The sequence below is a fragment of the Bidens hawaiensis genome, unplaced genomic scaffold (genome assembly GCF_021521415.1).
Source record: "Bidens hawaiensis isolate Kalapana, Puna unplaced genomic scaffold, B.hawaiensis_p1.1 tig00005195_1, whole genome shotgun sequence".
NCBI lineage: Eukaryota > Viridiplantae > Streptophyta > Magnoliopsida > Asterales > Asteraceae > Bidens > Bidens hawaiensis.
The window spans coordinates 1,445,103-1,502,728 of NW_027491335.1; the positions used below are offsets into that span (position 1 = coordinate 1,445,103).

At 38.9% G+C, this 57,626-nt stretch overlaps 4 protein-coding genes across 4 annotated transcripts; all 4 read left to right on the top strand.

The window, feature by feature from the left end:
- The first annotated feature begins 9,021 nt into the window (after positions 1-9,021).
- LOC143629432 (MADS-box transcription factor ANR1-like) lies at positions 9,022-31,952 on the top strand. Its single transcript, XM_077098707.1, has 4 exons — positions 9,022-9,261; positions 21,569-21,647; positions 29,210-29,271; positions 31,668-31,952. The coding sequence occupies exons 1-4, from the start codon at positions 9,080-9,082 to the stop codon at positions 31,771-31,773; spliced, it is 429 nt and encodes a 142-aa protein (XP_076954822.1). The 5' UTR covers positions 9,022-9,079; the 3' UTR covers positions 31,774-31,952.
- Positions 31,953-33,559: 1,607 nt separating this feature from the next.
- Positions 33,560-35,731, top strand: LOC143629385 (uncharacterized). The gene is made up of 6 exons (XM_077098674.1): positions 33,560-34,110; positions 34,686-34,845; positions 34,940-35,116; positions 35,198-35,332; positions 35,396-35,478; positions 35,578-35,731. The coding sequence occupies exons 1-6, from the start codon at positions 33,734-33,736 to the stop codon at positions 35,729-35,731; spliced, it is 1,086 nt and encodes a 361-aa protein (XP_076954789.1). The 5' UTR covers positions 33,560-33,733.
- Positions 35,732-43,025: 7,294 nt separating this feature from the next.
- LOC143629489 (uncharacterized) lies at positions 43,026-46,118 on the top strand. The gene is made up of 4 exons (XM_077098757.1): positions 43,026-44,004; positions 44,602-44,681; positions 44,772-45,036; positions 45,713-46,118. Exons 1-4 carry the CDS (start codon positions 43,218-43,220, stop codon positions 45,967-45,969), a joined length of 1,389 nt encoding a protein of 462 aa, XP_076954872.1. The 5' UTR covers positions 43,026-43,217; the 3' UTR covers positions 45,970-46,118.
- Positions 46,119-48,433: 2,315 nt separating this feature from the next.
- Positions 48,434-51,810, top strand: LOC143629490 (heat shock 70 kDa protein, mitochondrial-like). Its single transcript, XM_077098758.1, has 6 exons — positions 48,434-48,638; positions 49,042-49,115; positions 49,203-49,281; positions 49,393-49,959; positions 50,300-50,920; positions 51,004-51,810. The coding sequence occupies exons 1-6, from the start codon at positions 48,564-48,566 to the stop codon at positions 51,616-51,618; spliced, it is 2,031 nt and encodes a 676-aa protein (XP_076954873.1). The 5' UTR covers positions 48,434-48,563; the 3' UTR covers positions 51,619-51,810.
- Positions 51,811-57,626: the final 5,816 nt, after the last annotated feature.

Below are 57,626 nucleotides of genomic sequence, written 5' to 3' on the forward strand. Positions count from 1 at the left end.
TGGTTCGACATCACCCACTAACGTTCCCTAACCATTTCGTTCGTATATATATCCCGTATATACTGTAAAGCTTGGATCTTTAAGCTTAAGGACATTCAATAAAACATAAACTTTAAAGGTCAAGAACATACCTTTTGTGCTCGTTTGGATCTCGTTTAACTTGTTTAATCACAACTAATCGTTTACTCTCTCTCGGCCGCCGGCCGTATATGGCGGTGTGTGGTGTGTGTGTTTTGGAGTGTGTTAGAGAATAAGATGGAAATGAATGATGGTTTAGGGTTTAAGGTTGGTTTAGGGGATATTTATATCCCTTAAAGCCCATGGACCTAAGGCCCATTCTTATTTAACCCATCTCAATTAATCTAAATCCATGATCCGTTCTTTACTCGATATTAATTAATTAATAACGCGAAATCACTAAACGTAACTTCCTTTATTCAACATTATAAATTTTAGGATGTTACACCTTTGGTCGATGAGTATGTGGTTATCGTGGTCTCCGGCACAAAAAACCCCGACGGTGAAAACTATCATCGTCAAGTTTATTAATGAATAAAAATGTGATTACAAGTATTTGTGGAGTATATGATCGAGATTACAAAGAAAGCTAGTGTATAGAGAGAGTATTTGCTTCTGCTCTAGTGTGTGTGTGTCAGTACATGTGTTTTCCTACTCGATCAAACCTCGTTTAAATAAGATAATAACAATAACAATATTTCCTATCTATCCGGAAGTCCTCCACTTAGCCGCTCCACGACCTTTGACCACGTGCCAATAGCCACCCAGTAGCGAAATAAGCGGAAGAATGAGTCACATAGCCGTTGTTGATATTTGCACGTTTATCTTCATATGAATTCGTCTATTAATAGCTTCATTGAGGTAGGATCCTGGATCCATATTCCAGCTATAGGATGTTCCGTGAGGATAACCGTACAAGTACATCTTTAAAGTTGTTATACCTGTCTAACACATCACCATACTAAATGCAATCATTAGTAAATAAGTAATACCGAGGATCGTCGATCCTTTATATCCTGATGTACATTTCAAGGATAAACTATCCATAAGACAGTCAAGGATAAAGGATCCTCAGTATAAAAATCAAGACCTGACACATATATATAGTTGTTTGTATTGTATATTTGCAATAGTGTTATATTATATACAAAAATTAAAAAAAATCGATATAGTGCATATGTGCATTAGTGTTGTATTACATATATGCGATAATGTGTTTTGCATACAATTATTAGTGTCGTATTGCATATATTCAATAGTGTGTATTGGATAATGCAATTGTGTTGTATTATATGCAATAAAACACTATTGTATATGCAATTGGCATTAGTGCACATATGCACTACAGTACTACACCGACAAGTTGTTGTTGTTTTTTTTAGTATCAATATCTTCTTATTAGAAGGAGGAAAGAAAAAAAAATTACAAAATATTTTTTTAAAAATAGTTAAAAATAATTCTTTACTAGTTCTCTAGTTCTCTCTTTAAAAGGAGTTCTCTCTAGATCCCACCCATATATATATATATAAATTACTTATTATATATTATATATTATTTTGATTGCCACATAATCTGCCATATAAGCAATATATTGACAACTAGACGTGCCAACTCAGCAACAGACTAACGGAGTTAGTCATCCGTTAGTCGCGGACCGTTAAAAACAAATACCCCTATAGTTGGGACCGCCACCCGTCAAGTGCAAAGTCGGGTATGTTATTTGCCAATATAGCATAGTTGGGAGTATTTAAAACCAATTTTCCTTTTATAAATTTCTTTCTCATTTTCGAAAAACATCTCACATTTCATCCCTCATATCTAATCCAAACAATACATTATTATTCCCTTTCTAATTATTTATTTATCTTTCTTCCACTCACATCACACACATGATGTATATACACAATGAGTCAGTTTACGAATGCACAGAGTCTCAATTCCTCTAGGGTCGTCTTGTTGAATATAACTGAAACCAATTAAATATTCCGTCTCAAATGAAGCTATTTTTTTACATGATGTCCTTTTAATTGTTTTTATTTCGCAATTGTTTATTCTCAGTTAGTAAACTTGGCTATATATTTAGCTTGAGAATGGAAGAAGCACACGGAAATGGTTGTAAAATGGGTATTAAGAATTAATAAAATAAAATTATTGTTAATGGCGAGACGATAAGAAACATCCAGAGTTTGAAAATGAAGTTTGATTTATCCCCTCGTCAGAAAGCGGTGTTTGAGTATCTTCGGGCTCCTCGGGCTCAGGATTTCTTAAGTGTTCTCCCTATTGAAGGATTGGGCCAACATATGTCGGCTTTAGAGTACAGGACCATCCTGAAGTATCGGTTAATGATCCCTTTGTTTCCGGTAGATGAGCCGTGCCTGGTTTGTCACAAGGTTTGTTTGGATTCTTTTGGCGAGCATGCTGTTCATTGCAAAGAGTTGCCTGGGTTTAAGTACAGACATGATTTGGTGAGAGATGTTCTATGCGATGTTCTTAAACGAGCCGGAATTTCGGCTAGAAAGGAAGCCCCGTAAACTTTCTTACGGTTCCTCTTGAAGGAAGATCTACATTACGATCGGCCGATATTCTTGTTTTCGGGTGGGTAGGGGGAAAACACGCCTGTGTCGACCGCACAGGAGTGTCCCCTCTTGTTGGGCTTAGAGACAATGGGTTTGTAGCAGGCCAGGCAGCGTTGAAGGCGGCATCGGGCAAGGTTGCTAAACACGAGAAGGCCTGTTTGAAGAACCAACACGTGTTTATCCCCTTCGCCTTTGACACATTTGGGTTCTTAGCTCCGGATGCCATGGACCTTTTGAATAGAGTTCAGAAGGTCGTGCATAGTAACTTATCGACCCATAAGAACGGAAACTTTGTTTTTAACAGGATTGGTTTTGCTATCCAAAAGGGGGTTGCGGCGCAGCTTGTTGCCCGTTTACCTGTCACTTCATTGTAAATCGTTTGCCTATTTTTATTTAGTAAAAATACATTCATAAAAAAAAGTTTGAGAAAAAAAGGTTACAAAATCAAAATATTTTATTTTCATCTCTAAAATCAAAGGGATTATCTCATAGAATGGTAACCAACTTTTGGAAGTGTCTCAATTAGGTCACTGGTGTAATTGTTTGTTCTATTTAGGTCGCTAAGTTTTGTTTTATGTTTCAATAGTAGGTTTTTTTACCTAGATAGGAGGTAATTCAAGTTTCCTTTTTTCAAATTAATAGAAAAGTAACATAAATAAAAACAAGTGACGATTCATGTTGCAGCTACATCTCCCACCATGAAACCCTACCATCGATCCTTAAACTATCGGCGTTCAACTCCTACCACCAAAACAAGTTGGTTACTAATCAGGGTAGCAAAGGATTATTTAAATTAGACCAGGAGTGTTTGCATGTTTGGTTTTGATTTGCGGCCGGCTAAAAACCTATTATTGCATTGGTTCTGTGTTTTAGTGTAGTGATTAAAGAGTTTTAAAATTGTCACCAAAAGTCAAAGGCTTAAATTGGTTGCAGCAGGTCTCAAAGTAAATAAGAAACAAGTTTTTTTGTTGTGGTGATTAAAGAATTTTAAAGTTTCTTTTCTGCTTTTACGTTTTTCAATTTCATAACATTAAAAAAAACTTAAATAAAATAATACATAGAATGGATGACTTGTTTTTATTTATGTTATTTTTCTATTAATTTGAAAAAAGGAAACTTGAATTACCTCCTATCTAGGTAAAAAAACCACTATTGAAACATAAAACAAAACTTAGTGACCTAAATAGAACAAACAATTACACCAGTGACCTAATTGAGACACTTCCAAAAGTTTGTTACTATTCTATGAGATAATCCCAAAATCAAACTATAAAGTTTTAAAAACACCCTCAAGAGGGTTAACAAGTCACCCACTTATTAAGTGGGTCGTTTTTTAAGAGATCGTGTTCGGGTTAATATGATAAATGAATTGTGTGAAGTCGACCCTAAACATATATTTCTTCCGTGTCATGTTTTCTAGCCGTGGTAACAGCTTGGATTGGTTGCAACTGGCCGGGCAATTAGATGGTAGTTTTTGACTGGTGTACATGTATAATTGCAGCTGTTATAGCTGTCACATATATATTTTATGCGTTTCATGAAAATTTGCAATGTTTTGTTGTGACATTTCAACCCATGTATAAATTGATTAATTTGGTCAGATCATAACACATTGAATTAACGCTTCAAATTTCATAGAAATGAACCTTATGTTTTTCAATACAGACTGTCTATCTTTTCCAACTATTAATACTCTATATATGGAATGATTTAATCTAACAATAATTTGTTCATGATTTAGAAAGCTATTAAGAATAATTGAACACACAAAAAATATAGAAAAATAGTTGGTGGAATGTCTTTAAAGAAAAATAGAAAAACTGAGATGATTTACATAATATCAAAAATTAATTTGATATTTTGATTCGGTATCAAACGATAAAACAATAAATTCAAGACGAATACCGCTTTAGTGCTTTGCAACTTGGGAAGGTGGTTCCAAAGAATGATTAGAAAATGTGAAAAAAAGAACCTCGTACAGGATATATTATTACTTGAACAGAGTTTAATAATCTATTTCTCTGACCCTATTATATTGTATACAATATACACAAAATATAAGGAGGATGGTCACAAGTACAACGTTGAAACCACAATTTTTGAAACTTTTCTGTAACATTTACACCAATATCCAAAAACGACCTACCACGAGGGTTTTAAATATAACAGTAATAACAAATTATTTAATAGTGATATATCATATATACGTAAAAATAACTAGCTAACTTTTATAAATTATATATAATCTACTGGTCTATATTTATATTTATATTTATATTTATATTTATATTCTCTAATAAAAAGGTAAATGTCTTGACCCTTTTACTCTCACATTAATCCTTTTACGAACTTTAAAACTTTAATTTCTTGTTCTTTCTCCTATTGAACTATGACTTGATCTTAGCAAACAGAAGACGTACTTTCTCCTATTGAACTATGACTCGCCTAGGCCTTATCGGTTTCATTGTGCAAGGTGATGTCTAGGCCAGAGTCCATTGAAACGTGGGTTAGACTTTTGATATTACCATGTTTTACATTACAAGTTGTCAAGCCTTCCAGCCGACAGGAGCGTAGGTCGGGAATAGGAAATCCTTACAATGTCATTCTATTCAGCAGGCCCTAGCAACTTGGGGTGATGGAAGCGGATGTGTTGATCTTATCCAATCGCTCTTTAACCAACCGATAGATATGGGCTCAAGAGCCGATGAGGGCTCCTTCGGGGGTGATCATTCGAGGGAGGGCCTCAATGCTAAGCAGTGTATTCGAAAGGTTGCTAACAGGCACTTCACGGCCGCGGTTAAGGTTTTGTGCTCTTCGGGTGTCGCTACAATGAAAGTGTTGCTTGATAAGCATCCCATCTTGCCCCCGCCCGCCTTGTATGGGGCCTTACTCTCGGAGACCCCTTTGGTTGTGTACGTTGAAAGTGTTTTAAGGTGTATTAAATCTTTTTCTAAAAGGACTTCTTGTGGGAGAGATGGGCTTAGGCCCAACATATTTGGATGCCCTATGTGGGAAAGGATCCGCGATTGCCGTGGGGTTGCTTAAAGCTATCACTGAGGTGATTAACTTGTGGTTAGAGGGGAGATACCCTGATTCTTTGGCGGAGTTTGTGGCTTCTGCCCCCCTAACAACACTGCTTAATCCCGACATGGGATAAAGCCTATTGTCGTTGGCGCGATACGGAGAAGGCTTGTATCCAAAGTGGCTATGAAGAGTGTTGGGAAAGAGATGGCAAAATACCTTGGTGATTTTTAATTCGGGATGGGGACCAGAGTGGAGCGGAGGCGATGCTTCATAGCATGAATAGATTTCTTAACATGTTCCACTATGATGGGTCGTTGGCTTTGCTTACAGTATATTTTCTAAATAAGGTCTCTAGATACACTTTTGTTACTTTTGTGTTTTTCGTCTACTTTTTGTGTTTTGTTTTGGACTGTTGTTGGGCCTTTGGTTGTTTGTTTCGGCCCAAACCTATTTTGGGTACTTTATTAATATGCTATGAATGTAATGTGACTGATCATTGATCAATATTGAATAGCAAACTTTATCTTTTCAAATTCTTGACTTTTGGGTAGAATTTGGGGGGTTGGGGAATGATCTTCACGGATATTCCAAGAATCAACGTGATAACCTTCATTCTCTATTAGTATGATGCATCACTAACTCACCACTTATTCCGGACGATGTTGAAACTCGCATACATATTCGTGCACACCATACGTTTCTAAAAGTGCAAGATCGTCTAAAAACATGAGAAAGAATGCAAACCCAGTTCTTCCATATTTTAACTTCCATCCATTTCAATACATCATTCATAAAGAAGCTTGTTCCATATATATGCACATGGTTCCATATCCTTGGTTATAAATCTAGAAGACGTGGAAATTGAGTGATCGTCTTATGTATCATCCTAAATCTGTTTTACCCAAAGAACTTGGCAAGAAAGGGTCATGCTAATGCCTAGATTGAAACATGTCAATCGACCACATGCATGTTCCTGGAAATCTTAATACATATATAGTGACATGAGCATAATTTGCATACTTTACTACAGTGCTTGATTTTAATTTAGAGATCACCAGTTTTAGCAAACTAATTACCAATGTATCAACTATCAAGTCATGTGAGAGCTAATAAATTAAACACCACATTTTTCATATTTAGCTTCCAAGACCATTGATGCCAACCAACATTATGGTTTGGGGGTTGTGTATAAGTATTCAACTATGAATACATGTGAAAACCAGGAAGGAATATGGAGACGAATAATGTATTTGAAAACTAGTGAGATTTAGGGTGTATTTAGAAATAATTAATCAGTGAAAAATGTAATTGAAAAGATTGGAAGCTCGAGTGATAATTATAGTCATTATTTCTGATGGATTACCAACGAAACGTTTGTCAATGAACCTTTTGCTTGACAACAACAAGCAACCTAGCAAGCAATCTGGTTTTAGATCTTGTCTTCAACATTTTTACAGATCGCCAACAGAGTATCTATCACAATTAATAGATCAATTCAGACAAACGAGTGAAAACGCATGACTAGATATTATCCTTAAGTCGGTCATAAAAACGTCAGGTAATTATTGACATGACAAATATAGCAGCTATAAACTTTTTTCTTTAATTTTGTTGGATCCTAGGTTAATTTGTTGATAAATAACTTAGGACATCTTGGATCCATCGGTAATTACCAACAAATTCCCGACTAAACTTTATAATCCTTTTTTTTTTTTGAGTTTTATTCATCGCTAGTTATTGACTTTGATGATTAATGTTATTGTAGTGTGATAGTGACAAAGAATATCATATTTAGTGAGAATTGTAAGAACACACATTTTATCATCTTTTCTTCTTTACTTTTCAAAATCAAACCCTAACTGTGTATATGGTCATGGTATCTTCACAATTCTCCATACTCAAAAGGCATGATCGTGCAAATTCAAATTTTAAACCCATTAATTTCAAATAAACACATTCAATAAAACTTGCATTCGTATTGCTAAACTTCAAACCCCTATAAAAGGCAAGAATCTATCAATTTTCAACCTATTAATCATATTATTTTTATACTTTTCTCTCTTAAATCAAACCCACAATGAATTACCATAAGAGTCGTAATTGTAGTATATAAGAGCATTCCTATCAGCTTCTCTATCTCAATCTCTATAATTACACTAAAAACACTATATTTTTTCTCTCATATACAATTAAATAATCTTTATTTACATCTTTATCATTTTATTTTTTCTCTTCTCCACTCACAACCGTTTTCAAATATATTAAAAAATAAATAGAGAATAAACAGTGTTTCTCTAAATTTACTTATGTTTTTAAAATTTTCTCTATTTTCACTCACAACTTATTACAATCCTCTATACATTTTTCAGAAAATTTCTCTCACAAAAATTTTTGAATAGCTGCTGAATGCTCTAACAAACTTTATAATGCAAGCAAAAGTGGCACAAGTCACCTCCCGTATTTTAATGCTAGTTGGCACTTGGTATACAACTCAGCACCATCTAAAAAAGGAAGTCGAGTGCTCTTATTGGGCCACGTGTTGATGATCTATATGTTAAATAAGGTATCAAAAACCTAGTACAAGATAACATATAATTAAGGTTATTTTCTTATATATGGCCGACCACATCACGTCTGCCCTACTTGTAATTTGTTAATTTTAAGGTAATCAACCTATAGTTGCTACTTTTCTCCAACGTCACATGTCATCGCCTTATCTTAAGTATATAGTTTATTTCATACTCAAGAAAACAATGGATATCAAATTATATGAGTCTTCTTTAATATATGATAGATCGATAATAATTTATTACTGAAGTAATACAACATATTGGTGGGGTAGTCCGAAGGTTTACGGCCCTAGGTTCATCCGAAGGTTTCTTCAGTTTGACATCACGAGTTCGAATCCCACTCGTGTGTCATATTCTCGGGATTAAGTCCGGATGAAAAACTACTGGGTGGATTAGGTTTTATGACATCGAATCCCTTGAGAGTTTTTCGGTGTTTAGCTGGTATTTGTCGGTCAAAAAGACAGGGTAAATTAATTAACATATATGGTAGCATTAAATTTATTATATTAGCTTATCTCTCCACACCTTCCTTTGAATAAATCACATCTTTCCAAATAAGAACTCTCTCTCACCTAAGAATCCTCATCACAGTCAAATTGGTGAGCTTTATTCACACCCTTAATTAATTTTCATCAATATTTCTGTCTTTTTTGCTTTAATGATCTTAAAGAAATCTAAACTTTGTTATATCTTGCCCAGTACACTTTCTAATATTAGTAATCGTCATTTTCTTTTGTTCCTCCTATAGCATCATCAACAGGATACTTGAAATCTTGGATTCGCCACTGACATATAGTAGTCTCACTTTTCTTTACCGAATCTATTTGTTCTTGATGTTGATTTCATTTGATCTGATATTAGGATTAGTAGCAGGCTGCTGAAACCTTAACTATGGGGAGAGGGAAGATTGTAATCAGGCGGATCGATAATGCAACTAGCCGGCAGGTGACCTTCTCAAAACGGAGGAATGGGTTGTTGAAGAAGGCTAGGGAATTGGCTATCTTATGTGATGCAGAAGTTGGATTTGTAATCTTCTCTAGCACTGGGAAACTCCATGAATTCGCTAGCTCAAGGTTAGGTCAACTTTCTTTCATCTCTTGATTGGCATGTATCTGATTTTCATACATGCCCAAATGTTTAGGTCATCTTGCTACAAATGGATATATTAGGGCATACATATCTCTCTCTAGATATATATATAGACCAATCAAATCAATCCATTTTAATCTCCCTCTCTCTCTCTAGAATATATAGTCTATAGACCAATCAATTCAATCCAGTTTACTGCTGTGTTGCTGGATCTTGTGTTTTAAACTAATGTGCTTAATATATAGAAAGTTAGCTTATCAATCTCTTTGAGAAGACACTAAACTCAAGAAATAAGAACATAAGAACATAAATTATATGATACACAAAATGATGATGACTTCTTCCTTAATCAATTCAATCCAGTTTACAGCTTTGTTGCTGGATCTTGTGTTCCAAAGTAATATGCTTTCTAGGAAGTTAGAATATTGATCTCCTTGAGAAGACACTAAACTCAAGAAATAAGAATACAAGGACATAAATTATTGATATACAAAATGATGATGATCTCTTCCTTGGGCCATATGATTTAATGTCTATTGCTGTTACCTTAAGTAATAAGGGCCATATATGGTTGTCAGGAAGATTTTTTTGGTAGCAATGGATGTAGGATTTTCATTTTCATGAAACAATGAGAAACAAAAAGGAGAGTATGTATCCATAGTGTTTCTTATTATTAGGTTGAGTTTGATTTTAGGTCTTAAAGAAACTTTGAGGTGAAACCTAGCTATATTGATAGTTCATAGCTATACCCCAGTAGGTAATTAGTGTGGCCACTAGTTACTATAAATTTTCAATAATATTTAAACCTGGGATCACAACCAACTTCACAACATGAATGCTGAAAGTTGTGTTGCTTTTCTTCATCTGAAAAATGCTAACACCAATAAAAACCCTAAAAGATCTTGCCACTTGCAAGATAATCAAGGTTGAACTTACATTAGTAGATAGTTATAGCTAGTCGCTAACCATCTAATGCATAACTAATTATAATTAACCTCAACAAATACATAATACTTAGCCATCTTTATACAAGAAGAATATTCAGAAACATTTACTTATGTTGGCAACTAGCTCCAAACACCCATCTTAAAACCCACTAGCAGAAACTGCCAATAAACAAGGCTCACCTTCAACGTCATTAGTCAGTCTTCTTTAATTCTTACGCGGTGAGAGAGATATTAGTGATTTATGATATCATGATTGAATTGATGGTATACTTGAGATAAATTAGGATCTGGAGCATACTGTTTATCACAAGGAGATTGATGCACTAATTGAATTGTTGGGCACAAGACGTTAATAAATTTAGGTAAAAAGAATGCAATAGGACTTATGAATTAATCTCGTCCTCGAGAATGACTGAACAAGGTGCATTTGTCAGCTTCTGCTCAAGTGCTTCAAATGCCTCGTTTTGCTTTGATCCCCACTTGTATTTGATCGACTTACAAGTTGATGATGTCAAAGGGATGGCTATACAGGAGAAATCATTGATGAATCTTCTATAGCACCCAGCTAGTCCTAAGAAACTTCTAACAATAGTCGGCGATTTTGGAATTTCTCACTTTGATATAGACTCGATTTTCTACAAGATCTACTTGAATATCACATCGTGGCCAAAAAATTGCACTTCATTAAGCGAAAGCTCATCATTAAAGAATTTAACGTATAACTTCTCATTTCTTAATAGCTTGAGTAGTATCCTAAGATCATTTTATGATATAGAGTAAATAAGTATATCGTCGATGAACATGATAACAAATTTATCTAAATATGGCTTAAATATCTTATTCATTATGTCCATGAATGTTGCTTGACCATTAGTGAGTCCAATGGCATAACTGTAAATTCATAATGTCCATATCTTTTTATGAATGTTGTTTTTAGAATATCTTCCGCTTGGACCTTTAGTTGAGGATAGCCTAAATGTAGATCAATCTTAGAAAGGTAACTTTCCCCTTGAAGTTGATGAAACGGATCATCAGTCCTCGGGCTCGGGTGTCGATTCTTTATAGTTACTTTGTTAGGTTGTCTATGATCGGTGCACATTCTCATCAACCTAACCTTCTATACAAATAGAATTGGAGCTTCTCAAGTGAAGAACTTGATCAAATAAAGTATGTCTCTTATGACTTATCCAATTACTTATTTAACTCCTTCATTTATGTCTGAACAAGTCTATACGGAGAGTTAGCAATTGGAGCAGTTATGGGCATCAAGTCAATTAGAATTCAGCTTCCTTATTCGACGATATTCCTGGTAATTCTTCTAGACAGGAAATTCTACTACAATCAACTTATCTTTTATTTATTTTTTTAGGATTCTCGGTCACGTATGCCATGAATGTAATGCATCCATTTTGCAGGCATTGTTAGCTTTAATCATGAAGATTATACTAACGTGACTGACATTCTTATTCCCTGCTATTTGAATAATCTTTCCCTCAGCTGCACAAATCAATAGTCTTCTAGTCGCATATGATACAAATATTGTTATCGGATAACAAGCCCATAACTAAGACAACATCAAAATCGGCTAGTGTTATATTTAACAAATAAGTATGATATTAACAGGATTTTGCCATTTTACAAGGCTTTAAATATTCTAACGAGATCACGAATGGCGGTTTCGACTATAAGGAATTTATCTAACTTAACTAAGGGTTCATTTAACAAACTACAAAACTTATAGTCTATAAAACTTTGATTTGCACCCGAGTCAATCAAACCCTAGCGTAGACATTATTTACGACGAACGTACCGGTTTAGAACGTACCGGTTTATGTCTGCAACTTCCCAAGTATTCAACACAAACGCTTGAGCATTCTCTTTCATTGTTTTTGCATAGTGCTACTTCCTTCAGCACCACTTTATGTGGCTTTCTTTGGGCAATCAAAACCGATGTATCCACCTTATTGCAATTAAAACAAGGCATCTTCTTTTTCCAACAATCTTGAGTTGCATGACTTGGCTTTTTTAGCTCGAACAAACCAAAGAATTTTCCAATCAGCACTTTCCCAAGTGGTTCCTTCCACAAGTGTTACATATTGGGTGTGTAGTCTGAAAATTTCTCTTCTTTCTCCACCTTTTCGCTTTTTCATCTCTCTTTCTCATTTCTTAAATATTCCATATTTCTTATCGTTTTCTTGATTCCAAATCATACCATTAGTCACATATCCAGCCAATTCCATTGGTGAATTTGTATGAGGCATGTGCAATCTTACCAAGTCGCAGATTTCTCTTGGTAGCCCAGATGCAGCTTACAACATTGCATGATTTGGAAATAACCAAATGAGGAACTAATCGCCAATTTTGCATAAACCTGGTGTTGTACTCCTTAAGGTTAGTTCCTATAATGATAATGGAAGACATAATTTCTATTCAATGATACATCGTGTACATATAGGAGGAGGTGCACGATTACAGGAGCAAATAAAGGGATATACATGGAAGTTACAACAACTTTGACTAAACATTGATTCTAGAATATTTCATTTATTTGAATATATCAATCAACATTATTTGAAGTTGATTCATTTGTGTTAATACGCCCCCGCAAGATGGAGGTTCCGTCGGAGACTCCAATCTTGGACCGTAACCTTAAAATGGAGCTCGAGAGATTGGTTTAGTAAGAGGATCGGCTAGTTGATCCGTTGAACTGATGTGATGAACTCGTAAAGTACCGGCGGCGACCTTCTCACGAACAAAATGATAATCTAAGGCAACATGTTTCATACGTGAGTGATAAACGGGATTGGCACACAAGTACGTTTCTCCGGTGTTGTCACAATACAATTTAGGTGACAAGGGCACAGGGAGACCAAGTTCTTTGAGTAGATTTTCTATCCAAGCGAGCTCGGCGGTAGCATTTGATAGTGCTTTATATTCGGCTTCGGTGGAAGACCGAGAGACCGACTTTTGGCTTGCAGATTTCCAAGAAATGATATTGTTACTGAGATAGATGATGTAAGCCGTGGTGGAGCGACCGGCTGTGGAGACGCCTCCCCAATCTGAGTCGGAAAACGCAGTGAGCTCCAGGGGAGACTTTTTATTCAAAAATAAACCAAGATAAATTGTTCCCTTGAGGTAACGAAGCAAGCGTTTTAGAGATTGCCAATGTGTTTGAGTTGGTTGATGCATGAACTGTGAGAGCTTGTTGACAACAAAAGAAATATCCGGGCGTGTGAAAGCAAGATACTGAAGAGAACCTACAAGCTTACGATACAGTGTTGGGTCCACTTTTGGAGTACCATCTTCAAGTGTTAGAACTTGAGAATAACATAAGGGTGTGTTAACCGATTTGGCTCCATCCATGTGATGCATGGATAAAAGATCACAGATATGTCGGTGTTGAGACAAAAACAAACCATGTGTAGTTGGTATGAGTTCGACCCCCAAAAAATGACTTGGATACCCTAAGTCTTTCACCGAGAACTTAGATGCAAGACTCTTAACAAATTCATGCATGAACCCATTGTTGTTGCTTGTCAAGATAATATCATCAACATAGACCAAAAAATAGCACACGGTACCGTTTCGATTGTAGACAAAAAGCGAGGCATCCGCAAGGGATTTCGTGAACCCGAAATCAATCAAAAAGGAAGTGAGAGCCATATACCATGCACGCGGTGCCTGTTTTAAACCGTATAAAGACCGGCGTAGTTTGCAAATGTGGTTCGGAAGTTGTGGATGAGTGTAACCGGGAGGTTGAACCATGTATACCTCTTCTTGCAAGTGCCCATGCAAAAACGCATTGTTTACGTCTAATTGGCGTAAGGACCATCCCCGAGATAGGGCGATGGCAAGTACCGTTCGTATGGTCACGGGTTTGGTAACCGGACTAAAAGTATCAAAATAGTCCTTACCGTATTCTTGTAAGAAGCCTTTGGCGACAAGGCGTGCCTTATATTTTTCAACGCCACCATCGGGTCAGCGTTTGATTCGAAAAACCCACTTGCATCCAATCGGTTTTCTAGAAGAGGGAGCAACGAGTTCCCACGTTTGATTTCGGAGTAAGGCGTTATACTCATCATCCATAGCCTTACGCCATAACGGGTCTTTAGATGCTTGAAGGTAGGTATTTGGTTCAAAGGATAGAGGAATAGGGTGAACAGTGGTGGCGTTAACAAAATGAGAATTGTAATATTTAGTGTTGGGTTTCCTGGTTCTAGGAGGTAAAGGGGCTGGTACAGATGGCGACTGTGTAGACGAAGTGGAAGAAGTCGTTGGTGAGGTGGGTGGGTTGGAGGTGGTATCCGGAGCTGACGAGGAGGTGGAAGAAACAGAGTTATGCGAGTTGTCACACGAGGTAGAGGCGGAAGAAGTAGAGGTGGTGGGAGACGATGGGATGGAAGGGAAATCAGTAGTAGTTGGGTCCTGAGAGGAGGAGGTGATGGATGGGTTAGAGTTTTCATGATAGGATGCATGAGTGGAGTTGGTAGGGATTTGAGGTGATACATGCAAAGGTGGTGCATGTGTGGAGTTGGGTGAAGTTGGAGTTGGCATATGTAAAGATGATGGAGTTGAGGAGTGGAAAAAAATCATCAGCAGTTGGTAGGGGATATGGTTTGGATGAATTTCCTTTGGATGGAAATATATCCTCAACAAATACTACGTGTCTGGAATGATAGAGGCGGTTGGTTTGTGAATCAAGACATTTATAAGCGGACTTCAAGGTTGAGTAGCCAAAAAAAATGCATGGTTGGGAATGGGGTTGCAGTTTGGATGTAGCATAAGGTTTAAGCCAAGGGTAGCATAAGCATCCAAGGTTTTTAGATTTGTGTAATTTGGTGACGCATTATAAAGCATTTGATATGGCGATTTGGATTGAAGGATTGGTGTAGGAAGGCGGTTAATGAGATAGACCGTCGTTTGAAACGCATGAGACCAAAATGAAAGTGGTAAACCGGCATAGTGTAACAACGCAAGACCGGTTTCCACGATGTGGCGATGACGGCGCTCCGCAATTCCGTTTTGTTCAGGTGTATGCGGAGGAGTGGTATAATGTGAGATCCCCATGGATTGGAGAAACAGTAAAAGACCGACATATTCGCCACCATTGTCGGTAAAGATGGTTATAATATGGGTTTGAAAAAATTTTTCCACAAGTAATTTGAACTGTGGAAAAACAATGGACACATCAGATTTGCGTTTAATAGGATAAAGCCACACATATTTAGAGTAATAATCCACAAACACAACATAATACTTGAACCTGTCAATAGATTGTTGAATAGGTCCCCATACATCCGAATAGAGAAGCTCTAAAGGTTTAGTAGCAACAAACGAGTTTGGTCCAAATGGCAACTTGTGACATTTATTAACAGCACACGATTGACAATGCAAAGTAGAACATGACAAAGACTTAAAACTAAGACTTAGGTCTTTACAAAGAAGTTTAAAAATACGAAAACACGGATGTCCAAGTCGATGATGCCATTGGAGTGGTGATGCGGATGTAGTTGCATTAACTTGTGGAAGCGATGTTAACTGATTAAGATAGTAAACATCATGGATGTTCTCCCCCCGCATGAGAGGCGCCCCCGTTTTGAGATCCTTCACAAAAAAATGAAAAGGAAAGAATTCAACAGAAACTTGATTAGTACGACAAAGTTTAGCAACCGATATTAAATTGGTGCGTATGTTGGGAACACATAAAATATCTGGTAAGGATAATGGTTTGGTTTTGGTAGAAAATTGAGTTGAACCAATATAAGATATAGAGAGACCCGTACCATCACCTAGAACGATTTCATTGGGACCGCCATATTCGGAAACAGAAGAGAGTGTGGCCGGACAAGAAGTGAGATGATGCGAGGCACCACTGTCCATCATCCACCTTTGAGATCCCGAAGTGGAGGTGACGGCATTAGCAACAGGGTTGGACGAGTGGTTGTTGAAGGTAATCTGATTATCTTTTAGAAACCTGGCGAGTTTCCGACAGTCACGAGTGTCGTGACCGGAGATGTTACAAAAGTTGCAAAACTGATTAGTACAGTTACTAGATGGACCCGGTTGAAACCTGTTAGACCGGGATGGTTGTTAGGATGAGGCGGGTGACTGAGTTCGGGCATTCCGGTTTTGAGGATCAGAATAGCGGAACTGGTGTCGAACTTGTTGTCTTTGGGTTGCATTTGCAGTAGCAATAATGGGGTTAACGGGTTCGGCCGGTTTCAATGATCGTTCAAAGTCCACAAGTTTGTCAAAAAGTTCCGGATAGGAGATCGGGTTTCCCGTACCTTAAGTGCGGCAGCAATGGAGGTGTATTCATCACCAAGTTGGGTGAGAACATGAACCATAAGGTCCTCCTCGGTGACTGGACTTTGAACGAGAGCCAATTCGTCGGCAATGGAGCGCATCTCATTGAGGAAATCTGCAACAGATCTGGTGCCCTTAGGGTTCGAAGCAAGTTTAGATTTTAGGGAGATTATTCGGGAGCGTGATTTGCTCGCAAAGAAGGATGTTAACCGGTCCCAAGCATCTTTGGTCGTGGAGGCCGACGCGATGAGGGGTTGGATCTCGTTGGAGCAAGATCCAAGAAGGGCACTAAAGATGACCTGGTCCTGACGAAACCAGGTTGTGTAAGCCGGGTTGGTTTTGACGGATTGATTTTCAGCAATGGTTTGTGATGGAGCCGGAGTAGCACCGGTGATGAAATTGTCGAGGTCAAGGCCGACAAGAGTTGATTGCACATGGCGTCTCCAAACGAAAAAATTTTGGGAGGTGAGAGTGATGTTGAAGTGAGTAGAGGTAGTAATTGTGATAATGGTGTTAGAGGAAGCCATTGATGAAAGATAGAAGAAGAAAAATGGATCGGCTGAGGTTACTCGTGAGAGTGTTTTAGGCTCTGATACCATATAATGATAATGGAAGACATAATTTCTATTCAATGATACATTGTGTATATATAGGAGGAGGTGCACGATTACAGGAGCAAATAAAGGGATATGCATGGAAGTTACAACAACTTTGACTAAGCATTGATTCTAGAATATTTCATTTATTTGAATATATCAATCAACGTTATTTGAAGTTGATGCATTTGTGTTAATAGTTCCCACCACCTTATGACTAAGGAATATCGTTTGCAACCCGTCCTCATCGATTGGATATATTTTTATTGATTATGAGACATTTGAGCGTCTCCAAATCAAGATTGTACAAATTCATCCTACCCTGAGCAAGGTGTTCCATTACTCTAACGCTTCACTTTTAAACATTTGAGAAGTACACATTTTCTCCATCGATCTTAGTGCACTTGCTAATAATAATAATGGCTTATATTTCTTCAAACCATCTTTGCACGACTATAGTGCCCTTATCTCTGTAAAACTCTTTAGGCTTGTAAGTTTAAAAAGTCATAAAACTACAGCCTATATGAACTTTTTCCTTCACCCCGATTTCTTCCTTCGAGAAATTGTCCGTTGTGGAACTGTTATAACCATCTTCTTTGATGGACCGACTTGGTTGACTATGGCTTTTGCTGGAGTTCCTAAAATGACTACTTAATGGTGAAAATGAGCCGAGCCCAAGCTCGACTAGGCTCGATCTCGGCTCGTCTTTAACTTACACATAGCTCGAGCTCGGCTCATGAGTAGTTTTTCAATATCGATCTCGGTTGCTCGTTTACTATTATTAATTAACTTTTATTTATATATAATTATTTATATATATATTTTTTCAATTTTATATATCAATTATTATATATTATTTAGTTCTTTTTTCATGACATTATATATATTAACTCTTGAATATATATATATATATTATAAAAATTATAAATTTCAGACTCGTTTAGGCTCGCGAGCTGGCTCGAGCTTGAGAAGTGAAGCTCGGGCTCAGGCTCGTTTATTAAACGAGCTTACTTTTAGGCTCGAGCTCTAGCTCAGGCCCGTTTAAGCTCAAAATCAATCAAGGTTTTTCACCAACCAATCTCAAGTAATTCGCGAAATGCTTGACTCGTTTACACCCCAACACATATCATTGGAAATCAAAACTATTTTTCAGTGCCTCTAAAACTGGGGACATTGCTTTGCCGATATTGTGTTGCATGTTGATTAAAATACTACTCTATCATCTCCTAAGTGGCATCTCTGCATAAATGGTTCTTTTTCTTGACGTACTAGAGGACATATTGTTTGAGTTTGTGTTTTCTTGTCCCCACATTCTACAATTAAATAAAGACAAGTGTCGATTGTAACACCGCGGCTTTAAGCGGAATATGCCCGGTTCAACGTACTGATTACTCATAAGCTCGTAACACTATTAACAGTGAATATAATTTATTTTATTCCATAATTTCACAAGTACACAAATAGTAGATAATAAGACAAATATCATTACATCGGAATGAAACAAATATTAGTCATTAAATTAATCTTAAGGTATAACTAGTTTTCTTGTCCTGACACTTCATCGTATCAGCCTGCAGCACGTTTAAAATAATATATTTTGTCAACAGCACATGCTGGTGTGTTTTCATAAGTTTTTACGTATATAAATATACTTAAAATGCACGATTCAAAGATCATCATGCAATAATATTAAAACATAATGTAAATGAAAGCACGTAGTGTCGTCCTCCTGTTCCTTTAGCCGAAGTCGTAGTAATAAGGGAAATGAGAACTACTAAGCATAACAACCAAAGTTGAAAGCGTTAAGCGGCGCGGGTACGTCCCGTCAGACCCTCCCACTATGTGTATGCGTTTGCGTTTGGGTAATTTCCACAAAAAAAAAACAGTATACTCGTTGCACATAATTCATGTATAATCATAAACAATATGCGGGAATAATATTAACACGAACGATAAATGTGAATCAGTTTGTAAACAAGCGCATAACTAACGAGATAAAATTTGCGACATGCTACACCCCAAAATATTCAAAAGCGTTAAAAAAGGGGTTATGAAAAGCTCACACGTTAAAGTAAGCAAGTAAAAGCGACTATGCGTATAAGCGAGCTGAACAAGTTCGGTTCGATGAGTGGCCCTAGAAAATATTTCTAGGTTCAAAATAGGATTCAAATGAAACATAAGACTTAGACAAATTCGGTTGTCGGTTAAGTGTTTAAGCCTTTGTAAGAAAAATATATATTACCTTTATAATTGTCCATTTTTAGACTTTTTATCCAAAATATATAAGCGGGTTCATTTCAAATTATTTATAATAATTTGGGTTATAATAATTGTTAGTCGTGTTATTAAGTTGGGCTCGTTTCAAGAAGAATCCTAAACGGGCTCAAAATGAGTTTAAGCGAGTGGTTCGTATTCGTTCGGACCCGTACTCAACTTTTTGGTTAAGTTCATGTCTAACATGATAAAAATATTATTTCCAGATTATGTGAAGAAAAGCATTTTGTTGTAAATGTTTAAGTAAAAGATATAACTAAACCAAGCCACATAAGTGCAAAAACGAGTCGGGTTCGTTTTTATGACCAACCACTAATGACAAGTTGTGTTCAACAAAGTATTTTATTATAACAAACCAAACACGTTGGAACACAACATATGACATACCCGAATTAGATGACAAAAAGAAAGAAAGAATAAGAAAACTAGAGTTCTTCAAGGTTTGACTTTCAAAGTCAAAGTTGAAAATAAAAACAATTCACCATAATGAACTTGAAAGATGGAGAATGACAAGTGAAAGCAAAAGAATGAGTGACTATTTATATGAGAACAAGGTCAAAAAAGTTGTAAAATAACTTAAATTTGGTCAAACTAGTTAAACACTCATAAAGCACCTTGAATTGGATTAATTAACACAATGAATTGAGTTGAAACTTAGTCAAAACATCAATTTGATCATCAAAACGAGTTGAAACGGAAGATTAATGATCATTATCATCATACAATGCTCACATGGAATATATTTTGATTGAATTGGTCATGAATAGGAGTTATTGACTTGAGTTGAATTAAAAAAAACAAAACAAAAAAAACACGTAAATAGACTATGCATCGCGCACCGCAATGGACCGGGAAGACTGACCATCGTAACGTACACACTTTTGCTGAAACTTTGAGACAGAGACACTTTTTACTCATGTACTTGATTTTAATGTAAGAAATGCATATAATACATGAAATAAAACTTGAGAGATTGATTAATAGCATTATAAAAAAGATATAAAAAGCAAATCCAAAAATTTAAATGAGTCAGATTTTTGAATTTGAAAATTAACGAATGTTACATCAATAAGAGGATTAAAAGAAATTTTTATTCATATACTTTTTGTAGGATACATTACAGACAACGAACAAGCAAACATAAACTAAGATCTAATCCAGTGCTTGATATATCCTTTCATCATATCAGACTTATGGAGAATCTTCTTTATGATCTTCTTCGTCTTCCCATTAAAATTTAGCCAACTCGTTCTTGAGATCAATGTCATGTGGAGATCGGTCCAAATACTTGGCCATGGATGCCAACTTGTAATTAATTTCATATTGTAGTGGTGGATCATGGTACCCCAATCCCCATCATTAGATCATGAAGGTAGGATACTCATGAAAATTCTCCTATAATGGTTCCATTAATGGATATACATTCAGCTTTTATTGCTGCCAACTATTCTTCTGGCGGCATTCATAAAGAGAATCTTTTTACGACCCTAGCTCCCTCATTCTTGGCTATCTGGATCTACTCGGTCTAGCTTCAATGGCTACCTGACTCAGTGCTGCTTGAGATAGAGGAGTGTCAGATCGCCACTTGTCTTGATCGGAGATGGCATCCATGATGAAGTCGGATGTAGTATCTGAACCTGGCTCCTGCTTGATTTGACTTTCTACCTCCACTTCATCTACTGAATGACGGTATTGCAGAATATCATCTGAATTATCGCTTGGCAGCTCGATCAATATTTACTGAGAACCAGACATATATCTCTGACTCGCTCTTATGACTAACTGTCAGTTAATGCTGAAATTATAATAGCAACAGTTTCAGGCCCCTGAGACCTTATTTATAAATTATAATACACCAAATGATAATAACAAAATTTTAAATTATCAAATGTTATGCAATATTAATAAAAGTGTATAGTTGAATACCCTTTTCAGAAAGAAAAGTACTGGTATCAAAGTTTAAAACTTGGCGAATATAACTAAGAGGTATTGCGAGGAAAAGCTAGTGCATATATAATGGTCGTCCGTTAAATCAGCAAAACGTAACATATTAGCATACAATTTATTTTCTTTATACATCCTACACAGTACTTGTTTGGTAGTCTTTGACCATAGTTTGGTATTATTTAACCATAGTTATGCTCTGATCTGCTCCCTTAAATTTTCAGCATGAAAAATGTGATTGAGAGATACAACAAAGCGAAGGAAGAAAATCATCAACTGCTGAATCCTGCTTCAGAAGCCAAGGTAATCTTGTGTTTATAAGCTTTACATACAGTTATTTGAAATCAGTATAGGAAGTATACACTTTCTGATTCATCTGCATGTATCAACTTCACCAATAAAATATTGCATTCATCATATGCATGACTCTACATAAAAACAACAAATTAATTATGCTACAAATCCTAGAGTTCAAGTCTTCTATATAAACAGTTTATCTGGAGTTATAAGACGGTTGTTTAGCATTCTATCTCAAAACAGTCTTGGATTGCATGATGCAATTTAGGCTGCAGTATACCTTGGGAATATCAAGGAAAGGAAATCTAGTTGTGATACCTAAATTAGGCTGTATCCCTTGGGTGGTATCAAGGAAAGGGCCTTTGGCCTAGTGGTATCAAGGAGTTAGATAAGCCTTTATCGTTACAAACTATGGTGAGGCCGTGAGGGTCCAAATCCAATGGGTGACAAAAGAATAAAAAAGTCGTTTAAACAAAAAGCTAGCTAGGCTGCATCCTCCTTCTGTTTTTGGCGTGTGAAGATCAATATTGTTGTGGTTTTGCCAGCAAGTAAACTTAAGTTTATACACCACTCCAACTTTTGTTGTTTGAATCTTCCTTGCAGCACCATCAAAAACTCCATCACAACCGTCCAGACTGAGCCACTCACCCGGTTTCTTCTGCAACGAGGTTGCGAGGGAGAACAATAAGTGAAATATGAGAAATTAATCCAATGTGCGTAATGCTCCTTCTGTGAACAAATAAACAGACGGTGTAGGACTGTCTAAGCGCATACCTAAAGCACAATGTGTCATACCATTATTAGATGTGCATGACTAATTCTTTTAAATAGTTTTAGTTGCACTTCTTATTACCAAATTTGCAATAGGGCTTTATACTAACATTTATAGTACCATAATTTTTTAAAGACAATTACATTTAAATCATTGAGCTCAAATGTTACAACTTAATTGAAGAGGATGATTATGAGTTAGAACTCGATCTGATGGATATGTGTGGATGGAGTTGAACATACTTGAATACAGAGTTAGAGCTGATTGTGCGAATGGAAAAAACCTTGATGGGAATATCTATGCCAAAAGCTAACTTACGCGCCGATGTTTTAGAAGATATGTGGTTCCAGTTCGGGCCAACAGTTTGGCCCGGTTTGCACCAGTTTTTGCACACCCATAAGTAAACTAGACAGCAAGGTGGATAAAGTGGAAATACACATCATCGTAGCAGAAAAATCTTACAAGGAACACCAGTTTAAGAGCTGGAGCACTTGCAGAAATTTGTCAAGGTTGATGGATCGCACATGGATCAACATATGAAAGATGGTGGATATACGTTATTAAGTAGAAAAAAACTAAAGAGTATATAGATTGGATATGCATCATTAAGGACTGAACTGGTCTTAGAGCTCAGCTTCCTCATTGTTATTTAGTAGTTATTATGTCCTGTGGTCTCAGCAGAAGTTGATCACAAAGTCATGTCAGCCAGAAACTAATTTTCACCAAGATTTCTTTGGTAATGATGCTAATATCCTAGCATTGTCCGGCAACTAAGATTGGTCAGGTAAATTCATGGAGGTATATGAGGTTGTGAAAAGCAAAAGAGTAGAATCTGAAACACTGTTTTGTAGAATATAGTTTCGGTTTGCAACGGTTAAGGCTCGGCTAATACCTCTATGTTTACATTTGCAGAATTTGAACAGGGACAGATGGTGATCACCATATGTAAGAGGGATGTTCAAGTTTGAAGGCTCAAACAATCCCATTGAAAGATAGTTCGTTTTTATAGGAACAGATGCAGAATCAGGATATCAAAGAGATCGAGCATGGTACCAGTTTACTTACAGGGAACTACTTGTAGAGCCTACACCAAGATGAATGCATAGTAAGATTACAAACAAACAAACATACCCAATAAAATCGCACTCGTAGTAAGATGGGTAGCGTCTGTGGAGGGTAAGATGGGGGCAAACCTTTCTTCTATCCCTGAAGATAGACGTTGCCCCAGCTGAGAACCCTGGCTTCAAAAGACCACATGTAAAGGTACTAAGAATAGAATCTAATAAACTACTTACTTTAGTAGCTTACTACTTACACAAATCGTGAAATCGGTATGGGGATGCTTCTATAGCTGCCAAGATGAGGAAATATGCACACTTGCAAGTCCGGTCAGTATGAGTCAAAATGGTGAGCATGAGCTTATGAAGTACTAGAAAGAAACATGAACAACGAGCCACAAACTTTTAAAACATAATTACCATAGGCAAGTCATTTGTCTAAATTTTACTCCAAGTGAAGAATGTCAGGGTGCCATCTCTAATGTAGCATCTCCATGTTCACAATATTCGATCATTTAAACAAATTTACAAATTGATCATATATATTTCTAAGAATCTTTCATACAGCCTGATAGCAAAATCACCGGTAACGGGTAGAAACGGATAGGCTACGGGTATAGAGATACAGATACACCACTAGATCTAACGGTAGGGCGTCTAACACGCGTTTAGGATACAGAAATCACCACCTAAACTTGTGATTAGATTCCAAAGATCACCATTCAAGTTGCCAAACTTGAACTAGCATTTGAGAATTAATTTCATTTTGTCTAGAGTTCCATACATAAAGAAAAGATAATGAAATTACCCACTAACCTAATCCATGATCCGGATCATGGATCTAACTTGACGTCATAATTAAAAGATATGCAAAAATAAACTAACCTAAATAAACATTTAAATAAAAGAAAACAAAACATAATGTGACTTGAATGGTTAGTTCTCCAAGCATTTCCGGTTGCGGTCCCGTCTTTTGTCCCGATTATTAGTTAATTCTCCAATGCTAGTTCAAGTTTGGTAACTTGAATGGTGATCTTTGGAATCTAATCACAAGTTTAGGCAATAAAGATTTTACTAATGATTACTGGTATGGCATCATGTGCACCTCATCCTCAACATGATCAGATTTCAAATGTAAAATGCATATCTGAAGGGGTATGCACCCGCCTTAACATCGAGCGGGGCGGGTCAACCCACAAGATATAGACAAGAGGCTTGAAATCAGGATGTCATGAAGACACAAAGCCAAAACCTATGCGCAAGCGCATGAAACATCTGCGCGTGGCGCATATCACATATGCACACAACACACACATTTAGTGTGAGAATAAAGAGAAGACATTGCGCATCCCCGGGATAGGCACATAAAGGCCGCGCATAAGCGACACACAACAAATGAGACAATAGTCTAATCCAAATCAGGATAAGGACAACCATGATTGTACTCATCAGACAGCCTTCCAGAATGTATCTTTTAAGGAATAAAGAATGTGCTGATGTTGGCAGCTGCCAATGAAGGGTGGACAACTCAGCAAAGCCCATGTGCCACCGCGTGATGGCACATGGGTCACGTGAAATACCTTGGTCAGAGAATAATCAATGAAAAAGCACCAGGTGTCCTAAGTACACGTGGCGCGAAGCAATAGGAGGAGGGCAAAAAGGCCCTAATTGGGTCTGAGCCCAATCATTGGAAACCCTAATACTATAAATACCACACCACCTCCACAGTTGGAAGCAGGCAAGAAAATATATTCTAAGTCCTTTACTCATTTTCAGATTCTGATTATCCTCTCCTACAATATCTGATTCTCACACCGGAGGGTTACCCCAAAGAGGACCCCTCTGTCCCTTTCTGAGGGGTAAGCTCACGGTACTGTTCGTTTTGTAGGTGGAAGAACTCGTATCTCGGAAAACCATCGGTGATATAGCACACTCGTACCCGAGGAACGTTGATCGTATACAAGTAAGTCGATACACGCTTCTTCATTGGCGCCATCACCTGTTACAATGGCAACAAAACCACTATTTCATCAATTTTCTCTCTGAAAATCTTCACCATGGTTTCCGGTGTTCGAAACAACGATCAAGTTCTGGAGGATAATGAGCTTGAGGATGTTAATGAGGGACATCAGGTTCTGAGGGCGCCGCGTGACACTGCGCGCACCACCAGTAACCATCCCTTCAACACAACACCTCATAGTCAAACTGAAACTCCCCCAGACGATCTCACGTTCCAAAATCTGACTGGTACAAAACGAAAAGGACCAATGGGCCCGGAAGTTGAAACCAATGACCCTAAAGAATGGCTCATAAACGAACAACGGCGTTTAATGGACAAATACAATGAGTTGGTAAAACACAAAAAGTTAGCCGATTTAACACAAAGGCTCGCATTTGATAAACAAACCATTCAGGGAACAACAAAAAAGACGCGCGCGCCGGAAGACAGTCATTCTGTTCACACCGAACAAGCTGATATTAGTGATGAGGAAGAGGTGCACAGCATGAAGAATACGCGAGATACTCATGCAGGAGGTTCACAGCTTCGCGCACACATGCACATAGCACCTGGAGCCAAAGCTGATATGGATTTATACACACCATACAACCCACAAGCGAAAGGGCAAGTGGACGTAACCACACCATATAGGCCAGCCATCTTGGTAAAACATTCAAAATTCGCTGAGCGCATTGCGAAGGCTCCCATTCAACACAAAACCAAGATGCCAAGTGGTTTAGGCAAGTACGATGGTACAACAGATCCAGATGATTTCTTACAAGGTTTTTATAACACTGGAAACTTAGAAAGCTGGACGATGCCAAGATGGTGTCACATGTTTGCTCGCTGCCTCACGGGTGCAGCGCGTGTCTGGTTCGAAAGCTTGCCGACAGGACAAATCGAGGGGTTCGAAGAGTTATTGGAAAAGTTCCAGACTCACTTTGTACAGCAGCGCAGACACACGCGCGACCCCGATGACATCATGCACTGCGTACGCAGGAATGATGAAACCATTGAAGACTACATAACTCGTTTCAATCAGGAATCTCTTGCAATTGGAGGCATCACTGAACAACTCTTGCGCGTGGCCTTTATACAAGGTGCGCGCAGTGATCAACTCCGTAGAGCTCTCGTGAGCAGAGAAGGCATGCCAACCACTTGGGCTAAGCTTATGGAAGCATCGCGAATCTTCGCGCGAAATGAAAAACAAATTGCCCAAGACAGAGCAAGAGATAAATGGCATCAAACAGTAGCACCACGCAACAATGAAAGGAAGGGCAAACAAAACTCCGTATGGTCCAGGTTGCAACAAACCAATTATTCTCCTGCAGAAAAGCAAGCGCAACAAAGTTCACCCCAACCCCAAAAAGACATTCTTAATCGCGGAGAAGGTGACAAGAAGGAAGGCGGCAGAGAGCCTAACAGACCTCTACCAAGAATATGGACTCCCCTCACCAAAACGCCTTCCCAAGTGTTAAGCACAGAGAATGTCCAGTTTAAAAACCCCAGTCCATTACTCCATAAGGGACCACCGAACAGTGGCAAATATTGTGAGTTTCACAAATCCACAGGGCACAACACCGATGCATGCCATCATTTGAAGGATGCGATCGAAAAAGATGTGAAATCAGGCAAGTTGGCTCACCAGGTAAAAAATCCAAGACCAGAGAACGAACAACCAGACGGAGCCTCAGCCAGTAAAAAATTCAAAAGAATCTGTGTAGCTGAAGGAAGAAGGCAAGGGCAAGGATCGAGGAAGAGAAGCGCGCAAATCCAAGGGGATTGGCGCGAGCAATAAGTAATCTTTCCAAGAATCAGAGGAGGCCCGTCTATCAGCAGTCTTCTAGTCATCACTGCACACATCACTCACTATGAGGTGTCAAGAGTCCTGGTAGACACCGGTAGTGAGTCAGACATCATGTATGAGCAATGTTTCAGGAAGTTAGATCCAGCAGACCAAGCAAGGCTCGAAGTTGTGAGTGCACCAATCTCGGGTGTCTCAAACGAAATTATTCACCCCCTAGGTCAGATACAATTCGAACTAACTATGGGGGATGAGAAGCACAAGCGAGCTGAAATTGTCAACTTCCTGGTCTTGCCCACCACTTCATGCCATAGTATGATCTTGGGTAGAGGAACGATTGCCCAATTCAACGCCATACCGTCACCAGCGCATGGCGCGTTGGGGTTCCCAACACCAACAGGAGTAACATTTGTGTACCGAGATCATTTATGCGCAGTAATAAGTATACCTCGAGAGGGGAGAATGAAGCTTCCAGTGGCAAACAACGCGCCAGAGGAATGGATTCTCAACCCAAAATTCCCAGAACAAACAATCACAATCGGAGCTACGATATCAGATGACACAAGAGTGAGAATGAAAAGATTGCTCACAACGTATATGTCAGTCTTCGCGTGGCAACATTCTGATATGACTGGGGTTCCGCGAGACCTGGCGCAGCACTCTCTCAACACATTCAAGTCCGTGGAGCCAATTGCTCAAAAGAAAAGAGTCATGAGAGACGAGAAGACAGAGGCCATGAATAAGCAAGTAGAAGATCTACTGCGTGCAAATATCATTCGCCCAGTACGATATCAAACATGGGTAGCCAATCCTGTGACGGTAAAGAAGAGCAATGGGTCATGGAGAATGTGCATTGATTTCAAGGACCTCAACAAGGCGTGTCCAAAAGATTGTTACCCCCTCCCAAATATTGGCATGAAGGTGGACTCTGTGGTGCCATTTAAGCTCAAATGTTTCCTGGATGCCTATAAGGGCTATCACCAAATTCAAATGGCACCACAGGATGAAGACAAGACTGCTTTCAGAACTGACAAGGGTGTTTTCTGTTACACAAAAATGCCCTTTGGTTTGAAGAATGCAGGAGCCACTTACCAAAGACTCATGGATGCAATTTTCAACGAGCAGATTGGAAAAAACTTAGAAGTCTACGTGGATGATTTGGTGATTAAAAGCAGGGAGGAAAAACAAATGCTCAAAGACATCGAAGAAACCCTTCGGCGCCTAAAGGAAGTAAACATGAAGCTCAACCCGAGCAAATGCACATTCGGCGTGGAATAAGGGAAATTTCTCGGCGTAATGGTCACCAAGGATGGTTTCAAGGTAAACCCAGAGAAGGTGGAGGCTATCCTCGGCATGCCCTCACCATCCACCATGAAGGAAGTTCAAAAGTTAAATGGTAGATTGGTATCAATTAACAGGTTCCTAGCAAACCATGCAAGCAAATCTACCCCATTCATTAACACATTGAGAAATTGCTTAAAGAAAAGCCAATTCAAGTGGACGCCTGAGGCCGAGCAAGCTTTCAGTGAGATAAAAGAATGTATGATAAATTTGCCCGCGCTCACAGCTCCACTACCTGGTGAAACTTTAACGTTGTACCTGTCAGCAGGAGAGCGCGCCATTGGCGCAGTATTATTGGTGGATCGCAAGGGAATCCAAACACCAATTTATTATGTAAGTCGGGTGCTGACAGATCCTGAGACGCGCTACACCATCATAGAAAAGTTAGTTTTATCACTAACGCATGCGTCGCGCAAGCTTCACAGATATTTCAATGGTCATCCTATTGAAGTCCTGACTGATTACAACATCCAGCAAGTCTTACAGACACAATCCTCTTTCACTTATAGCTAATTTAAAAGTCTGTACATAACATGCATTTGTGAATACTCTTCATAAATTTTATATTTGAAGTTTTCTTTTTTCACTCACTAGTTTTGGCAAGGAGAAGCAGTTCAGTTGAGGCAACAACTTCAGTATTTGCAACAAAGCCACAGGTAAGACTCACTACTCTCTCTTTTGCTTTATTAATTTGGAATATAACATGTACACATATATAGTTTCAATTCCATTTTTCTTTTAGGCTATAATTCATTTGTATACTCTGCTAGTTTAACATATATAGAAGGAGCATTCTTGTACCGTAGGCGAGGAGGAAAAAGAAACAAAATAAATGGCTCATGTTAAAAATATTTCCTCAAACATAGTCTCAGAGGATAAAAACTCAAACCTTAATAGCATCTAGTTATAGGATTCGCCAATATGTCACCAACCTTATGTTAGTGGGAATTAATCACTAACCTTTTAAAAATAATAATATTCATCTGACACTGATATCTATAGGAGTTTGATCCCCCGTAATCAGGAACACGTATATAGTTTTATGGGTTGCATAGGTGTGTTTTCAATAGGATGACACACTAAGGATTAAGACGGGCACAATATTTTTTAGGGATACTGCAGCATTGCTGTGAAGACGTCAGCAAGTGGACACTGGGCAAGGTATGTGCACCATGATGAGACGATCTGATGAATACCAAGAGCTTCGAATGCAATTCTATCCAATGAATGCCAAGATGAGAAAAAGGTCGATTTCGCAAACTCAAGCATGATGAGATGATCCAAGAGTATGTGAAAGACTTCACAGCCATATTTCTTTTAGATCTCAGATCTTCTGTACATATAATCTCTTTTCAAAGGTGATAGCAGAAGTAGAGGCACTCATGAACCTTAGTGAGACGAGTTGCGTAACCCCCAACCAAGGGAGGCTCGGAGGGTGTGCGAGACGCACCATCGGCCATGGCACATAAGTTTCGGGGGGCACAAACTTTTTTATACATATTGCATATATTTTTTTTGGTGTTAAAAATAAGGTTATATGCAATGGTTTATGAGATAATTACATGCTCAAAATGGTTTTGCTTATAATAAATCGGTCGATAAAAGTTTTATCCATGTACATTAGCGAATAAAAGTTTTCGTTAAGGCCTACGGGCCTTTTTATTTTGGCTCGGCTGAGGTATTTAAATTCTTGGAGACGGCCCTGCCCCCAACGTTGAAGAGTGGCAATGAGAAAGGTGGGGGAAGAAGCAGGGCGAAGTACGAAATGAGTGAGCACGAAGTCCGTAGAGAAAGAAGGAATGTCCACAAGTAGAGGGTGTTTATCAATGTGATGGACTACATTAGGCGCGTGATTGTCCAAGCAAAACCAACTTTGCGAGCAATGGCTGCAAATTAAGATGGTAGAGGAGACAAGACCTGTGAGGAGGAGGAGCACATGGAGAATCAAACTTATCAAAGGAAGATGCTAAAAAGAGTATCAAGTACATCAACCGGGACAAGCCACATACAAGATAAAATAGTAATGCAAGAAAGGCACAATGAGGACATCACAGGTTTAGGTGGGGGGAAATGTGACGAGCCGCCTAGAATATCGATCAAATAGCTCGGGAGTTCCAAAAGGTTACAAACCAATCTTGAATCAAGGAGCCTTAGAAGAAGGATCTAGAGTTCTTCATGAGCAATGTATAGCGATGCGTGGACAGTGGAAACCTCATGGAAAGTCATGGATGAATCATTGGAAGAACCTGGAATAGTTTGCATAGATCGAGTATATGAAAGATCTAGATTAGGACGTTTCTAGACTATAGGAAGAGGAGTGTATGTTGGAAGTAATTTCGGACTACAAGGCACAAGTCGGCGAACTTGAGGGACCAATGTTGACAAGCTGGTCATAGTTGGTTATATTTCCTAATTACGTTATGTTTCCTAATTGTATTGTAATAATAATAGGTAATGTCTTGGCTAGCAAGTTAGGTTAGTCTATATAAACCAAGTCATGGTTAGACATTAGAATGTGTTGGTGTTTTGATTATCGATCTGGGACTTGAGTGTATATAGGAGGTGCCTCATTTGACACAAAAATCCGTGAAAGTAGCTTGAACCCAAGTGTAGCTATCTTGGAAGAGGTCTCTTAAGCAAATACCAAGTGTTTTTCCTTTTATAATTGTGCCTTCCTTTTAAATTGTGTGAATCGCTGCAAGGTTTGAAGTTAAACTGGCTTGGTTGGATTACTAAGTACCGCACAAAAGGTTAGAAAGATAAGTTCATGGCATTAAGCTCAGCTTTCTTTCCTTTTAGTTTGCCTTTAATCTAGAGAGAAAAATTGTTTATAAATCTTATGTCTTTATGCTGATGTAATATATGTCTAACATGTTAAGAATGACAAGGTGTATACTTTAATACTTTATACATGTGTAAACTATAGAGCAGAGTTCATCCACTTTAGAAAATTTTACTTTCCTTAGCTTAATACCGTCTCAAATTTATAAAAGCTAGAGTAAATAAGAAGTAGAATAAAAAATATTCTTACTCAGGTATACAATTCTTGCAGGCAGCTGTTAGGAGAAGAACTTTCCGGTATGAATGTCAATGATCTGCACAAGCTGGAAGGCAAACTGGAAATGAGTCTAGAAGGTGTCAGAATAAAGAAGGTATGATAGATAATCTTATTTTGTAGCGAAACATGTAATAAATAACTTAAAGTTGGTAAACTAGTATGGACATTGAACCAATGATGCTAAGCACTCTTAAATCTTGCTGCAGGAACAAATCTTAATGGATGAAATAAAAGAATTACACCGCAAGGTACAACAGCAACATAAATTATTTTAAACTTTTAATCGAGCATGAAATACGTTCTGGTTATCATTGTTGCAGGGGAGTCACATTAGTGAAGAGAATAAAGAAATGCACAAGAAAGTGGGCATCATGCTACAAGAAAATGCAGAACTACAAAAGAAGGTTTTTTCTTTTTATCAAGATAATCTTATAAAGTAATATAATCGCATTCTTATGACCAATGAATTACATAAATGAGTATCATTTATCATCTCAGGTTTATAGATCTGCACGCGTGCATCATGATAATCACGAGGTGCAGCCACCCATAAGCCTCCAGCTAAGCCCACCACAACCGCTGAAACACCACTTACCGACAGAAACCATGAAACTGGGGTGAGTTAGCAACAGACTATGGCTTTATTCATATTGTTTTTTGATATGAATAACTATGTTAACTTGAATGTCAGGTTGCAGTTGAACTCAAAAGCAAGCTGAAAACCGGTGTGATGTATTCAGCTGGATAACTCTGAAATTATTGTGAAAGAATCAACCATATGCTCTGGTTATATGGTGACTTTACTTTGTGTTGATTGGTGATGTAAAGTTGTAATAATAATTAAGAAGTATAGGAAGATTTATGTGTGATTTGAGATGTACCAGATTTCATGCATTGTTGAGAGTGATTAGGAAGTAATGTGTTGTGGTGTTTATCAGCAATGTGTGATTTAAGATGTACCAACCTAATGTTATAGAAGGCGTTTGTTATGTGTCACGTTATTGTCACATAGGTATTTACCTATGGAGGATATTCACTAACCGCCGCGTAAGCCGTAATGGTTAGACCGGGTGTTATGGAAGGCATGTTGCGTAGGTATGAGGTCATTCACTAATAGTCGCATAATGGTTAACTAAAAATACAATTATTGTTGATGTATTTTTAATATAGAAAAACAGACGCGTGAATGTGATTGGTTGAAGAACCATGTGGCCTCAGCGCCCACCAATACATTGGTGCCTCCCACCCCTTTGGTGCCCTCTTCCTCCAAGGCATAATGGTGTGTGAAACTCCGTCTAATACCAAAATGAATTATAGGTTTCGTTTATGTTTCCTCTTTAAACCAAACCCAATTGAAAATTAGGTTTTCAATTTCACAAAATATCTCGCTGCAACCCAAATAAACAAAAAACATATTATATGTCAAAACTCCATCTCTAACTCATGACTCGACGAGGCAACTTGCTCTCTCCGTTTTGATATTTTTATTTTTTATTTTTGAATGATTTGTTATTAAATTATGATGACCAAACTAAAATTAAGCTTTTTTTTTACTAAATAAAACTAAACAAGTGTATAGCGTTTATATATTCTTTTACAACTAAATGAATTTTATCCTTTTAGATTGTTATATGCCATCTCTAACTCATGACTCACGAGTCAATTTGCTCTCTCCGTTTTGATATTTTTATTATTTATTCAGTTTTAAGAAGATTAAACCAAAATCAAAATTAAATTCAAATTTAAAAAAGAGAAAAAAAAACTTCAAACCAAATAAGTTGTACTTATGAACATCCCTAGCGGGCATTCAGGCAATACAAGCTCAATCTTTGACTAGGGATGTCAATGTGACGAGTTTGAGACACGTATTGGTAATCTCAGTCTCATATCTAATTATAAAACCGTGTATCATACATTTCTAACTATTTAGTAAATTAGTATAAATACTAGTTTCATAACCGCTACAATCTTAATCTTATACCCGGTCTCATACTCGAGCACCCGTCCCGAATGATTCGAGCCTAGGCATATAGTTCAGCCTATGTACAATCCCGATCAAAATGCGGCACTGGAACCACTCAATCCCACTCAAACCCAACCACCCAACCTTAACCTCTCGCTTCAAAGCACGAACCCCATCATGCCCACAAGGTTTTCGATCAAATGCCGCACTGGAATCACTGACCAAAGCTCACGAACAGAACACACAAAACATTGTTCTGTACAATTACCCTTCGTTTTCCGGAGCCTTCTCGGCTCTATTCGCTCACATCTTTCACCAGCAACTCAATCTACCGTGCTTAATATTACCTTTCTCGTCTGTTGAACCTTTCAAGGTTGATGATTTGTGTGTTGATGGAGTTAAAAATTGTTACTTTCTTGATTTTCTTGGGCCTAAAGGGTTTGCTGCTGAGCTTGCTACAAGAACGTCTTGTCAGTATGTGTTATCAAGTTTCTTGATTTAGGGTTTTGTTTATATGTATTAATCATACAGTACTAGGCATCCCAAAATTGGGTTAGTTAATATGGGTAGTTTTAAAATAGGTTTGGCTTGATATGGGTGGTCTTTTCTTATAGAACGGGCGGGTTGATGTTAATTTACAAACGGGTCAGAATAGGTTAGTGTTATTTTCCAAACGGGTCAAAATGGGTTGATATGGGATGTGCAACCTAGCGCTAGTAACCACATAATGAGGCATTGGGTGCGTGAAAGCGCAATTTGGACCCGGTACATGTGCAACTTGGCACCGGTACACGGTCGCATAACCAGTGTCAATACACACGTCCGTGTAACCGGTGCCGAAAAAAAAAAGCAAAAAAGACATTTTTAAGCCAACATGTTTTGATTTTGACCCGAAACCCGTTCTGACCCGAACCTGTCCTGACATGAACCAAGTTAATCCCTTTTTGAATCAACCCGTTCTGACCCTAACCCGTTTTGAACCATGTCCTGAACCCGCCCGACCTGTTTGCCAGTCTTATCATACACTGATTGGTTTTTTTAACATTTAGGGTGATAGGGTTTGATCACAGGAAGACCACACTATCTAATCTCCATTTGTATGATAATAGTGACACCAATCTCTCACTTCAAGTTAATTTGGAGAAAAACAGTTCTTCTGCTGCATATGACTATTTCAGTGCCAAATTATCAGAAACTAAGGGCAATAATGTAAGTGAATAGTGCAATGATGACAATTTGTTTGTTATTTCATGATTCTTTTATATGTTTTTGTCTGCAAATTTATATATATATTTGTAATCAGGAGCCTGCGCGTCTGTTGAACACCGAAGATCACGAACGAGTGGAAACTGTTCTTAAGTACCTTGCGGATGGAGACCTTCGGTTATGGAGCTTGCCCAATATTAAAGAGTTTAATATCGGGTTATCTAATTGGCGGTCAAAGTTGAATTGCATCACAAATCCACACATGTTTGAACAGGTCTAATTATAAACTAGCATCAAGTATTATCTATTTTTGATGTTTTTGAGCGTTTATTGATTATTATATGAATGTAAACAGTTGACGAAGATTAGTGTGACAGATTTGGTTGCACATGGAAGTCGTTACGTGGCTAACCAACAAAGTTTAGCAACTAAGTTTCTTGAAAAGGTGTTTATGGTTAAGTTGGGCCGAGGATTATACGGCGAGTGTTTGGTATGTTATGCAAGTTAGTTTTTATGTTGGTGTTTAGATGGATGATATTATTTTATTATTCAGGGGGTTAGGATTGACGGGAATCCGAATTTAAGTGATATTATTGGCAAGGAGCTCAGCATGAAGAGTGAAGCAGCTGGTTTGAGGTATTTCAGTTTTCTTTACCATCTTATTTATTTGTCCTGATCATGATTTTTTGCATAAGATGTGGTGGTGACGTGGCACTGTATGATGTGTAACGTTAGGTCAATCGGAGCAGTTGTTTATATGCAAGGGAGAAATCTTAAAATGTGCCTAAGGAGTAGAGATAGTTGTACTGATACATCTGTAATTGCAAAGGTATGCATGTTTAATTGGTTTATATTTATATCCAATATCTCAATGATATTGTTTTTTTAATAATGATATTTGTTTTGACTTTCTCAAATGCATAGGCATATGGTGGAGGTGGTTCTCCTTCTTCAAGCTCATTTATAATTAGAATGGATGAGTATAATCAGTGGATTTCTGGTAACTAAAGCTCCTTTGTGCACACAATTGTTATGTGTTTACTGATATTGTTAGGTTGTTTTTATTGTTTATGTTAGTCTAAAGTAGCTTAATTAAATCAATTGTTACATGTTAGAAACTATTCATATAAACGTAGTATTATTTATAATGGATTTTAGACTAACAATTATTTTTTTTCATTTACAACCATATGTAAACATCATGATATACTAAAAAAATTTGATTACTAATTCGTAGGAGCATTCTCAATGGGTTCTCCATCCCCATCTTTAAAATTTAATCAAAAACCACAATTTCTTAAATTTATACACCATTTTTTAAAAACCTCCCCCAACCCATTCTCCATTTCTATCTTTATATTCTTTTTTTATTATTTATTTCTCTTTCTTCCATTTATATCTTAAAACTATTAAGAAGAGAGTTGGAAATGGAGTGCTTTGACATTGCTCTAAATTTGGAGATCTGTTGTAGCATTTTGTTAAAATTTGGAGATGGAGTTTGGATATGGAGAGTGGATTTGAGCCATTTTTTAGATGTTTTCTTTAAATTTTAGAGATGGAGATAGAAATAGGGAACCTAATCTTTATCTCTATCTACTCCTTAATGATTAAAAACACACATTTATTTGTTGGGCAATAAACAAACGTTTTTCTCCTAAATGAAGTGGATAATATTTAAAATTTATGATGTATTTTTCTCCCATAAATTCACACTATAGTCCATGTGATTAGGTGATTAGGAGCCTCGTGTTCCTTTTGCAAATTGCAAGGGCATAATGCGTAAATGAAGAAGATTTTGACCAATACAAGAAAACCTGACAAAAAAACATAAATAATAAACATTGTTGTGTGTGATCAAGGCCAGTATCTTATCGTTGGATATTATATAGTAACAAACTTAATCACTTCTAGCTGCTATTAAAATGATTCCAAGTGGGTTGGTACAGTTTTTGAATAATAGATTTCAGATCTAAGATCTAACTAACTTCATGCCTTAGTTAAATACTTCTAGAAAATTGTGGATTATTGCAAATAATCCCTTTAAAAGTTTTTGAAATAATTGGAATAATTAGAAAACCCTAACGAAACTAAAATTGAGGAAGAAATAAACCCAAGGAAGTTGTCAACATTGATAAAATTTAGGAAGACGTTTCGCCACGGTGGCTCTAGAGAAATAGAACAAGAATGAGGGATGCAGGGAGAATGCCAACTGATGGTGACAAAAGTGAGTTAATGTGGGGAGGCTGCCTATGACTCTATGAGTAAATGACATTCAACAAAAGAGAAATTTACTTGCCATTAAATTAATGGTTTGGTATTTCCACCAGGACGTGGTTGGATAAGACTCGATATTAACATAGATAACAAGTAATTTATATATATGTTTACACGAGATAAATAGTTGTAAGTAGTAGATATAAGATAATTGTAATGTAACGTGAGAAAGAAAATATACTATTAAAAATGTCTTATATCACGTTTAAAGCAAGAGGTATACGCGTATGCATCATTCTCACAAGTCTCTAATTAAACTTGATATATGTATTAAACATTTCTATATTAACACATGAAAGTTATAAGAGTAAACTAATGGTTGTGTGGTGAGTAAAAGTTTGCATTTGGCCGGAAATTTGCATATATGCCAAATGATTACTAACCTCTCACCTTTTGATTGGAGTTAGGCAGGTTGTTAGCTAGTTTGGTATATTAACGGTTATGTACACTTACAAGTAATCAAAATGAAAATCTACACAAAAAAAAAATGTTTTCCCAAAAGATTTTACATTTTTTTATTACAAAAAAACTCATTATTATATGATTATATTCGTAACACATCAACGTCCCACGTCAGCCATAAAATTACAAAAACGCTCACGTTTTTTTCTTAACGACCAAGAATAAAGTTCCGGCTACCCATATTCAGTTCCGGGGAAAACTCGTATCCCAAAGGCTCATTACGATAAAACCATCTTGAGATCATATTCAAATTTTAAACCTTATGGCATATAGACCAAATCTTCATCTTTCCTCTATTAGTCAATACATTTATGGTCTTATGGGCCAGCCCTAGGCTTATGTCAGCCGGCCCTAGAAATCTATTGTAGATCTATAAATATAGAACCTATTGTATTATGTTAAACACAATCAATATACAATCTTTCACCAAGTTTATCTTGGTATCAGAGCTTAGGGTTCTGACCCTCCTCTTTCTGCCGCCACTCTCCACAATACACTCATATCATCTTTCTTCTTTCTAGATCCATTACATACCATGGCTGATCAACAACTTACAGCCTTCACCACCACAGAGAAAACTTCACACAACTCTCATAAGTTTGGTTTCACTCTATCCTCTACAAACTATGGTCACTGGAAACTTATGATTCAACCCTTTCTCACTACACATAGCCTATTCGGTTATGTTGATGGGAGTATTCCATGTCCTCCTCCCACCATCTCCGCTCCAAGAACCTCTGCAAAGGAGGATACAACACTTTTCACCCAATCAAACCCCAATTACACGATCTGGTTGTGCAATGATGCACATGTTAGGATGCTAATTATCTCAACCATCTCTGAAACATCCTTTCAACACGTGCAAGGTGTTACCTCACGTGACCTTTGGCTTGGTCTTGAACGAGCCTATGCCCCACACACTTCTTCTAGAGAATTTACATTGAAGGCACAATTGTTAAAAATACAAATGGAGAAAGACGAGACATCTGCTGCATATCTTGCAAGGGCACAAGAGTATGCAAATGCCCTTGCAAATATTGGCCAACCCATGCCCGACAAAGATATTGTCATGCTTGTTGTTGCAGGTCTTCGTGAGGAGTACAACGGAGTCAAACAAACCCTCTTTGCTAGACAACATACAGCTGTCTTCAACGAACTCCCTGGTCTTCTTGAAAATCATGAGTTTATGATCCAAAAGTCAGCCCCTGCAATTCCAAATGCTCAAGCTTTTACAGCTGCCACAGCAGCTAGTACACCTTCGATTCCAACTGATACAGTTCAGGCACTTCAACAACTTGTTAGCCGTCTTGGTTTTCAGTTACAACCATCTTCTGTTTCATCACCCGCCACCGCACCTCAAGCTTTTTACACAAACAGGCCCGATCAGTCCAACTATAGTCGCGGCCGTGGTAATCGTGGCGGTCGTGGCAGCCGTGGGAACAACTTCTACAACCGCAGCCAGGGAAGCACCCTCGTAATTCAGGTCAAGGTCAATTTAGTTGGGCTTCAAATCAAAACATGGTATGGGGTTCTTGTAATAGGTGTGGAATTGGACATGTGCCATCTGAATGCCCAAAACGAGATCCCTCCACCTTCCGAACGAGACAATCGTCCGCCAATTATGCAGATTATCGCTCACAAGCGTCTACTTCGTGGCTTCCGGACACAGGTTCTAATCACCATGTAGCACCGGATTTGTCTGGTTTTGACTCCGCAGAATCTTACTACGGTGATGATCATCTCCGTGTTGGTAATGGTAACGCTCTTCCCATTTTACATATTGGTTCATCAAAACTTTTCTCACCTAACAAAACCTTTCACTTAAACAATGTCCTTCATGTACCTGAGATCAAACAACACCTTCTTTCTGTACAAAATTTTTGTGAGGATAATCATGTTTATTTTGAATTTCATGCTACATTTTTTGCTGTGAAGGACAATTCTACCCACACTACCCTCCTCACGGGTCCAAGTGACGATGGACTCTACTTTATCAAACTACCACTCCATCAACATCCAAAAGTTGCTTTTTCGACATCTCGAGCTTCAACAACCACATGGCATCAACGTTTGGGACATCCACATTCCCAGTTAATTCAGACTATGCTTTCTAAATATTGTTTACCTATTTCTGCAAAGACTTTTGATTCTCATTGCATTGCTTGTTCTGTTGGAAAATCTTCCAAACTTAATTTATTGTCTGCTGATTATAAAAGTACTCGTATTTTGGATTTAGTTTTATGTGATGTTCGGGGACCAGCCCCTATGACTTCGTTTGATGGTTATAACTACTTTCTTTTGTGTGTTGACCATTTCTCTAAATTTATGTGGTTGTTTCCTTTAAAACGAAAATCATATGTGTTTGCCACCTTTACACAATTTGTCACTATGGCTGAACGACAATTCTCCACTAAACTAAAAACTGTGCAGACCGATTGGGGTGGGGAATTCAGAAATCTTTCATCCTTTTTTGCCTCTATTGGCGTTATTCACCGTCTCTCTTGTCCTCACACCAGCGAACAAAATGGTGTTGTTGAAAGACGTCATCGTCATGTTGTTAAAACGGGCTTAACATTAATGGCACAATCCCATGTCCCTCAACGTTTCTGGCATTATGCTTTTGAAACTGTCGTCTACCTAATAAATAGAATGCCCTCTCGTACAAACTCCAACACCAGCCCCTTCGAACACTTATACCACCGTAAACCTGATTTCTCCTTTCTTCGCGTGTTCGGTTGCCAGTGCTTTCCTCACCTTCGTTCTTATAATCCCAACAAAATGGATTTTCGATCTACACCTTGTATTTTTCTTGGGTATTGCACCTCTCATCACGAGTATCGATGCTTAGACCCCGTCACAGAACGTATTTATATTGCCCATCACGTTCGGTTCAACGAAAATTCTTTTCCTTTCCTTACTAAACCTACCACCTCCTCCCCGAATTCATCTCCTGATCCATATGTTTCATCTTATCCCACAACTTCCATTCCCCTAAACATGGTGGATTCTTCAAACACCACCACAACCCCACCACCCGACCCTAGTCATACACACTCTACAGATCCACCAACTCGTACTTACACCCGCCGGTCCACAACAAACCCGGTTCCCACTGCCCCAGCCTTTGACCGATACCATCAGTCAACCACTATTCACCCAACAAGCACCACTCAGTCATCTTCTACCACCCTACAATCTGACCAGCCGATTAACGACTTTAATCCACCTGATCCACAGCCTATTTCAGCCCCCCAATCAACTCACACACCTACTCCAAACCCAAACCCAAACCCAAACCCACCTCCTCCATAACGCCAACGTCCAGCTAACCTACGCCCACAGCACAAACAAACTAAACCATACAATCCCTCGTCATTTCAAACCTCCATTCCTACATCTCACACAGAACCCTCCAGCTTTACCGTTGCCAACAAAGATTCAAATTGGCGCCGGGCCATGGCGGACGAATACTCAGCTCTTATCCGTAATGGGACCTGGTCTTTGGTTCCTCGTGTTCCACATACTAATGTGGTTGATTGCAAATGGGTATATAAAGTTAAAAGAGACCAAAATGGGGCAATTAAGCGCTACAATGCGCGTCTAGTCGCTAAAGGTTTTAATCAACAACCTGGTATAGACTATAATGAAACATTTAGTCCAGTAGTGAAATCCACTACAATCAGGGTCGTTTTATCATTAGTTGTCACCAAACAATGGTCTCTACGACAGCTTGATGTTCAAAATGCTTTCTTACATGGTGATCTGAAGGAAACAGTATATTTGAAGCAATCACAAGGCTTTATTGACCCTCGTAAGCCAAATCATGTGTGCCTTCTGCATAAGTATTTGTATGGCCTCAAGCAGGCACCACGGGCTTGGTTTGAACGACTCTTTTCTGCTTTACTTGCTCTCGGATTTAGGGTGGATCTAGAACAGATCCTTCCTTGTTTATTTATTCTGGTAAAGGGACACTTTTGTATATGCTAGTATATGTCGATGACATTATTTTAACAGGTAACAACAATCAGGCTATCAATCATGTGGTGCAAGGTCTTAGTAAATCATTTGCAATACAAGACATGGGGCCCTTATCGTATTTTCTGGGTATTGAGGTGATTCGTAAAGGTTCCGATATCATTCTTTCACAACAGAAGTACATTAATGAATTATTGGACCGGGCGAAATTGTCCCAGTCCAAACCGGTTCCATCACCGTGCGCGACAGGTAACCCTCTTTATCTTGGTGACAGCTCTCAGTTTGAGGATCCGGTAAAATATAAACAAATGGTTGGTGCATTACAATATGTTACTCTCTCCCGGCCTGATATCACATTTGCGGTTAATAAAGTTTGTTAGTTCATGCATTCTCCTACTGACAATCACTGGTCTGCTGTAAAACTCATCTTACGATATTTACATGGAACTGCTAGTCATGGTCTCTTGATTTCCAGCTCCTCATCTCCTGTTTTGCATGCCTATACGGATGTTTCCTTTCATCAGTTGACCGCCTTTTCTGATGCTGATTGGACTGGATGCCTGGATGACCGTCGATCCACGGGAGGATATGCTATTTATCTTGGGTCAAATCTTATTTCATGGTCAGCCAGAAAACAAAAGACTGTATCTCGGTCATCTACCGAATCTGAATATAAGGCTTTGGCGGATACGGTTGCTAAATTGACTTGGCTTGAAACATTATTAAGAGAACTTCGTGTCCCAATGCACTCTGCTCCTACTCTATGGTGTGACAATCTGGGAGCTACATATTTATCTGCTAATTCGGTTTTTCATGCTAGAACAAAACATGTGGAAGTAGATTTTCACTTCGTTCGAGAGAAAGTTGCACAAAGAAGGCTATCAGTTCAGTTTATCTCTACACATGATCAAATTGCCGATGTGTTCACAAAGCCGCTACCATCAGATCGTTTTCTATTCTTAAAGTCCAAGCTAAGAGTCGGTCCCCGGCCTTAGCTTGAGGGAGAGTATTAATCAATACATTTATGGTCTTATGGGCAAGCCTTAGAAATCTATTGTAGATCTATAAATATAAAACCTATTGTATTATGTTAAACACAATCAATATACAATCTTTCATCAAGTTTATCTTCCTCCAATATCAGTTGAGCTAAAACTTATTCGTTATCCATTATTCGGATAAGTAAGTATAAGTTGTTAGGTCTTCTAAAAAAGTAGTAATTAGTTTATTTAATTTAGGTAGGTAGTTTAACAAGTCTTGTAAACTAGTACATAATAATCAGATATATAATAATAAAATAATAATAACACCACCGCAAAATCCAGATCAAATTGGACGACTGTAATTCGAATACAAATAATCATCGAACCTTCCCGGAACCTGCTTCATCCATCTGGGTACCCCTATTTGACTCCAATCATTTCAATTGTTCACTCAATAATAATAATAATAATAATAATAATAATAATAATAATAATAATAATCTTCACATTCACATTTCTTGATAATATTAAGTTGTTTAAATCCCTAATTTGTCGCCGAATTTGACGGATTCAATGCAGTGGGTTTAATCCATCTGAATTCGATTACCCTTATTCCAATTTCGAATAGAATAGGGTTTATTCCGATTATTATCCCCAATTCATGCACCCTCTTCAAATCAAATGGGTATAAGAGAGGCAAGCATGAATCTTGAGGGAGAAGAAGATCAATTGGAATTGGAGCCTGCATCTTCATCATCATCATCATCTCTTCCTAATCATAATATTAATATTAATCAGGTAACCCCTTTTCGAACCCGGTATCCCGGTCTAGTTAGATTGAAAGCTTACATCTTTGATGGGTTGGGTGATTATTATAATAAAGAATGGGAATTAGTCGAAGGCAATGGTAAAGAATTCTGTTGGTATCATGTCGAAATCCCGAAAGGAAACCAAAAGCTTTCTCAGTCTGCTCAATACCTCATTGATGTCCTTTGTCCACCATTAAAGCTTCAAGATATTCTTGCATTGATTAGCAATGGTCCTTATTGTGGCTATGTTGACGGTGCCCTCGTGTTCCGGGTCAACTCACCCGGACCGCCATCCAGCAAGTTTACGTTTCGGTTGGCTGCTCGGGTTACTGGGAACTCGGTTATTACTGTGTCGTTGGGTCGGGTGCCTCGGTTGGGGTTTTCGCCCATGGGCCAGTCGCTGTTGTCGGAGATCCCGAGTGTGGAGAGCCCGAGTGCGAAGCATAGTGGGGATAGGGAGAGTGATGGGATTGTGATTAAGGAACATGTGCTTGATTTCTTGTTGACGATGAATCATTCGGAGGAGGCGGATAATCCCGTGCCTAAATCCGTTTCGAATTTGGTGGTCCATATCGTGGACACGCATGTGGATCATCTTGAGGATGTTGTTACGCAACTTGAGATCGAGCTTGATTCTGTGGAAGTTGATTTGGATAAAGGTAAAGCTTTTAACTTTGTATGTTAGTGTTGAATATTGATGAACTTAAAGTTTGGATAATTGTGTGTCTGTAAACGAGCCTAGTTGAGCTATGAACCTAGCTGGCTCGGCTCGGTTATCTCAATGAGCTGAAATGTTGAGCTTGTGCTCAGCTTGTAAAAGGCTTGAGCCAGGTCAGCCCGGCTCGCTTATCAACTGAGGCGGTTCGCTCATTTATCTTGACGAGGTGAAATGTTGAGCTCGAGCTCGAGCTCAGCTTGTGAAAAAACTTGAGCCAGGTTGGGTTTGGGCCTTGCTCGTTGATCTTAACGAGCAAAAATGTTGAGCCCAAGCTAGCTCCTGGCATATTTAAAAAAGTTACTTTATGTTACATATTTATAACTTATGTATACTAAAATGTGTGTTATACTTGGTTTATAGTTTCATATATATAAAATCTGGGCTTTAAATTTAAACTTACCTTGGCCTCGGCTCAGCTGCCCGTCTACAAACATGCCAATTTTTAGTGAGCCATGAGTCGCGACCTTTTTGAAACGCCTTATATATATGTTGGCTAAAACATTGATTATCCTTATGTCATGAATTTCAATGTTTTCAGGTGGTTTTTCCTTAAAAAAACAAATGCTTGATGATAGAAGGTTTCCCAAAATGCATCTAGACTTGCAACGGCTATTGCAGGTGATCAATCTTTAACTTTTTATAAAGATATTATGAGTGCGCATAAATTGTTCTTGTGAGTTCACACTTCTCATGCATTAATGAATGCAGGTGATTACACACGGAGAACAAGTGTTCCCGAGAGTGAAGGAGAAATGTTCCACAAAGGATTGGTTTGCCAGTGAAGACATAAATTCACTTGAAGAGTTGATCCGAAGGTTGAAAAGGTTAAAGGATAATGTTGGTTTTATTTCTAATCGGGTTACTGCTGTTCAGGCCGGGCTTGACAGCTGGCAGGCTGAGCAAATCAATCGAAAACTATACTACCTATCATTCCTCTCCATCATATTTCTTCCCCTTTCCATCATCACAGGAGGTTCGATTCTATCACTTCGACTTTTTAGGTCAAACGAGCTCGCTTTCAACTTTGATATTAACTGCTGTTTAACATTTATTATTGATATATTTGAATTCAAAATTTGTATTGTAAAACTTGATGGGATGTATATATTCATAGGGCTGTCAATTTTGTCTGGTTCGCTAGGTGATTTGTTCAGCTCGAACACGACCCATATTTTTATTTGTGTAAAAAACATCAACCCTTAACCCGCACGCACTTAGGTCGTGAAACCTGTTTTACACATTTATTTAAACATGTAAAACGGGCTGGCGGGTGATAACCAAGTTTTAAACGTGGTGATGGGTTGTAAAAATATGGGTTAAAGGGGTCATAAACTGGTTAATGAGTTGACATCTTTAACTAAACAGGTTGGCGGGTCGAGTGTTTAACCAAACAGGTTAAACAAGTCAGCCCGAATATGACTCATTTAATTAAACAGGTCATCTCGATCATGACTCATTTTTTTAAACGAGTTATATATGTCAACCCAAAACACTTGATTATCTTCTTGGATTGAGAAGGAATACCTTTGACCTCCAAAGTCAAAACTCCCTTTGTTAATCGAGCTAGCCTGTTATTATAGACGCCTTTGTTGTTTTATCTTTAACGAGCCAATTAAAATTGTGATTTGACTTTTGAATGAATGCAACAGTTTTTGGGATGAACGTGGGAGGTGTTCCTTGGACGGGACAAAGAGATCCAGCGTTGGTAGACGGTTTCAGAAACGTGATGTTGGTTTGTGTGGCAACGTTAGGTCTCGTGCTTTTATGTTTCTTGTTCCCGTTTCTTTACACCAGAATAGCATCTTGGAAAAGACAGAGATCATCAAAACGTAGTTGGTCACTTAATCGAAGATCTTTCCTTAAAAGAACGTCGACTGAAGAACGGGGTGGTTACCTTCGGCTTTGACCTTAGTCATACTCGAACTGTTTTATGATCGATATTTCTGTTTTTTCTTGTTGTAACTTTGTTCATAATTACTGCATAAAAATGATTTGGTGCAAGCACTTCATGTGTTGAATATATGTTTGTTCTTTTCATTTTATTTATTTATTGAGTAGTTTGTGAAACTGGATGCATATTGAGTAGTTTGTGAAACTGAATGCATGTTCACCATTCTATACATTTTTATGAGTTGCATTTAATACAAATTAATCAATAATTCAATATAATTAAAAAGCATAAAAATATCGGAGAGCATGCGGTTCATTGCAAGGAGATGCCTGGGTTCAAATACCGACATGATTGGGTGCGGGACGTTCTTTGGGACATCTTAAGGCGAGCTGGGATATCAACTAAAAAGGAAGCCCCCGTAAACTTCCTTACAGACCCCACGGAAGGGAGATCCACTCTACGACCGGCAGATTTGCTCGTCTTTGGTTGGGCCGGGGGAAAACACGCTTGTGTTGACCTCACAGGGGTATCTCCCTTAGCTGGTTTGAGGGATAATGGGTTTGTAGCTGGGCAAGCAATGAAAAGGGCTGAAACGAAGAAGGTGGAGAAACATACTAAAGCCTGCGAAGAGAACCAACATGTTTTTGTCCCTCTGGCTTTTGATACATTTGGCTCCTTGGCACCGGAAGCTATCCGTTTTCTAACCAGGGTCCAACAGGTTGTGCATAGCAATGTGTCGACTCCAAAGGGGCAGGGGTATGTCTTTAGCAGGTTAGGGTTTGCAATTCAGAAAGGGGTGGCGGCGCAACTTGTTGCCCGCCTACCTGCTATATTGATGTAATATCTATGTTTCTACATATTGGAACCCAATTTTTGAAACAACAATTAAAAAGCTAAAGTATTGTAATAATAAATCTCTGTTAAATAGGCACTGAAGTGCTTGCATTTTTAATAAGACTTAAAAGCATTTTAAACTAGCTTTGCAGAAATTATTATTAGATACATATATGCAGTAAAATTTCATTGGTAAACATATACTTGGATGTCATTTCCGTCTTTAAGGTCAAAACCGGACCCTTTATAGTACAAGTTAGAGGTGCACAAAATAATCGGTTCCGGACCCCGGGCCGGAACCGACTCGGAACCGGTTCCTACCCATACCCTACCCGCGGGTAGGACTAGATATAGGATTTCTCCTCGGAGCCGTACCCGGAACCAGAACCGGTGGAAAAAAACCGGAGGAACCGGTAAAAAACCCGGAAAAAACCCGGGGGAACCGGTCAAAACCCGACCCGTAACCGGTCAAAACCCGGTCAAATACCCGACTATACCCGGAACCGGTTTCTGCCCGAACCTGGTTTGACTTATGTTGACCATACCCGGAACCGGTTCCTACCCGGTTCCGGGTTTTTTAAATACCCAATTTTGTGCACGTCTAGTACAAGTAGGGTCGTAGGGGTATAAACGAGCCAATCCGTTCATGAGCTATTTGAGAATGGGTTGTCAAAAGGTCGAATCAAGTTGAATTCAATGAACTCAAGCCTAAAAATAAGATTTTTTCATAAAGAGCCTGAACCCATGATTCACCCATTAACAAAGATCAAGAGCCTAAATTAAAATATTATTTATATAATTTTTATATACTATATCAACACGATAATTTTTTATATATAAAGTTTTGTTAAAAATAAGTAAATAATATATATTATGTTGTATAGGAAATTTATAATAAAAAACATATATATAAATCATTTATACGTACACATGTGAAATATTTAATAATGATTGAGCTTAACTTAAGTTTTAAAATTAGAGTTAGAGACGAGCCGGCTTATATGTACACATGTGAAATATTTTACAATAATTGAGCCGAACTTGAATTTTAAAATTAGAGTTAGAGACGAGCTGACTTCAAGCTCAAGCATTCGTAAGTTAAATGAGTTGTGGCTCAATCACCTAATTAACACTTTTTGTAACCGAGTATATATAAGTTTTTTTATCTTTCTTAAAAACATTTATTAATCGAATAATAAAATTGGTCTTGTATGTAGTGATGAGCATGAGTAAGTAGATCACTTACTCATCTCTTGTTACGTGACAACAATCATTTAGCAATTTATTAGTTGATGTAAAGTTTCTCTAGGTACACACTTTTACATTTTGAGCCTTGCTCAAAATACATTAACATATAGCGGTGCCCAAACCTGAAAAACGAGCCATTTAAGCCGTGATACTAACAACAAGTTAGAGTTTATGAAAAATAATTAAATAAGAGAGTATGAGACCCTCTTTAATAATACCAAGTTTCGATTAACCATATCAAAAATGTATCAAAAGGTGCACGTTTATATAAATCGACCCTTCAAGAAATAAGTTAATATTTTTTTTAAAATAATACATAACTATTTTAACAAAAAAAATTCGTGAAAAATAATAATAAATAAAAAAAGACATTTTGATTTCATAAAACTAAAACCTTATTTAAGCAATGTCAATAACCCCTTCTCCAAGCCAGCCACCCCAATTTATTCCCCATAAACCCTAAACCCTAAATTATTATTATTATTATTATTCACACCACATTCATTCATTCCATTCATTCATCATCAATGGCCACCGCTGCTTTGCTCAGATCTCTTCGCCGACGTGACGTAACATCTGCTTCTCTTTCAGCCTTCAAATCTGTAAGCTATTTATTATTAAAGTTTTCATTTTTATCTCGAACCCAGATCTTATTCAATTAATTGATCCGTTAAAGTTGGAGAGATTGAATGTTGTATGTTCATATTTCATATTTAGGGCAGTAATTATTGTAAAGTTTGTTGCTTTATTAGAATCTTGTTTTTTTTAATACTGTATTTTGATTATTCAGTTTTTGGATCATTGGTTGTAAGTTTTGCTTGTTGGGTTTATTTTTTATAATTAGGGTTTGAGTTGTGGAGGGTGATATTATTATTATTATTATTATTATTATTATTATTATTATTATTATTATTATTATTGTGATACATATTGTTGTTCTGTTTAGTATTTAAAAATAATTTATTGGAATATGGTTTTAATGTAATACTATGAATGTTTATGCAGTTAAGTGGAGCTAAACCGTCGTTTGCGGGGTCGTATTTGAGTAACAAGTTAGGCGTAATTGCCAGGCCTTTCAGGTACCATATGTTATTTTGGACTAGTGACATTTATGTTTTTATATCTTTTCAAGTTTTGATAAAGCTAATGAATTGTTTCTGATACAGTACACGGCCTCTCGGAAATGATATTATTGGGATTGACTTGGGAACCACGAACTCGTGCGTTGCCGTCATGGAGGGAAAGGTAAGATCTTTTAAACCTGTTAGAATAACATACATGATACATGTATTGATTGTGAATTAGGAGGAAAACACAATTGTTAGTTTGTTGATGTCTTGATGTTCTTATACACAGGTTGCAAAAGTTATTGAGAATGCTGAAGGAGCGCGAACGACTCCGTCTATAGTGGCTTTTAATCAAAAATCGGAGCTACTCATTGGCACACCCGCCAAGCGTCAAGCGGTCACGAACCCAACAAACACCATATTTGGTACCAAGCGTATGATCGGAAGAGAGTATGGTGATCCACAAACACAGAAAGAAATGGGGATGGTTCCATATAAGATTGTCAAGGCTCCGAATGGTGATGCGTGGGTTGAGGCCAATGGCCAGAAGTATTCTCCAAGTCAGATCGGTGCTTTTGTTCTTACTAAAATGAAAGAAACCGCTGAAGCTTATTTGGGGAAAACTATTAATAAGGCTGTTATTACCGTACCTGCTTATTTCAATGATGCTCAAAGACAAGCTACCAAAGATGCGGGTAAAATTGCCGGTTTAGATGTGCAGAGGATTATTAATGAGCCGACGGCTGCTGCGCTTTCTTATGGGATGAATAATAAAGAGGGTCTTATTGCTGTTTTTGATCTTGGTGGTGGTACTTTTGATGTTTCCATTTTGGAGATATCTAATGGTGTTTTTGAGGTATGTAGTTTTTTTGGTCAAGATTTGTATCTAGGCATGTACAACTGTTAGTTTAACTTTAACCGAACAAACAATCGAACATGAACAATTAAACTGGTTTACTTGCTTGTGTTCTTTTGTGGAGAAAATCTACATGTTTGTGTTTGTTTATGTTCGTTTATATACGAATGTAAACGGATGTTCACTAACATAAATGGACGAACGAGACACATGTTTACGTTCGTTTGTTATTAAATTAACGATTTTTATCCAAACGAACGGTCTAATAAATGTTTGGTTTGTTTACATGCATATAGTTGTATCTCTTAAGTGAATATATGATTTTTTTTTGTTTATACAGGTGAAAGCGACAAATGGTGACACGTTCCTTGGAGGTGAAGATTTTGATAATGCCATGTTGGACTTTTTGGTAAGCGAGTTCAAGACTGCACAAGGCATCGACTTGACAAAAGACAAGCTTGCCCTTCAAAGACTTCGTGAAGCAGCTGAAAAAGCCAAAATCGAGCTATCATCAACAACTCAAACCGACATCAACATACCATTTATCACAGCCGATGCATCAGGCGCCAAGCATTTAAATATCACTCTCACGAGATCCAAGTTTGAGGCTATAGTAAGCAGCTTGATTGAGAGGACCAAGAACCCGTGCAAAAACTGTGTGAAAGACGCAGGAGTCTCAATCAAGGATATTGATGAAGTGCTCCTTGTTGGTGGGATGACACGTGTTCCCAAGGTTCAGGAGGTTGTTGCCGAGATATTTGGGAAGGCACCAAGCAAAGGGGTGAATCCGGATGAAGCAGTTGCTATGGGAGCAGCTATCCAAGGTGGTATCCTTCGTGGTGATGTTAAAGAATTACTTTTACTTGATGTCACCCCGTTATCACTCGGTATCGAGACACTTGGTGGTATTTTCACCAAGCTCATTAACAGGAACACCACAATCCCAACCAAGAAAAGTCAGGTGAGTCAACTCAGTCATCACTAAACTCGTGTACTTGTTTGTAATTGTATACACTAAGTTTTAACTTAAGCTTTTGTTTGCAGACATTTTCGACAGCTGCTGATAACCAAACCCAAGTGGGTATTAAAGTGTTGCAAGGTGAGCGGGAGATGGCATCCGACAACAAGATGCTAGGTGAATTTGACCTTATGGGTATTCCTCCGGCTCCAAGAGGCATGCCTCAGATCGAGGTCACGTTTGACATTGACGCAAACGGCATCGTTATGGTTTCAGCCAAAGATAAGGCCACTGGCAAAGAACAGCAGATTACAATTAGGTCCTCCGGAGGTCTATCGGACGATGAGATTGAGAAGATGGTTAGGGATGCCGAGCTTCATGCTCAAAAGGATGCTGAAAAGAAGGCACTTATTGACGCAAAGAATACTGCTGACACCACTGTTTACAGCGTCGAGAAGAATTTGAATGAATATAGAGATAAGCTTCCGAGTGAGGTGGTGGCTGAAATCGAGGATGCGGTGGCTGATTTGAGGAAAGCTTCGGTTAGTGAGGATGTTACAGAGATTCAGGCTAAGATTGATGCTGCGAACAAGGCGCAGTCAAAGATTGGTCAACATATGCAAGGAGGCGGTGGGTCAGACAGTGGGTCACAAGGAGGGGATCAAGCCCCTGAGGCGGAATACGAGGAGGTAAAGAAGTAGAGTGTTTCTTGTTTTTCATTTTTGCTCTATTCATGATTGATTGATTACAAGAGGTTTATGTATTTACAAAACTACCATGAGAAGTAGAAATAATTAACAATTTGTTTTGTTATTGGCTGTATTTGGCAGCCAAAATACATTTTTGAGCTAAAAGTTTGAATGATATTTTACTGTTTTTGTCATGGTTTAAATTATTTCTTGGTTTATGGCATGTGTGAATCAGTTTTGTTACGAAACTTAATTTTACAAATTCCAATGGTGATGAGTAATTGGCCCATGCATCATCACAACTCTCTTAGTTTTTTGCAACTTCACTAGATCTAGACAACATATATTGTAGAAAAAGTTGTAAAAATAAACAAGCTTTTTCACTAAGGTTAATATAACTAACATTTACTGAGTTTGAATTATGAGAGCTTCGTAACAAACCAAACCTAAGAGCATTCTCAATGAGTTCTCCATCCTCATCTTTAAAATTTAATCAAAAACCATAACTTCTTAAATTTATACAACATTTTTTAAAAACCTCCCCCAACCCATTCTCCATTTCTATCTTTATATTCTTTTTTTATTATTTATTTCTCTTTCTTCCATTTATATCTTAAAACTATTAAGGAGAGATTTGGAAATGGAGTGCTTTGACATTGCTCTAAATTTGGAGATATGTTGTAGCTATTTTGTTAAAATTTGGAGATGGAGTTTGAAGATGAGGAATGGATTGGAGCTATTTTTTAGATGTTTTCTTTAAATTTTAGAGATGGAGATAGAAATAGGGAACCTAATGGGAATGCTCTAAGATAAAAGAGAGATAAATGCTCAAAGTTGGATCTTTGAGGTCGTGAAAGCCACGTAAGTGAAGAGAAACATAAGTGTAGTGTGAACTTGTTGTCCCACATAAAAGAAGAAATTTGAGCTTGTCCCATATGAAAGGAGATGTAAATCTTGAAGTGAGCAATAAGCACAACGTGACACTTTGCATCGCAGTTGTAACCCGGTTCAAACAAAAAGTTTACTTATTTTTTTATTTTAATTATGATTCTTGAAGAGGTATGTACCCGCCTCAACACCGAGCAAGGCGGGTCAACCCACAACATAAAGACATTATAAAGGCACAAAGCCAAAACCTATGCGCATGGCGCATACAAAACATGCTCAAGCATCATACGCCCAGGCACCACATATGCTCAGGCACACATATGCTCGCGCATCACATATGCGCGCGGCGCATCAGCGCGCGGCGCATATCACATGCTCGTGCATATCACATCTGCGCATGAAACATCTGCGCGTGAGAATAAAGAGAAGACCTCGCGCATCCTCAGGATTGGCGCATATCACACATGCACATAATCGACCTCGTCCTTATCAGGATTAGGGCAACCTTGATTGTGCACGTCAGACAACCTTACAGAAGGTATCTTTTTAAGGAATAAGAATATGCTGATGTTGACAGCTGCCAAATGAAAGGTCGACAACTCAGCATGACACATGTGCTACCACGTGATTACAACCAACGAGAAAGCGCCAGGTGTCCTAGAGGACACGTGGCGCAGTGCGATTGGAGGAGGCCAACGAGGCTGAGCCCAATCAGTGGAAACCCTAGCACTATAAATACAGCATCAACTCCACTTTGATGGACACATTCATACTCAATCATTGACAGTTACAGGCAGTGATATCACATTCAATCATATTGAATTACATTCACTCACAGTCAGTTACATACAAACACACAGTCACACAATCATACAGTATTCAGCTATTAAGCAATACTCTTGAGATTCACTTACTCTCACATTATTATCTTCTCCACCATATACTTATTCTCACGCCGGAGGGTTACCCCAAAGAGGACCCCTCTGTCCCTTTCTGAGGGGTAAGTTAACGGCGTTGTTCATTTTGTAGGTGGAAGAACACAAATCCAGAAGAACCATCGGTGAAATAGTACAATTAGAACCCGAGGAAAGTAGATCTGCTACCAGTGAGTAGATCCACGTTTCTTCATTGGCGCCATCCACTGTTACAAACGGCAATCAGATCTCATCAGATCTACATAAAAAAAAAATCAATCACCATGGTTTCTGGCGTTCGTAACGCTGATCAAGCTCTGGAGGATATTGAACGTGAGGGTGTCAATGAGGGACAGCAGTTTCTGAGGGTGCCGCGTGATTCTACGCGCGCCACCAGTAACCGCCCCTTCATCACAACCCCTCACGGCCAGACTGAAACTCCTCCAGACGATCTCACGTTACAAAACCTTGCCGGCGCGAAACTGAAAGGACCAATGGGTCCAGAAGAAGAAGCAAATGATCCGAATGAATGGCTCATAAACGAGCAGCGGCGTCTACTGGAAAAGTACAATGAAATGGTCAAACAGAAAAAGCTAGCCGACCAAACACAAAGGCAAGCATTTGATAAGCAGACTACAAAAAGGCCGCGCGCGCCGGAAGACGGACATTCTGTTCACACTGCACACACTGAGTTCAGTGATGAAGAAGTCCATAGCATGAGGAAGACGCGAGATACTCATGCAGGAGGCTCACAAATCCGCGCGCCTGTGAACATGGCGCCTGGAGCCAGAGCAGATCTGGATCTGCACATGCCGTACAGCCCGCCAGTGAGGGGGCAAGTGGACGTAACCACGCCGTACAGGCCGGCCATCTTAGTGAAGCACTCAAAATTTACTGAGCGCATCGCTAAGGTCCCCATCCAGCACAAGACCAAGATGCCAAGTGGTCTGGGCAAATATGATGGCACAACAGATCCAGATGACTTTTTGCAAGGTTTCTATAACACGGGAAACCTAGAGAGCTGGACGATGCCAACATGGTGTCACATGTTTGCCCGCTGCCTTACGAGCGCGGCGCGTGTCTGGTTCGAGAGCTTGCCGACTGGGCAAATTGATGGGTTCGAGGAAATATTGGAAAAGTTCCAAGCCCACTTCGTACAGCAGCGCAGACACACGCGCGATCCTGATGACATCATGCACTGCGTGCGCAGGAATGATGAAACGATTGAGGACTACATCACTCGTTTCAATCAGGAGTCTCTGGCAATCGGGGGTATAACTGAGCAACTCCTGCGCGTGGCTTTTATACAAGGCGCGCGCAGTGATCAACTCCGCCGAGCTCTCGTAAGCAGAGATGGTATGCCCACCACTTGGGCAAAACTAATGGAAGCATCGCGAGTCTTCGCGAGAAATGAAAAGCAGATTGCCCAAGATAGGGCAAGAGAAAGAGCGCATCAGGCTGAATCACCGCGCAGCAAAGAGAAGAGGGCCAAACAGAACTCTGTATGGTCCAGGTTGCAACCAACAAATTTTTCTTCCGCAGAAAAGCAAACGCAACCAAGCTCACCCCAGCCCCAAAAAGATGTTCGTAATCGCGGGGAGGGTGACAAGAGGGAGGGCGGCAGAGATCCTAGCAGACCTCTGCCAAGAATATGGACTCCCCTCACTAAAACACCTTCACAGGTGTTAAGTACTGAGAATGTCCAATTCAAGCCCCCCAAGCAACTACACTACAAGGGACCGCAAAACAGTGGCAAATATTGTGAATTTCACAGGTCCCCGGGCCACAACACCGACGCATGCCATCATTTAAAGGATGCGATCGAGAAGGATGTAAAATCAGGCAGGCTGGCTCACTTGGTGAAAAACCCAAGAATAGAGGATGAGCAACCGGAAGGAGCCTCTGCCAGCAAGAAATACAAAAGAATCTGTGTGGCTGAGGGGGGACGACAAGGGCAGACGTCAAAAAAGAGAAGCGCGCAAATCCACGGAGATTGGCGCGAGCAGCAAGTTATCTTCCCAAGAATCAGGGGAGGCCCTTCAATCAGCAGCCCTCTCGTCATCACCACACACATTGCTCATTACGAAGTGTCAAAGGTCCTGGTGGACACTGGAAGCGAATCTGACATTATGTATGAGCAATGTTTCAGAAAGTTAGACCCGGCAGACCAAGCGCGGCTCGAGATGGTGAACGCACCAATTTGTGGTGTTTCAAATGAAATCATCCATCCCCTAGGTCAAATTCAGTTTGAACTAACTATGGGGGATGATGAGCACAAGCGAGCCGAAGTTGTCAACTTCTTGGTCTTGCCCACCACGTCATGCCACAATATGATCCTGGGTAGGGGAACGATTGCCCAATTTAATGCTGTACCGTCGCCAGCGCACGGCGCATTGGGGTTCCCTACACCAACAGGCGTAACATTTGTTTACCGCGATCATTTGTGCGCAGTGACAAGTACGCCGCGGGAAGGGAGAATGAAACTTCCAATGGCGGACAATGCGCCAGAGAAGTGGATTTTAAACCCAAAATTCCCAGAGCAAACGGTCACAATTGGCGCTACCATTTCAGACGAAACGAGATTGAGAATGAAAAGGTTGCTCACAAAATACACGTCGGTCTTCGCGTGGCAACACTCCGATATGACTGGGGTCCCGCGAGACTTGGCGCAACATTCTCTTAACACGTTCAAGTCGGTGGAGCCAATTGCTCAGAAAAAGAGAATCATGGGGGATGAAAAGGCGAAGGCCATGAATGAGCAAGTTGAGGACCTGTTGCGCGCAAACATCATCCGCCGGATCCGATACCAGACGTGGGTAGCCAATCCTGTGATGGTAAAGAAAAGCAACGGGTCATGGAGGATGTGTATTGACTTCAAGGACCTCAACAAAGCATGTCCGAAAGACTGTTACCCCCTCCCAAACATCGACGCAAAGGTGGACTCCGTGGCGCCATTCAAGCTCAAATGTTTCCTGGATGCCTACAAAGGCTATCACCAGATTCAAATGGCGCCACAAGACGAAGACAAGACTGCCTTCAGAACCGACAAGGGTGTTTTTTGTTACACAAAAATGCCCTTTGGTTTAAAGAATGCGGGCGCCACTTATCAGAGACTTATGGATTCGGTTTTCAGTGAACAAATCGGAAGAAATCTAGAAGTCTACGTTGATGATTTGGTGATCAAGAGCAGGGAGGAGAGACAAATGCTCAAAGACATCGAGGAAACTCTTCAGCGCTTAACGGAAGTCAACATGAAGCTCAACCCGAGCAAATGTACTTTCGGCGCGGAAGAGGGGAAATTTCTTGGTGTAATGGTCACTAAGGATGGTTTCAAGGTGAACCCTGAAAAGGTGGAAGCCATCCTTGACATGCCTTCACCATCCACCATGAAGGAGGTTCAGAAGCTGAATGGTAGATTGGTGTCAATCAACAGGTTCCTAGCGAACCACGCCAGCAAATCTACCCCATTCGTTAACACTTTGAGGAACTGCTTGAAGAAGAGCCAATTCAAGTGGACGCCTGAGGCTGAGCAAGCTTTCAGTGAGATAAAAGAATGTCTCATAAAGCTGCCCGCGCTCACAGCTCCACTTCCTGGCGAAACCCTTACATTGTACTTGTCAGCTGGAGACCGCGCCATCGGCGCAGTATTATTGGTGGATCGCAAGGGGATCCAAACGCCAATATACTATGTGAGTCGGGTGCTGACAGACCCTGAGACGCGCTATTCCATCATGGAAAAGTTAGTTTTGTCACTAACACACGCGTCGCGAAAGCTTCATAGATACTTCAATGGTCATCCTATTGAAGTTCTGACAGGTTACAACATCCAGCAAGTCTTGCGACGCCCCGCGCTCTCCGGAAGGCTGACAAAGTGGGCGCTGGAATTAGGTGAACACACGATCACCTATAAGCCCCGTCCAGCAATAAAGGGTCAAGTTTTAGCGGATTTCATCACGGAAATCCCAGAGGGAAAGATTGAAGAAGCTCAGCGCGAGGTAGAGCCTCCGCGAGCAAATGATGAAGAAGATGTTTGGAGGCTATTCACTGATGGAGCCTCCAACAGCGAAGGGTCCGGCGCAGGCCTCAAACTGGTGGACCCTGATAATCATGAATATACTTATGCTATTAGGTTGGACTTCAAGAGTACCAACAATGAGGCTGAGTATGAAGCCCTGCTGGCTGGTTTGCGCGTTGCGCGCAAGTTTGGAGTTAAAAGGC

What these genes read in the sequence shown, in the direction of transcription:
- LOC143629432 (XM_077098707.1), top strand. Translation starts at nt 9,080, where the DNA reads ATGGGGAGAGGGAAGATTGTAATCAGGCGGATCGATAATGCAACTAGC. An exon ending in ATCCTGCTTCAGAAGCCAAG is followed by an intron (nt 21,648 to 29,209) that starts GTAATCTTGTGT and finishes TTCACTCACTAG; the next exon opens with TTTTGGCAAGGAGAAGCAGT. An exon ending in TATTTGCAACAAAGCCACAG is followed by an intron (nt 29,272 to 31,667) that starts GTAAGACTCACT and finishes CAATTCTTGCAG; the next exon opens with GCAGCTGTTAGGAGAAGAAC.
- LOC143629489 (XM_077098757.1), top strand. Translation starts at nt 43,218, where the DNA reads ATGGGTATAAGAGAGGCAAGCATGAATCTTGAGGGAGAAGAAGATCAA. An exon ending in GGAAGTTGATTTGGATAAAG is followed by an intron (nt 44,005 to 44,601) that starts GTAAAGCTTTTA and finishes CAATGTTTTCAG; the next exon opens with GTGGTTTTTCCTTAAAAAAA. An exon ending in ACTTGCAACGGCTATTGCAG is followed by an intron (nt 44,682 to 44,771) that starts GTGATCAATCTT and finishes TAATGAATGCAG; the next exon opens with GTGATTACACACGGAGAACA.
- LOC143629490 (XM_077098758.1), top strand. Translation starts at nt 48,564, where the DNA reads ATGGCCACCGCTGCTTTGCTCAGATCTCTTCGCCGACGTGACGTAACA. An exon ending in GTAATTGCCAGGCCTTTCAG is followed by an intron (nt 49,116 to 49,202) that starts GTACCATATGTT and finishes TTTCTGATACAG; the next exon opens with TACACGGCCTCTCGGAAATG. An exon ending in TATCTAATGGTGTTTTTGAG is followed by an intron (nt 49,960 to 50,299) that starts GTATGTAGTTTT and finishes TTGTTTATACAG; the next exon opens with GTGAAAGCGACAAATGGTGA.
- LOC143629385 (XM_077098674.1), top strand. Translation starts at nt 33,734, where the DNA reads ATGCGGCACTGGAACCACTCAATCCCACTCAAACCCAACCACCCAACC. An exon ending in GCTACAAGAACGTCTTGTCA is followed by an intron (nt 34,111 to 34,685) that starts GTATGTGTTATC and finishes TTTAACATTTAG; the next exon opens with GGTGATAGGGTTTGATCACA. An exon ending in ATCCACACATGTTTGAACAG is followed by an intron (nt 35,117 to 35,197) that starts GTCTAATTATAA and finishes GAATGTAAACAG; the next exon opens with TTGACGAAGATTAGTGTGAC.